Here is a 72089-nt window from a genome sequence, read left to right as displayed (position 1 = left end):
GTCGCTGGACCAAAAGTTTGCTGCTCCACGCTGGCCGTTGCCACCCGGCCCCAGTGCGCCTCTTTCCATCCGCTCTCGTCATTCGCCCTCCGTTCTAGCTTGTTTGCTTTGGGTATCTTTTAGTCTCGCCTTTTCTCCCCCACCTCTGGTGTACTCCGGGTGTTTCGGACTACAGCTCCCAGCATCCTTGCTGGCTGGGGCTGATGGGTATTGAAGTCCAAAACGCCTGAAGAGCCCCAGGTTGGGAAAGGCTGAATGAGCCTACCATGTGGCCAAACCACAGTTCACGCGTCTTATGCTGGGGCGACCCACCGAAGCTCGCGACGCTGTCCGGTGCCATGAGAAGGGAGGGGTGCCCGGTAGAAGAAACACACACAGCCCGCTTGCGTTTCTGGAGTTTTGAACTTCCAGCCTAGCACCTGCATAGCTCTTCTCTGCAGTTTTTGATTTTTGATTTTTCTTTGATTTGCATCCCGTCCCATTGACTACAATGGTACTGTTCACACAGGAGAATTGGAACGTGTGTCTCATCAAAATAGTGCTGGGGAACCAGATGTCCTTGGACTCCACTTCCACCAGCCCTAGATACTGACCAGGGGGTCCCTTGGCCTGCCTTAAGACTTCGGTCTTCTTATCCATACTTGCTCAGAGCAAAGCCCTTTCGAACTTGGTGGCGCTTACTTCCGAGTAAGCCTCGTGGGTCGGGCCTGTGCGTTCAGGCCAAGATCTTAGCAATTTTGCTGTTTCCAGAGGGCACAACATTCAAGGAAATGTCGTGACAACCTTTTACTGCCTACTACAATGTAACTTCAGCACCCTGCCTCGAAGAGTGACGCAGCAGCACAATTTTCTGCACCTAAAGCTCCTTTTAGCATTCTGAACACTTGTTTTTCAACAATAAAAAAGTATTCGTGACCATCACCCGTCTTTTCTCTGCGTGCTTCCGGACCCCCACCCCCTTCCCGTTAGTGTCGGTTGAATTTATTTCCAATCGTTCCAACGCTTCAATCCTAAAAACTCCATTTGGGAATAATTGACTTCAGTGCAATTCATTCCGGGGTAAGGCTGCCATGCTATACACATGTATTCGTGAATGAGACCCATTGAAATAAGTGGGGTTTCCTTTCGAGTAAACATGTATAAAACTGAGCAAACATGTATATAGTAACCTCTTCTGGAAGATCGAGGGGATTTGTTATCATTAGGCTGCACTCCTCATCATATTTACTAGTAGAGAGTAAGCCCCACTAATCACAGGAGGATTTGCTTCCGAGTAAGTATGGTATGATTGCACAATTAATGATGGGATTTCGAGAGGCGAGTAAGGTAGTTAACATTAAAAGGGAAATTGTAATTTACTCTGAGCAAGCAAGTGCCATTGAACTCACTGGGACTTGCTTCTCCTTAGTAAACGATTTGCATAAGTGCGTAAGGGGAGTAGGGAACGGTGGCCCTCCAGATGTTCTTGGGACTGCAACTCCCATCACCCCTTGACAGCATAGCCAATAGTGAGGGATCATGGGAGTTGCAGTCCAACAGCATCTGGAGGGCCACAAGTTCTGCATCCCTGGCGTATAGGATGGGAAAGTAAGACACACCTGCAGCATGATCCTTTATTATTTATTCAGAAGTACGTCAGACTGCATTGAACATTTGTGCCTACCATTGCCCCTAGACACCTACTCAGAAGTTCAATGGGACCTAGGCAAGTGTGCATAGGATTGCTGTTTAACAGCACAGCCTTACACATGTCTGCTCTGAAATAAGTCTCTTCAAATTCAGTGGGGCTTACTCCTGTGAAAGTAGGTATAGGATTGCAGCCAAAGCCTACTTCTTTGGAGATTAAGGATGCAATCCTATGCATGTTTAGACAGAAAAAGCCCTACAATTCCCAGCATAACCCATCCAGCACTGCTGGGGGTGGGGTTTTTTTCTGTCTAAACATGCATAGGATTGAGACTTCAGTCCCACTGACTCAGAAGTGCCCTGCAGTGCAGTCCCAACAGCCTGATCCTATGCATGTTTGCCTTGAAGTAAGTCCCAGAGAAAGCTGGGTAGGATTGGAGCCTCAGAATGCTCCTCAAGTTCGATGGTTAACTGTGCTTAGGATTTCAACCTTACTCCAGAGTGAATGTGTTTAGGATCGGGATGCAAGAGTTATTCGTGTCTCTTCGCAGAGTGGATTCTAAGGGCTTTTCAGAAGAAAGGTGGATTTTGTCAAATTGGCAATTAGTTGAGCACACAAAGCCCTTCAACTCCTCTGGACGCTTCTGGGCCAAAACGGAAGACTTTCAAGTCAAACTTTGGCGATCGTTGCAGGGCTTCAGTCCGAAGCCTTTAATGCAAAGAGAAAACGTCGGCCGGAAGGATGCCTTTGATCTGCCACGAGTGCGCCGAGGCGGTCAGGCCGAGGGAAATTGGCTAAATGGCGAAAAGGCGCGCTCGCTCGGCGATTCCAGAGCATTTCAGATCGCATTAGGAGGAGGAGGAAGCCCGGGACACTTCGCAGCCGATTACGCCCTTTCCCAATGACCTGTTTCAGGGGAATTGCAGAAGCGGCTTATAGAGTGAATGGAGGGGAGATCGCGGCGGCGGCGGCGGCAGCAGCAGTCCTGGCGAAGGGAGGCAGAAAACCACGAGCGGACCCCAAACCAGACGGCGGGAATCCAGAGAAGGCTGCGATCCTCTGCCTACTTACTCGCGAGCAAGTCCCGTTGAAACTAGGGGCAGTTTGTGACGAGTCAACGCGCAGAGGGGCTACACGGATACATGTCCGAGGCATGGGGAGAAGAATTCCGTGGTGTCCTGGGTGCTTAAGGAGCAGCCGAGGGCTTTCCCACGTTTTTTAAGAAACCGAATAAGCTAAAATGCACTCCTTTCCGCGTGAACCGCATATACATGAAGCCGGGGCGAGGAACCTGCGGCCTTCCAGATGTTTTGGACGACAAATCCCTCGTTCTGGATTGGGATGGGTGCATCCAGGCAGTCCGATTGTGCGTCAGCAGCATCCAGATCAGCCCCTTGGGATAGCCTCGCTAGGTCCACGGATTCACAGCCCGCCCTTCCTTTCCTCCCCACCCCCAAGAAAGGATCCCCCTATCTCATTTAAGCCCATGCACAACAATGGGGCAGGTCATAGGAAACGGAGTTAGAGGTTGCAGCCCATGGCACAAAACTGGCTGAAGTGTCGCTGACACAGAAGCTCACTCAGGGTAGGACTTCGGGTCGGAAGCCCAAGGCCAGTGGAGGCTGGTAGCTGCGATTTTGGTGGGGCTGTGAATCCACTCTGCGTTTCAGTCAGAATCAGCCCGAACTCTGAAGGAGCTATCCAAGCTGTTGAACCCTATCCCCGAAATAGGTTCAGCACTTGGATAGAGTTCTGGCTGGTTCTGACTAAAACTCAGAGTGGATTTATATCCCCACCAAAATCGGAGCCACCAGCCTCCACTGCTCAGGCCTCACTCAGCAGAATGAGTAAGAGGAGGACACATTTCAAAGCAGCCTCCCATGACTGTGTTGCCTTCCAGCTACCACCCCAGCATGTTGGTTGGGGAAGATGGGAGTTGCAGACCAACACATCCAGAAGGCACAGGATGGGGAAGGCTGGCATAAGCTTTCCACTGCAAGAGTCTACAAGCCATCAGAAATATGAAAAGTTATTGTCAGTTGGCAGGTGTGTAGAGGGGGGGGAAGGTGTAAACAGTGAGGTCCGTTCATGACATGCACACCTGGAGAAGTGCTTGTGTAAAGATTAAGAGGGGCTTACCGGGTGTGTAGAGGGGGTGGGGAGTAAGCATTTTCGATGTAGAGATTTATTTATTACATCTCCACCCCACCTTTCTCCCAAGGAGCTCAAAGAGCACTGTACTTCTCTCCCCCCTTTACCCTCACAACAACCCTGAGAGGTAGACTAGGTTGTGAGAGGGCCCAAGGTCGTCCCATGAGCTTCATGGCTGAGTAGGGATTCGAACCTGGGTCGCCTCAGTCCTAGACTCGGAGATCTTATTTAGCCCTGACAAAATTCCCGTCTAGCACCCAATTCTGAAAGGCACAGGAGCTCCATTTTCTTTTGCATTTGGTCACCTCCAGCTGACGTGAAAACCTGCCATTTGTGCAGCTGTATCGCAAGCACATTTGGTTACTTGTAAATGGCGTCAAAGGATACTCTGTTAAACTGGATTTCACCCTTCTCTCCCCAGTATACCAGTACCAGCACATTACCAGACCCTCCCCCCTCCCTAAATTCTTCCCCTAAGACATGGGTAGGCCACCCAGTGACCTTCAGATGTTTTGGAGTACAATTACTTGTGTCTAATGTATTTGTTTATTTAGCATTTTGATCAAGTTTTATCAGTGTGTCTGTAAGCCGCCTTGAGTGCCAGTTTTGGTGGAAAGGCAGGGTATAAGTCAAATAAATAAATGACCTCCCATAAGGCCCTTCCAGCAGGACAAATGGTCAGGGATTGTGGGAGCTGTAGTCCCGGTTTCCAGCTGCAGCAATGTCTTTCCGGGGGTGCTGGGGCCAGCGACGGATAGCAGGGTCGTCGGGAGGCTCCTCTCGGTCGGAGGATTTATGGGTGGCAATTAAAGTTTTATGAATTGCTGCTGAGACCGCCGATGCCGCTATTCGAAGGCGATTAGGATTCAATTAGAAAGTGTTTACTGGACGGTGGGGTCTCTGGAGGGTAAACAGGCAGCTATTCCAGAAATGTGCTAATCCACGGTCTTGTGACAACAATTAGGCAACCCAGGAGAGGCAGGTCAGCCTGGCCAGCTCTTGCGGCCGGGAGCAAGCCCGAGCGGCTTCCGAGATTTCTCTCTCTCCCGCACAACGAGTCCCACCCTCCGTCTGAAAATTCAGAAAGAGCAAGCAAGAGGGACATGGAGAGAGAGGTTCCACACGCAATCCGATCCTAATTAAGTTGTTGTTGTTGTTGTTGTTAGAATTTATATCCACCTTTTTTCCTCCAAGGCACCCAAGTACATAATCCTCCGCCTCTTCATTTTATCCTCACAACAACAACCCTGTGAGGTAAGTTGGGCTGAGAGTCTGTGACTGGCCCAAAGTCATCCAGTGGGCTTCCATGGCCGAGTGGAGACTAGAACCCGGATCTCCCAGTCCAACACTTTAGCTACTACATCACACTGTTTATCCTACGCTGTTTATTCCGAAGTAAGACTCACTGGGTTGATTCCAAGGTTAGTCGAACTGAAGTGCCATTCATTTCAATAGGTTTGCTCTTAAGTAAGACCAACACCGGATACAACTCACTGGATCTCATTGGACTGCAACCAAATCTTAGGACTGTGGTCAACGTTACGGTTTGACCTTTAAGGAATCTCTCTCTTTCTCTCTATAGATGCAAGATCTCTCCCGTGGCCTGGAAGGAAGTAACAGTGCGATCCTATACACATTTATTCAGAGAAGCAGGGATACTCCCAGGGCCGGTGTGTGTATAGGATTGCAGCCTCAGGTTGTAAATCCCAGAGTCAATTACCATAAGGATGATGGCTGCAATCCTAAATACACTTACTAGAGAGGACACCCGTTGAATACCGTGATATTTCCCTCTGAATAAAGATGGATCGGATTGCAAGCTGTAAAGAATCCTTTCCAAACAAAGTGAGGCAGAAGAAGCAAACAGACGTTTTGGACTACAACTCCCAGCATCCCTGACCATTGGCTATGTTGGCTGGGGCTGATGGGATTTGAAGTCCAAAACACTGGGATGGTGGGGGGAGATTAAGGTTGGGGAAGGCTGAAATAGGCAGGGCTTAGGCTGCGAAGAGCAATTGAGACAAAGTCCAATGGACACAGAGGAATTTATTTCCAAGTGAAGATGCTTAGGATAACATTGATTTCAATAAGAGATTGAAATCCAACTATTTCAGTGGGAGTTGCGACTAATTTATATTTACAGCGCGATCCTAGGTATGTCTACTCAGCAGTAAGTCCCATTGAGCTCAATGGGGCTTATTTCCGGTTAAATTGGTATCGGATTGCACTCAGGCCTGTAAGGGGAGGGAAGGGGAGTCTGCCTCCTCTAAATTTTCTCTCCCTCATTTTTTTTTTTTTTTTTTTTTGCAAACACATAATTAAAAAATCAATTTATAATTTTATCTATAACAGGCAGGCACCCCAGGCGAACTGTCCCCCCTACTTTAGGACATTTCCCCCCACACCACCAACCCACCCCCAAAGTGGCCATTTATGATGTTGCGCTCCCGAGGTTTCTTATAAAAGTGGATTTCCACCAGATTCATCTCTCAAACTAGAACAAGCTGACCTCTTGTAACCACAGGTCAAAACAACAAGCTCTCTTCGCCTGTAGCTGCTGCAGCAGCGAGAAACAGTTCTACGCTCCCTTAGGAATGACCTGGTGCGCAAACCAGCTCTATGGTGTTTACTCAGAAGGCCTGATCCACACCTGCTTGTTCGCTACTTGACAACGAAAGCATCCACTCATAACATTCACGAGCGAATGAATAAATTACAATAATCGTAAAACCTCGAATATTTATTGGCTAGAATCTGAGCTACTGGGCCGAAATACTGCCTGCACGTTTTTCTGTTTCAACCGATTCAATGAGTCTAGCCAAAAATAAAAGGGTTAAAGAGACTTACACCACAATCAGAAGCAATAAAGATTTTCGCCCAGGTTCATAGGCTGCAATCCATTGAACTGGGAGGAAACCCCTTTGAACGCGATAGGATGTACTTCTGAGTAGATATGCATAAGATCACATGGTTACAGTGCAACCCTCGATTTTATTTTTGTTGTTGTTTAAGTATTTATTAAGTTATTAACTGGATCTTAAATGCCTCTCATTGATGTTCTATGGGTTTTGTAAGCTGCCTTATGAGGGGTCCTATAGGCACTTTTAAATGAATAAATAGATAAGACAGAAATCTGTACATCTCAATTCAGAATTACACTCCATTGAGTTCAATCAGACCTACTGAAATGTACAGGATTGCAGCCTTATTTAAAAAAACAATGAAAGAAAAGAGGGCAAGAAATATGTCTAAGGGGGGCAAATCTTCTACGGAATCCTGCCTTTGTTTCAAAGCAAGTCCCATTGATTTCAGTCAGAGTAGCCAACTTTTACCCCCAGGAGGGCTCTTGTGCCTTTCACAAAAGTATAGACAGCAAAATCCAGCTAGAGGGAACTTTCTCTATCCTTCCACTTCAATGGCGAGAAAAGAGTTGGGATGAGTGGTTCAGTTTCTGCTTTGGCGCAGAGCACAGGAGCAGAACAGTTGGCAACCCTCTTCCAACTGAATGCCTTGAGGGAAGCCTTGAGACTGGAACTCTCAAAGGGCTCCCTACTACTTAAGAACAGGAGAAGAGTCGTGCTGGATCGGGCCAAAGGCCGAGCTGGTCGACTATGCTGCTCCTGCAGGGGCCAACCAGATGCCCATGGGAAGCCCCCAAGCAGGACGGGAACTAAACAGCACCTCTCACTCATGTTCCCCAGCATCCTGCCTCCAGTACTTGAAAAAACAGCCACTTACTGCTTGGGAACTCAAGGGCCGTATACAAAGATTCCCGGATCAGCATTTGAACCAGTAATTGCTCTAACAAACCAAGTGCAGCAAGACGGAGATGAGGCAGGCGGGCGAGAGCGCGCGCAAATAAAAACAGCAATTTGAAGGCAAGAGATATTCCAAGCCAGGCGGAATGATGCAAGGCGTGCGCCCACATCACATCGACCTCGTTACCATTTTATTTTTCAATAATTCTGTCCGATAAAATTTCATTGTCCATTAAGTAATCCCCGAAATGAGAGCTCTTATGAGCCTATAATGAGCTCTAATTGCCACGACTAGTCGAGCCACGTGGAAGGATTTAGAAGGTATTAAGCAGTTGGGTACAGAGCGCGGGCTGTTACCTTGCCATTACTTTCATAATTCAAGGAGAAAATTAGTCCTTTTAAGGGAAAATCCTTTGATTCCCTTCCTTCTGCTCGGGGTGACAGAGTATAGCTTTGTCTGCTTTCAGTTCAAGACAGTGTAACAAATGAGAATGCCACAAAATTGCCCCCTCCCTTTCTGTTAAAAAAGAAGAAAAACAGAAGAAGAAAAAAAGAAAAAGAAAAGCCAGAGCTGTTCAAAAACAACATCAGAGATTTTCCCCACCGCCTGCTCGCCCCCTTTACAACTTGTAGGATCGCAGAGCCACGTTTATCCCCAGGCCTTTCCGATTTCGTTCAAACAGATTTCCCCTTCCCTGGCGCCCTCCAGACGTGTCGGATTACAACCCCCATCATCCCCAGCCCAACAGTTTGGAAGGCGCTAGGAGAAGGAAAGAAAGAAAAATAAAAAGTAACACAATGGTTTTGTTTGGCAGCCTCCACCAGGCGAGAGAGCCTTTACCCTGAAAGAAAGTAGCGCCCACATGAGAAACGCGTTCCCTGGAGAGCTGGTGGATACTAGGTGCTTCACTTCCCAAAGGGATCCGGGCAGGAGTTTGAACTTTCCTGGAATGGAAGCTCAATTGGAATAAACAAGGCTTTCTTCAAAGACAGCACACGGGCGAGAGGAGGTTTGTGCCATTGAGCTCAATGGGGCTCGCTTCGATTTAAACGTGCTTAGGAGGAGACCCTTTCACATGTGCTGAGGGCTGGAGATCCCTTCACGTGTGCTAAGGCGTGCTCTTCTACTTGCTCTGGATGCTTTCTCTTACAGCAGATGGGACTACTCTGGAGCAACCGCGTTGAGGCTTCTAGTCTCGCTTCCCACCACACTGGGGCTCCGCATCAGATGTGCTGGGAAGCCAAGTGCATTGAGCTCAAGGGGCCGCACTCCCTACCTAGTAAGTGTGCTCAGGAGTTACAACTTTAAAGCACGAACTAAGGCGTATTTACTCGGAAATAAGTTCCAGTGTCGTCAATGGGGCTTTCTCCTCAGCAAATGTGCATAGACGCTTCGCTTCTCCCATTGATAGCAGTTGGGACTTACTTCCGAGCGGGCGGAAATTTCCTCGTAAGAATTGGAACCTCAAGATGAGACCCTCCAATCGTTTATACTGGAACGGGTCCCTCGCCCTCGATCCAGGCCCCTTGCTTTCACTGGGCCCAGGGCCAGCTCCGTGGGAGAAGTTTGTCTCACTCAAACAACCGCTCGATCTTCCGTGGTGAATTGGATCCAGGTTTATGCATGCTTAGAGTAGAACTATCTGGATCCAAAACCGTGGTGTTAGGTGTGTCTGTTTCCGCATAGGGAACCGTCATTCTACCCCCCACCCACCCAAAATCATACATCCTGTATGAGAAATTGGCCTTCCTTCCCAGTACTAATTTTTCAACGTGCCTGTATTTAATAGCTTGGAAGTCTAACGATCTACAAAAACCTCAGAGGTGGCTTTTTTGTGGGGGTGGGGGGGGGAGGAAGGGGGGTTAATTTCTAACTTGATCCAAATTCCACTTGGATGGCACCCGAGCACTTTCCAAACACGCTCAGCTTGCACAGGGCATTCCAAGATTCCAACCTGTGCTGGGCTAATTCCAGAGTGGAGAACCAACCGTGTGGTGTCTTGGTTAGAATGTTGGCTGGGGACTGGGGAGATCCGGGTTCTTGTCCCCACTTGGCCCATGAAATGCTCTAGGTGACTTTGGGCCAATCACTGGCTCCGTTCAGAAGGCACTTTAAACCACAGTTTTAACCACAGTGGTTAAGCCAGAAAGCACTTTAAAGCACGGCTTTAACCATGGTGACTAAAGGCAAAAGGGCTTATTCACCACAGTTAAAACCATGGTTTAAATTATCTTCTGAAAACGGCCCGGCTTTCTGGCTTAACCACCATAGTTAAAGTCATGGTTTAAAGTGTCTTCTGAACGGGCCACTGACTCTCAGCCTAACTTGTACGAGGCCTTGGGCTCTTTGGAGGAAAGACAGAATATGAATGTAAGAAATAAGTGTGGTGGTTTGGATGACAAAAAAGAAGAGAACCTTAATTTGTCCCTTCCTTCCCCTGCTGAAGAATCTAACTCTCTTTTCTTTTCACGGATCTTGGTGGCTTTCCTCGAAAAGTTCCCAAAGCAAGCGCTGGGGTGGGTGTGTAAAAGGCAAACAGAAGCCGGGCCTCGCCCCAGCTCCCCTTAATGAGGCCATTCTCAAAGCGTGAACAAGCCCATGAATGTTTTATTGAAAGCGCATCGTTAACTTGTAGCCATCCTTTTTCTCCCGAGCGTGGCATTGTGATATGCCTGCCTGTGGCACATCTTACCCAATATCGCCCCCCGATTTCTCCATTCTCCGTAACCAGGCAACACTTTCTGAATACCAAAAATTGAAAAGAACCGCTTAGTCTTCAAGAAAAGTCCTCAATAATAGTGGGGGAAAAGAACAAAGATCCAGGAGACAACAAAATGCCACAGGGGTGACTTTTCGAGAGCAATTATCTCTCATTAATCAGAAGAACAGCTGCAATATTAATTTTCTCGCTTTCTTCCTCTCTTTTCAAAGTCTTCTCTTCTTCTTCGCTCCCCCCTCCCCCCTTCCCCACTCCCAACATTTGAATAATCATAAATTTTGACTTGATAGAAGAAGCAACATTTTCAGGGGCTGAATGCTACAAGGCCAACGTGGAGGAGGAAATCGCTGGTTAGTTTAAGGTTGCCAAAGAGTTGGTTGAAAAAAGGGGGGAGAGGAAGTTGGGGGAAAGGGATCCTCAGTCCGCCCCTTTTTTATTTTTCTTTAGACCACAGATTCGCCTCCCTCCACCTCACCCGGTTCACTTCTGGACACTTAAAACACGCGCAAACAAGCAAGCATGGGACAGGACGCACTTTGTGGCACTTCAAAAGGCCCATGGTATTAGACCAAGGGAGAAGTTCATTCAGCAGAAAGCGGAGCAAGAGGTCCTCTTCCTTCCCCCACTCCGCCACCCCCACAACCCCCCCTTTTTCAGGCTTTGTAAAGATTCTGATTGTTACGACTGTGTCAGTGGAGGTGGGTGGGAACAAAGTTCTCTCTCCTCAAGATAGAGAGGCAACAGGCAGCGATACCTTTATTGTGCATGTGCATGTCTGGGGGGGCGATTGTGTGTACATGCGCGCGCACACACACACACAGGGGAGAGAGAGAGAGAGAGAGAGAGATTTCCAAACTTACTGCCTTTAGGCCACAATCCTATGCCTGTTTAGAAAGAGAGAAATTAGAATTGTGGCCTTAGGCACTTCTTCTCACATCCACTGATCTGCTAGGAACAAATAATTACAGAAGGTTCCGGGCATATTTTAGGGCCCACTTCAAGGGAGAGTGTGAGCTTGGGGAGAAGAGCACAGTCAAGAGCCTTCACTGTAGTGGCCCCTTGTCTGTGGAATGCTCTTCCAGGGAGATCTGCCCGGTGTCTTAACTGTATACATTTGGAGCAGCCCTTGTTCCATTCTGGCCCTCTTTTCACAGGGTCCCACTCAGCCAACTTCTGGCAGCTTGAACTGTGCCGGATAAGGCCAAAGGCCTATCTATCCAGCATTCTGTTCCTACAGTGGCCAACAACCACATTCCTATGGGAAGTTCATAAGGAGGACCTAAGTGCAACAGAACCCTCCCACTCATGTTCCCAGCCACTGGTATCTAGAGGCATGCTGCCTCCCAAACTGAAAGTGCCTTCATTGATAGCCTTCTCCTCCATGAATTTGTTCAATCCTTTTAAAGCCATCTACCTTGGTGTCCATTACTACATCTTGTGTTAGTGAATTCCATAGTTTAACTATTATTATTATTTATTTATATAGCACCATCAATGTGCTGTGTGAAGAAGTCCTTCGTTTTATATGTCTTGAATCTCTCACCAATCAGCTTCATGGGATGACCCCGGGTTCTAGTGTTAGGGGAGAAGGAGAAAAACATCTCCCTATCCACTTTCTCCACTCCATGCATAGTTTTGTACATTGTGATCATGTACCCCCGAACTTGCCTTTGTTCTAAGCTAAACATACCCAGATGTTGTAACTTTTCCTTATTTCGGGAGCTGCTCCCACCCCTTGATTATTTTGAGGGTTCTTTTTGCAGTACTACAGAGACACAAGGAAAATGCTGTGGCAGTGTAGCTAGTGCTCCTCTCTGGTGCTGCTGGAGAATAAAACCCCGCTGGAGTGTGAGCAAAGAAGTGAGCAGCAGTGCAGAGAAAAGCGCTGAAATGGGGCTTCTGTATCACATGCCAGAAGCAAGCGCTGCAGCAGCCAGCTGGTGGCTGTTGAACATGTTCTGCCTCTTTAGACCACTCCTGCATGAGCTGGCTCTGCGACCTTGGGAGGGGGAGTTCTGGGACACAATTTTGGTTCATGTAGGAATACCTGCCCACACTCCATTCTGCCTAGAGCCGCAAGAAATCCTGAGCCAGCTCTGTCCAAGGCCAAGTGCCAATGAGATTGCTTGGCTCAAACCATTGCAGAATAAAGTTGGGTACCATTCTCCCACGTGTGGGAGAAGGATAACCTAACTTTTTCCTTCTGGTGCTAAGGAGATAATGAATTAGAAATATATTTAATATAGATTTTCCCTAGGTAGTCTAGATTAAATATTTGCAATATCCCTTTGAGGTAGGCAAGCATTCTCCTCATCTTTGGGTGGGGGGTGGGGGGGTCAGGAGGGCAGGCTGAGGGCTAGAAACTTGCCTAAGGTTTTCTAGCAGAGCTAGGATTGGAACTGCAGACTTGAGGCTTTTAAACCTTCACCCCCATTTCTTAACCACCCTCCCATATAAACTCTTTTTTTAAATTTTTTTAAATTATTTTCTACCATACTTAAACATACACCATTACAATTAAAACAAAACAACATACTATATAAATGTTGAATAACATCGATATCATATCTATATAACATAATCAAACTTAACATACAAGTGCACCCCCCCACCTCGGGATCTCATTCCTGATTCCAAAATCTCATACTTTCTTCTGCTGGTGGTTCCCCACTTCCCTTAGAAAACACAAATATTAGGAACTGTTTCCAAATTCCTTCAAAATCATTTGTTTTAGCTATACCTCTTCTCCATTTAATATTACAAGTCAATTTATCATTAATAGCTATATCCCATACTTCTTTATACCATTCTTCAATACAATATTCCCCTTGAATCTTCCAGTTCCTAGCTACAATCAATCTTACTGCAGTCAGCAAATTCGTTATCAATTCCTTAGTTTCTTTTTTACATTTTAAATCTTCAAATAGTGACAGTAATGCTACTTTAGGTGTTCGCTCTATCTTCATTCCCACAATTTCTTCAATCTCCAAAAACACCATCTTCCACAATTTTTGTACATATTTGCATTCCCACAAATACGTTCCTTTCCCACATAAACTCTAATGATGTAATAATCATGGCTTTGAAGTTGTGGGAATAAATGTTGCACTTTCATTGGGAAAAGGGATAAAGGAAAATATCAAAACCTGCAATTGTGTGGTCTGCCACAATTCATATTCTTATTAATTTATTTTATTAACTAATATCAGACTCTCCAGAGTTTTGAAGAAAGACACAAGCTAGTTGCTGTTCATCATTTATAATAAGTTAACCTATTTCAAGGTTCTGGAGCTAATGACATTGGTTCAACATTTATTTAACTGGTTAGAGTTTTGCATCTAACCAGAAGCCTACTGATAGCATTGTGTGGCCTTAGCTAGACCTACCTTTTGTTCTGGGGCAGGGGAGGGGAGATCTCACATTGGGATTAACATGAGATCTCTGCCCTGTTTACACGTAAGGCGCGACGACCTCACAAAGAGAGGCGTCGCACCCACCATTTTTTAATTTTTTAAAGAGGACGTAGCGCACAAACGCTCGTGCGCTAAAGGTAAGTCTTTTTAAAAATTTAATGTGGTTTCCCCGCTCCCCCCACCCTAACCCAGATGGGCGCAGCACTCCTGAGGAGTGCTGCACCCCATGCGCAGCTCCCAGCTCCACGCAAGTAATCACGTGGAGCGGGATCAAGCTCAGCCTGAGACCATGGAAAAAGTGGGCCCAAAGGGGAGGGCTATATCCTGGGGCAAGGGAGGGTTGATCCCTCCCTGATCCCGGGATCCCCTGTGCATCATCTGGATGCACAGGGATGATCCTGGGGTTCACCCCGGGATATAGCCTGGTCTAGCTAAGGCCTGTGTCTGTTGAACATCTAGATAATCTGTTTGCATTGAAGGGATCACGATTTTTTAAAAAAATAATGGGAGGGGGGAGGGAAAACAGTTGAAAATGAGCTGATGATGGCTCCATCCATAACAGGAGCCAATAGACTAAATTGGCTTAAACACAAATTCTGAAGTGTTTAAATTCACAAATTCTGAGCTTGTGAGAGACATAGCAGAATGTTGTAACCATGACCAATTTGAGCAGGAATCCAAGGTGCTTACGATATTCTCCCTCACTTAAATGTCAATAACTCTGATTTGTGTCTAAAGTGCATTGTGAGGTAGTGTGGTGAAGAGGTTGGACTGGGACTGGGGAGATTTGAGTTCTGGTCCCCAGTCAGCCATGAAGCTCACTGACTCTCAGCCTATCTTACCTCACAGGGTTGTTGTGAGGATAAAATAGAGGAGGAGAATTGTGTGCACACCATCTTGGTCTCCTGGCAGAAAGGTGGGATATAAATATATAACAAACAAATAACAATTTAAAGCCCCATAAAAGGATAGGAAGAAAGGATTGCTGACCATCCCAATTAATTATGTGTCCTCCTTGGTGGAGAAAGGGACAATGGATAATTCGGGTAAAACGGTTTGGGAGACAGATTTGAAGGTACAAATAGGACAACAGGGTTGGGAGGGAATATGGAAACAAAGAGCGTTGAGAAATATGTCAGTAAGAATAAAAGAGAATTATTATAAAATTGTATGGAGGTGGTACCTAACTCCGGTTAGATTGAACAAGATAAACAATCAGCAAACAGAAAATTGCTGGAGAGGTTGTGGGGTTAAAGGAACGTATTTGCATATGTGGTGGGAATGTAACTATGTTCAGAAATTGTGGAAGATGGTGTTTTTGGAAATTGAAGAAATTGTTGAAATGAAGATAGAAAGAACACCAAAAGTTGCATTGCTGTCGCTATTTGAAGAAGATTTTAAATGTAAAAAGGAAATTAAGGAACTGATAACGAATTTGTTGACTGCAGCAAGATTAATTATAGCTAGGAACTGGAAGATACAAGGGGAATATTCTATTGAAGAATGGTATAAAGAAGTATGGGATATAGCTATTAATGATAAATTAACAAGTAATATTAAATGGAGAAGAGGTATAGCTAAATCAAATGATTTTGAAGGAATTTGGAAACAGTTCCTAATATTTGTATTTTCTAAAGGGAGTGGGAATCCACCAGCAGAAGAAAGTATGAGATTCTGGAATCAGGAATGAGATCCCGTGGTGGGGGGTGCACTGTAGAGGTATTGATTACGTTATTAAGATAAGATATTGTATTCAACTGAATTATGTAGTATGTTGTGTGTTTTTATGTGATGTAATGTGTATGTTTAATAAAAAAAAAAAAAAAAAAATTACGTGTCCTCCTGATAGTAATAATTAACTAGTCTTTGCTTGGCAAGGGTGTCTATACTGCAGTTTGGCAAGTGAGGCTTTGGCTTTTCTGTGCCAAGGAATTCAAGTTTGGATTTCAGGAAACTGGATGGCTGTACCTAAATGTCCCAAGCCAGTCCCTCCAGGATGCACAGGTGTCAAAGAAAGGAACCCATGGATCTCTACTTGAGCCGACACTGCTCAGTTCAGTTCAGTGGTGGGGAATATTCTGTGCAGGCAAGGCAGAGCAAGCCCATCTTAAGAACATAGGAAGTGCCATGCTGGATCAGACCAAGGGTCCATCTAGTCCAGCACTCTGTTCGCACAGTGGCCAACTAGCCATCGGCCAAGGATGAACAAGCAGGACATGGTGCAACAGCACCCTCCCACCCATGTTCCCTGCAACTGGTGCACACAGGCTTATTGCCTCAAATACTGGAGATAGCACACAGCCATCAGGGCTAGTAGCTATTGATAGTCTTTGCCTCCAGGAATTTTTCCAACCCCCCCCTTTAAAGCCATCCAGATTGGTGACCATCACTACATATTGTGGTAGTGAGTTCCATAATTTAACTATGTGCTGTGTGAAGAAATATATGTATTACCATATGTATTTACTCTTACTATATGTATTTATCCTATTTAATTATTTATTAATGAATTACATTTATATTCATTTTCCCCCTCTTGCAAGGAACCAAAGCCAGCTTACATGCTCCTCTTCTCTATTACATCCTCACATCAACCCTCTGAGGTAGGTTAGGATGAGAGTCAGTGACTAGACCAAAATCACCCAGTGAGCTTCATGGTCAAGTGGGGTCTCAAATCCCAATCTCCTGGGTCCTAGTACAACACTCTAACCACTACACTACACTGACTATAATATTCAGTTAGCTGCTGCACCATGACTGTTACTTGCACCACCAATGTAACAAAGATGCTTTCAATCATGCAGGAGGCGCCCATGCTGTGACTCTACCCCACACCAGGCTGCTTCCAGGTGTTGAACCTCTTTCAGTCCAAGGACCAAATTCAATTTCAGAGAAGCAGAGCACATTCCAGGGGTGAACGAGGCAATGAGCCTGAGGTATGACAGCCCTACTATAGCAGAAGGCTGGGCAAAAGATAGATCTCCAGATGTTTTGGACTTCAGACCATTGGCCTCTGTCATCATGGCCAATGGTCGGGAAGGCTGGGACTTGGCAGTCCAAAACATCTGGGGGTCTATTTTCTGCCTATCCCTGCTCTAGCGCTACCAATCAAATAACATTGTGTAGCTATTCTATCTTCTCCTTCGTAATGGATTTTCTACAGTAAGAAAAAGATGGAAGAAATGGTAGGAAAACATGGGAGGGTTACAAATGGAAGCCCCATCTAGAAGCACCCTAGGTTTGGGATATGGTGGCAAGGATTTCAAGGAGTTTCAAACTGGGTTGCTCCCACATGGCCTAGAGCTTTTCACAGTTTTTTGGCAGTGTTGGATGGCGCTGCCCAGCAGCAGCTCCATGCTACCAGTGCAACATCAGATCCTTAATGGGGGTGGTGGTAGACTGAGACTATCAAATTCTGTACTGTACCACTTGAGACTGCATGCAAGGGGACTTTTTTAAAACACACACCAAAAAAACACCTTCCACTTTAAAAAATGAAACACCACACTGCATGTAGTAAAACAGCACGCTGGGGAGGTTTTGCTACATGGTTACATTGGAGAGGATTCAAAAATATGTGTCTCCCCCCTCCCAGTAACCCCCCACCCCCATCCTAATAAGTTCCAGGCCAAAATTTTACCACCTCTTTCTGCAAAATAGGGGGTTGATTCAGATGGTCTACCCCAAAGGCTTATGGCATGGATGTAGCACCTCCTATCGATTCCATGGCCAATGATTGTAAGCCCCCAAATGCAGAGGCTTCTGATTATCCAATGCAGGGCAGGGGGAGCAATAGAGCTGTTTTTTGCCCATCTAGTGAAGGTGCTTCAGAGGGGGCGGGGAAGAAGCTGGAGGAGCCTCAGGTCAGCTTGTATCCTGACCTCTCTGGTCTCCTCCCCTCCCCTCCCGGCTCACCAAAATGCCCCTCCCCCTGTCTGAAGTCATTTTTTCTGACCTCAGAGGGAAGCTGGCATGGTTCTTTCTGCACTAGTTGCAAGGGGTTGGAAGAGGGAGTGGGTGAGATCTCTGACTCCCCCTTCCGAGGTGTTTTTGACCTCAGAGGGGGGAATCCCCAGTATCCTATGTCTAGGGGCCACAGGAATGGTCCCAAATCTGGCCCTCCTAAGGTCCCAGTCCAGCCCTCCTGGGTTCAAAAAGCATGAGATTGCTCTCTCTTTTCTTAGGAGGACCATATCATTTTCCTGGTGGACACTTTCAACTGTCCAAATGCATTATATTCAATACAGCAACTTTCCATATGCTGACTAGGAATTATGGGAGTTGCAGCCCAAAACATCTGGAAGGTACCAGGTTGGAGAAGGCTGCAATACACTGTGCTCTTTCTCCATAAAAATGACCTACTAATGGAGTACCCAACATATTTAAAATAGCTTTTAAAAATCAGTCATCTTACAAGTATACTTTCAATAAACAGGAACTGCAAACAGGGCTGGTGTTTGAGGTGGGCAGGCTGGGTGGTTCCCCCAGGGCGCCAAGCTGAGCTAAAGGGGGCAGCAACCTGAGCTATGATTTTTAAATGTACTGTCAGCACTAAGCTAGGGTGTCAAAAAGCAAGTGTCTGTAACTTTTCTTTCAAGGTTCTACAGGTTGTTTGGGTACTAACTTACAAAAAATGATCTTCCTTCAATTAGCTTTAAAGTTGGTTTCTTTTTCAATTTCCAGTTTGATGTCATTTGTGCTAGGTAAAAAGCAGTGCAACACAGCTTTACTCTGAGGCAACATTACTGAGCACTGAGCAGTTCAAATAATATAAGCACTATATAAATAATAATAAAATAAAGCCGTAAGCTGTGAGAGGTCAGCTGGATACACACACACACACACACACACACACACACACACACACACACACACACTTCATTATTTTTAGAGATAAAAATAATGGATATTCTAAAATAAAGAATGCTTACCAAAAGATAGGAACTGCTACAAAACAAAAATATTACAAGGAAAACTTGGGATGGTCCTACTGTGTTGCACATTGTACTGCCACTGCCCAGAATGTGGCTTTTCAAACTTGGTTTGTGCAAACTATAGCACAGTGGCTGAGAGATTTAGGTTTTGAGCAATGTTGTTGTTGTTGTTGTTGTTGTTGTTGTTATTATTATTATTATTATTATTATTATTATTATTTGTTTATATAGCACCATCAATGTACATAGTGCTGTACAGATTACACAGTAAATAGCAAGACCTTCTCAATGGACATCACGCCTGCACCAGACCCCATAAATCCTCTGGGTGGCCCTGCAAAACTGACTACTGGGTGGCAGGAGGGTGGACACCAAAGGCATTTTTAACCCTAAATGCAAGGATGATGCCCCTTTGGTACTGTTGCTCCTGGTAAAATATGTGGATATGAATGTTTATTTCTGGTTCTTTTAGAAGAAACCATTGGCTTTGCTTGACATCCAGATATCCCCTACAAGATATGTGATGATATTCATCTGTAGAATTTTGATGGTTGTTTTGGTAGATGCTTTCTGTTTTATTTGTGTTTCCTTACTAGGATAGGAAAGTATAAATTTCCTGCATATGTCTGGAAGACCATTGTCCACTTGACACAGATGGCTTAGGTTTAAACTTTTAAACTTGAAATGGTAGATATGTTTGCATTTCCAAATGTTAACAGACACTAAGGTAGCATATGAGAAATAATGTGTGTGAAAATTTTCACAGTTTTGAAATTAGCTGTCTTTTGTTATTTTCTCTAGATCAAAATTTGTCGTAATTAATGGAAAAGGTATTATAATGTAATTTATCATAATGATCTGACAAGCAAATTCACTGGGGAAACACATAATTTTTAATTGAAGAGACCTACGTGTGCTAAAATTCATGCACTTTTTTTGTTTTGTTTTAACAAGGCATAAAACTAGATGAGTGATTCTTAATTTGCCATTCAAGGACCTTCTGTGGAATACCTTCAGAAGATCCATAAGACCAAGGATGGGGCCAGGGGGAGGGTATGTGGACATCTGGTGACAGCAGAGGCTGGCAGCTCTGATGTCAGCAGGACAGTGAATCTGCTCCGGGTTTCAGTCAGAACCTGTCAGAACTCTAAAGGAGCCATCCAAAGTGCTGACAGGTACTGACTGAAACCTGGAATGGATTCACCATGACATTGACAGTGGGGCGACCAGCCTCCACTGTCTGGTGAACCCCAGAGGGCCGGATTAGAATCCCAGGTAAGCCAAATTTCGCCTGCCACCTTGAAGTTGAATACTTCTGGCCTGCAGTGACTCCCCTAACACCAGGTCTTTCCAGAATTCCAGCACTGCTTGCAGATATTGGGGACTGAACCTGGGGCCTTCTGCATGCCAAGCATATGTTCTGCCTTTGAGATGTGGTCCCTCCAGTGTTGGACCTGGAATTTTAGACAAGTGTGCTATAATGGTGTGTTTCTTTTCTTTTTAACTAAATGTAAACCAAAGAGGAAAAATCTTGGAGTGATAATCTCAAAGAAAGAAAGCGAGATTACAGTTTACTTTTATTAGTGGGAATGAATAAAACAAATGACCGCACACATTCCTTGCTTTAATGAATCATACAAAGGATTGGAAGAGATGAAAAAAAAAAACCACACCACACATCGGTGTAATGCCCAGAAGCATCAAGGAGGTTTTCTTGGCAGAGTATAATGCGGAACACAAGTAGTTCTTTAAGTCCATCATGTTGCAAATTCTTTCTGGATTAAGGGATTCTACCCTCAATAATGAGTTGTATCATGTGGTCCTTCAGAGCAGCATCCAGCTGCATCCATCCATGGTTTTAACAACCGTTAAGCTACAAGGCCTGATTCTTCATAATGCTTTTATAATTATGGTTTGGAAAGTGGGCTATTGGCGCTTGCTTCCCCCACCTCATTCTTTGTAAATAATGTCATTTCATATCTGGGATATTAATCATAGGGTGCTTTCAAAGAAAACCACTAAGGAGAATCTGGTCAGGAAATCCAGACCACTGCAATCAAGAAAGGACTTTCTGTGGAATCCAGAAGACTTAGGATTTTACTCTTCCCCCTTCTCAAAACATCTTTCAGAGCAATGTTATCCAGAATTTATATCTCTTGGGCAAGATAGGATCATTACTATTAAGGACCATTCTCATATTAAGGGTGCAATCCTATGCATACTGCAGCATGCTGGGAGTTGTAGGCCTTTTTTTCTGTCAAAGCATGCATAGGATTGTACGCTAAATGTGCCATGGCATTTAATGGAGGGTGGCAGAACCTGGCCTCCTGGGGTTTTCTAGAAGGCCCCACCATTTCCTCCAACCACCAATCATTTGCTGCTTTCCTCACTGGCCTCCACTCCCATTCTAAAGCATTAAAATGCCTCTGCTAAGGCTTAGTTCCTGGTAGTAAGAGCTTCAAGCTAAAATATGGTAGTATTTTGGCCTCAGCTCCTCCCACCACTGGAATGCAGCTCCCTGAGAACTTCTCTGAAACGGAATTTGGCCCTCGGGCTGGAAGAAGTTCTGCGCCCGATTTAGTGTAAGCGTGGTTTTAAGCAACAGTTGCTTCTGTGTAGGAGATCCAGGTTGCGACTGCAGCAGGCGAGGCAGGGAGAGTTAATCCTTTCCTCTGCTGCTGTTGGCCCAACTAACGAATAGCTGCAATTTGCCTCTGGAGGCGCACTCCCACTGGCACCAGCTATGCCACCCATAGGTACTGCTGCCCAAAGACTCCCCATTGCACTGGTCTTCCTTGCAAGAATGCAGCCAGGGCACATATAGCTGGGAAGGCTGCCCATAGAACCAGAGGCACAGCCATCCCCTGCAAGGGGAAAGGTGAGCTTACAGCTCTTTGCTCTGCTATTCCCACTTGCCCAACAGTTTGACTGACACTAGAGTAAGCAGCACCCACAGCAGTGCAGCATGGACTCTCAGGAAGGCCCCCGCCACTGAAAAGAAGCCCCGCAACCACAACAAGCCACTGGCCATGAGCTCAGGGTCAACAATCTGTGGCAATTACAGCTCTCGCTCTTCCTCCCTCCCCTAAGCTATATAGGAATGGAATGAATGTACAACACAGTAGCATCATGCCTATATAACTAGGGCTGGAGACAAGTGCTTAAGGCACTACAGTGTTTGTAACCTCTGCATTCACCCTAGTGGTTGCAATCACAGGACACATACATAAGAAACAACAGCTGGTTTTATGGGATAGGTAAGCAGGATGATTTCCAGCAATCCTATGCATGTTTAGTAAGAAAAAAACCCTACAACTCCCAGCATTCCCAAGCCAGCATGCTGGAAAAAGCAGGTGTCGTCCCCCCCGCCCTGTATAAACATGTATAGGACTGCACACAAGGGTTGAATCCTATTTCAAAAGAACACAATTTAAAACATAATAGTTCAGGCTTCTGTGTTAGTCAGTTTGACAGCCCACCCAGCTTCAGTAGAATGTTAGGCCTTCCTCTTCCAGGGTTTTCCATCCAGAGTAAATAGCAGCAATCCCAGAGTTTGTTTTGTTTCCAAACTGCGATCAGAGACCTTACACTCTACCTCTGTATCCTTTATGGTAAGCAGCCATTCCCATCCTGGCGCACCACAGATGACTTGGACTACAATCCCCATCATCCTCAGCCATTGACCCTGCTGTCAGGGGAAGGTTGGGCTGGTATTCCAATACATCCAGAGGTTACCAGGCTGGGGAAGGCTGTATTAGAGTCAGGATGGCCTTTATTACAGGGGTGCAGAACCTCAGGCCCAGGGGTCAAATCCGGCCCTCCTGGGCTCCCAGTCCAGCCCTCCAGGGCGGCCCAAATGTCTATGCTCCTTTCCCCAGACCACCAATTGTTGTTGGTTTCTTGCCTTTTGTGCATTCTCCCCCCCCCCACCACTTCTAAAATGCCTCTCTTAAGGTATCATTAATGGTAGTAAGAGCTTTAAGCTACAATATAGTGGTATTTTTTAAAAAATATTTTGCCCCTTCCCTCCTTTGCCTTCCCCAACCCCACTGGCAGTAAGAGCCTTAAGCTAAACTATGATAGTATTTTTGGCTCCACCCATTGCCAGAATGTGACCCCCAAGAGCTCCTCCAAAATGGTATTCTGCCCTTTGGCTGCAAGAGGTTCAACACCTCTGATCACATTGACATCTTTTTGGCACTAGGTAAGAACTACTCTCTGTTCCCACGCATTTGATGGAATATGATGAGGTATCTATGTCTGCTGTTTTAGAATAGGACTATTAGGAAAAATGTTGTTTATTTAAATTGTTTTAGCTGTTTACATTGCTTTAATTTTTCTGTGTTAAAACATTTTAGAATATTTATATTTTGTCTTTTTATGAATTGTTGTAAACCGCCCAGAGAACTTTGGCTATGGAGCAGTATAGAGATGATGATGACGATGATGGCATCAGGGCAGCCACAGCTAGAAGGAAGTTCTCCATAGGATGCCTCCAGAACAAAAAACAGAGTACTATGAAACATTATGGCTGAAGAATCTGCCATTCCCAGCTGAGGGAGGGCAGTTTGATGGTGCAATCTATGGGAACCGTAGGGCTGTTAGCAACATCACCAATGCAGTCTGAATCAGAAACGAGAGGTAGCATTGGGAACACTGCTCCCAGCATAATTCTGATAATCATGTATCCAATGAGACCACAGAGGTTTGTGTCCAATGTCAGTCCTGCCTAGAGTAGACCCACTGATATGAATGGGGTTTAAGTTAGACTAACACTGGATACCCATCCAGAGCAAAAAGATCCATGAAGCACAATCACTGTAAAAACAGTCACCACACCACCACCATTCCACATGATGTCCAAGAAAATGAAAATTGCCATACACTTTAAACTCTCTACAATGACTGCTGCACAGAAATTGATACAATGAACTGCTTCCATTACAGAATTTAAACTGAAAAGAAGCTTGTTTTCTTCAGCAGTCCAAGTGGCTGCAATGAAGACTTCAGAGAAGCTGTCTGTAGTTTTCCTCCTCAAATTCATATGCTACTCAGTTGTTTGATTGCAGTCTTATCGATAAAGGACAAGCAGGTGAACTGTAATTACAATCTTAAGGACGTTCACTCAAAAGTGAATTCTACTGCATTTGGTTGGCCTTATTCCTAAGTAGGCATTTACATTATTGTACCTTTAAAGCCCCATCCTATGCATCTTTACAGCAGTGAGTGCCACTGTGTTCAATGTGATTTGTGCCCTATTGAATGTGCATAAAGATTGTAGCTGTGTAGGCTACAGCTCAATTCTATGCATGTTTGCTCAGAAATAAGACTCATTGTATATGGTTTAGTAAGTACAATTCAAGAAGCTTCCAATCCCACATATACTTATCCAGGAGTGTGTACCATTGAACTCTGTGGGGCTTACTTTTGAGTAGACATAGTCAAGATAGCACTGAAAGGAGCCCCCTCCAACTCAATGGGGTTTACCTCTGGATAAACATGGTTAGGACTGCACTTGAATTTGCAACCCTAAAGGCACTATTTAGCTGCTAGTAAATCCTATTGAAATCAGTGGACTTTATTTCAGAGTCAACATAGTTGGGCTGAAGCTGCTAGGTTAAAATGGATTTAGGGCGCAATCCTATGCATGCTCAGACCCAAAGAAGCCCTACAACTCAAAGCATGCCCCCACCCGCCATGCTGCCTGGGTCATGCTGGGAGTTGTTGTAGGACACTTTCCCGGTCTAAGCATGCATAGGATTGCGTCTTGTTGAAGTAAGTCCCAATACTGACTTTCTATTTAAAAAAGAAAGGGGACGTAAGTCATAAGATTCAAGGTCCAGGGATGATAGATCCAAAATCATATCAAGGCGGCCAACCATCCGTTTCCTTGAATTGCTCGCGTGCCGCCGCCCTCCCTGCCACTTCAGAGACGGCTGCTTGACAATGGCGCATGCGCTCTCCACAGCCGCTCCTCCCCGCCCCATTTCTTTCAACGCGCTTGGCAGTGCGCTAGCGAACGCGCCGCCGCGAGATTCTCGCGGGCGCGCGCGGCGGAAAAGAGGGCGGAGCTTTGCGCCTGCGGCTGCTCAGTCAGTGGCTGCCGGGGCGCCGGAGAGCGGATGTTGTTATTGTTGTTGTTCCTGTCCGTCCCCCTCCGCGGGATCATGACGGGCGCTTCCTCCCTGCGGTTCTGAAAGGAGACTTCGGCGGCCCTCTGCGGCCGGAGCTTCGGCGGCCCCGGTGGTGGAAGAAGCGGCTCTCTGGCTCCCGTGCTGGTCCTCTCTCCTGCCCTTCCCCTGGGACTCCTTCCTGGCCTCCTCCTCGCGGTTCCTCGGGAGACTCGTCGCGGCCCGGGCCCGGCCATGGCGGACTTCGACGAGATCTACGAAGAAGAGGAAGACGAGGAGCGGGCCTTGGAGGAGCAGCTGCTGAAGCACTCGCCAGACCCGGTGGTGGTGCGCGGCTCCGGCCATGTCACTGTGTAAGGAGGGGCCGGCGAGGGCGGGAAGGGAGGCGAGGCGAAGCGAAGCGAGGGGGTCTCTTGTGGGCCCAACCCCGACTCGGGCCGGCTGGGCTTCTGCCTAGCAACTCCTCCTCCCTTTAGAGAGACCTCTGGCCTCCTTCGTGGCTTTCTGTAGTCAGGCTTCGAAGCCGCCCTCTCACTTCCAACAGCTGTAAAGTAGAGTTCGTAATCAGCAACTACAAAGTAAAGCCCCTTTGGACTTCGGTTCTGCCCACCCTTGAAATGTGGCCCCCAAAAGCTACCGAAATGTAATTCGGCCCCCGGGCAGAAAGAGGTTTGCCTCCTCTGAAGTAGTAAACAATATACATGCGGCTTAGTGCTGCAAAGCCTTACATGTTACTCTTATGATTTATGTGGAACGTTTTCCTAGAGTTCAGAGTACTTTGCATTATCTCTATTGGCTTTACAATAACCCTGTAAGGGAGGTCAGGATGTTGTCCCATATTGCAGGTGGAGGTGGCATGCTGAAAGCGAGAGAGAGTTGTTTATAAACCACAAATTAAACCGTGGCTCGGGCAAGGTTTATTTATTGCACCTATATTCCACCCTATTTCCTTCAAGGAACCCAAGGCAGCATACATAAACCTTCTCTCCATTTTATCCTCACAACAACCTACCTGTGAGGTAGGTTGGGCTGAGAGGTTTGAATTGGAGGCTGTCTTGTGTCCATATGTTCAAATGTCCAGAACATATGGAGGGTGTCAAGTTGGGAAAGACTGGTTTAAAAGCATAATGTTTATTTTGTTTGTTCTTGCATTAACTTTGCGAGGCAGGGCATCATAGATTCCATTTAACAGTAAGAGATGGGCTAAATGAGGTGAAGAAACTGTGATTTTGCCAAGACCAGAGAGTGTAGCCAGAACTGAAGGAGAACTGATCTTGAAACTATTCTGATGCTGAGCTCTGCATTGCTCAACCTGATGTTCAACCTCTTCTGGCGGGGATTGAAACCCTAAAGGATCAGATTTGTAGTTTGAGGGTGTTCTTGAATCCAGCATTGTCACTACTCAGTGGCATGGAGCACCTTTTAACAGCTCAGGCTGATATACCAACTACTTCCTTATCTGTACAGAGATAGCCTAGCTACAGTTATCCATGCTCTGATCATCTCTTGGCTGAATTACTGCAGTGTGTTATATGTGGGGCTGCCTTTGAAACTGGTCAAGAAACCTTAGGTAGTCTAAAAGGACAGCAAGATTGTTAATGGGGACTGGCCAACATGTGGTTGGCTGCTATGAAGAGGGCCTTTTCTGTTGTGGCACCCAAGTTGTGGAAAGAGCTTCCCAGAAAGGCTTGCTTGGTGCCTACATTGTTCTTTTTTATATTTTCCCAGGCATTTTAGTCTTTCAATTTATTTTAAGAACATAAGGAGAGCCCTGCTAGATCAGACCACACAGTGACCAACTGGCTGTTGACCAGAGCTCCCACAAGCAGGACACAGTACAACACCCATGTACCCCAGCAACTGGTGTATATAGGCTCATTGCCTCTGATGCTGGAGGCAGCACATAGCCATTACAACTAATAGCCATTGAGAGCCTTCTCCAGGAATTCATCCATTGCCCTTATAAAGCCATCCAAATTGGTGGCCATCGTTACATCTTGTGGTAATGAATTCCATAGTTTTAACTTTGTGCTGTGTGAAGAAGTGCTTCGTTTTATTTGTTCTGAATCTGGATGACCATGGGAGAGAGAGAAAAATGTCTCCCTATCCACATTCTCCACAGCATGCATAATTTTGTACACCTCTGTCAGGTCTCTCCTTAGCCTCCTTTTTTTTCAAGCAAAACAGAAAATGTTTATTTTATATCTGTTTTAAATATATGTATATTTTATATTTGCAATACTGCTAGGTTTTATTTTGGGTTTTTTATTTTAAACTGTAGTTCTAAATTTGTATATTGTACTTTATCATGTTGTATTTTATGGTTTTATTGTTGTGAACAACCGAAAGAGCTTCGGTTATTGGGCAGTGTAGAAATGTAATAAACGAATAAAATTGCCCAAGCTCATGTTAGGCTAATAAAAGGCTAGCATGTTTCTGAAAGGTGCCCTTGGGATAAGGGTTTTCAACTTTTTTGCTTTTCTCTCCCCTCACTCTTGACAACTTCATGCTTATTGTTCGGGCTCTTCTTCCCTTTATTGCCAATCCCAGTTGAAAACCCAGCATAATCCAGCGTGTTCCATCTAGGATTTTTTTGTATACTTCCAAGTCTTTTGCCTCTCTTCCTGTTTACCCAATCCATGTACTGGGTAAGCAGAAACAGAGTAATTGGTAAATGTAATATTTACCTTTTCTAGATGCTACATTCATTTATAGTTTATAAAATAGGGGCTGGATCCAGGATTTGCCTTCATGTTCCGCTCTCAGAAGATTCCTCTGCCTGATTTTGGGGGATTCTCCCCTTGTTCACACACCATAGTAGGGTCTCCCAACTTTCTGTGTAGCATTTTCAGGGGGCTGGAGGGGCTTGGTGGGAAGGAGGTAGTGGAGAGATCCACTTCTACTAGCGTTGTTGATCAGCTTAAATCTGGATCCAACCCCAGATTTATACATCCTGGTGTTCTCCAAATATTTTGGAATTCAGCTTCCATTATCCCCAGCCAGCATGGCCAATGGTCAAGGATGCTCAGAGGGTACCAGCTTTGGGAATGCTGGTATATCTAGGGAAGTCTCATGTAATTTTGTGCCACGTTTGGGTCTAAACTTTTACAGTGGGTGATGTGAGGCAATCCCAAAATGTCTGTGTACATTTGAAAATCTAGCCTTTTAGTACTAAGCGTCATAGCGTCTGTATGACTTGCCAGGATGTACAATACAAGTCAAAGGAATGTGATTCCCCACACCCCACAATCCCAAGTTCATTATTGCAATTCTTGTAGAGCATGCTCCATTTTTTACTTGCCATCCATACAGACATAATGTCTGGTACAGTAAGGAGCCTGAGCTAATGAGGTTCATTATGACTAATATCAGAATGTAAAGTATTAAACCAAATAATGATGACTTGTCAGGAAGTAGAATGTTTGGGGTTTGGATAACTGAGTGTTTTTCAACATGACCAGCAGTGCTATAGCTGAATGTAAACTGTTTATGCTTTTGTTAGTCACAGTCCCAACCTACTCGTATAATAACAAGTTTCAGCTTTCTGCCAACTACTTGTGTTAAGACTTCCCCTTAACATATTCAGCAAATAAGATAGGCATGCCTAGAGCAGTGTTATTGCCTTCATAATATGGTGTGTGAATGTGGAACTTGCTCTTCTGTTTTTTAGCTCGGTCTCATTTTATGTTATGTTTTTAGTATTGTTTCCTCTGATCCTGAGATGGAGCATTTCCAGGATGTTGAAAGACATAACAAAAAGTAATGCCATTTAGAATGGATAGACTTAAATCATTGTGAAAAATGACCAGTTTAATTCAAGAGTCCCATATTGTAATATTTGAACAAGAATGTGTACTACTTGGCCTTTACCACTATTAAACAATATTGTTCACGCATCCCACATGGCTGTTGCATTACATAATTATGTATTTTAGAAAGGGATTGTAAAAAAAAATGTTATTTTCTTTGGCTCTGAACACATGCATGGACCTGATGCAAGATCACTTACTTGAAGACTAAATGCCTAGAACTTTGGCAAGGCAGTGTTTATTTGTGAGATCAAAAATAAAAATAAAAATGGGGGTTTATAAAAGAATTTTTATCCTGCCATTCTGCTTCTAAGAAATGTTCAAAGGCAGCTAACAATCAAAATAAAAAAAAATAAAAAAATCAACTTGGCTGGGGGCTGGGGAGGCTGGGGCTGGAAAGTAAGGCAGAAAAACAACAGAAAAAGTGTAAAATCCATAAAATCAAACATGAATAATTATCCAGTCAGGTAGTATGCCTGCTGGAATAAGTAAAAAAAATAAAAACCTTAGCAAGGTGTGGAAATGATAACAAAGAGAATATGAAATGGATTTCCCAAGCCAGGAAGTTCCACAGCAAAGACCCTCATGCATTCCAGACAAACAAGTGTACCTTGTTTATAAAGAAACACTTGTACATTTAAAATGATAAAAAAGATAAAATTCAATAATTTTTCTCTATCCCTATTGTTGCTGTCACCCCTGTTGCTTTTCAGTCTTATATTATGCTTGTCCTCTCAATAGCATAGCATGTTGCTATGATTCACGTAGCATTGCTTTGGGAAACATAGACTGCGTGTGACTTGCCCAGAGCTTCACAGTGGTCTGGTTTGCACAATATGACAGCCCACCATAGGCTAATTTGGACACCTTTTTGCACGGCACCTGGCTTGACATGAGTTGTCATTTGTGCTAACCCAGGCAGCAGGGTTTGTTTGAGGGTTAGACAACTCTCATATAATCCATGGTTTAGGGTTATCTGAGGGTTGTCTAGTCTTCAAATAACCCCTGTCGCCTGTGTTTACATAACATGGCAACACATGGCAAGCCGGGTCCCTGTGCATGCCTAGCAGGATGCAACAGCCCCTACAGATAAATGAACCCACAGTGGGCTGTCGTGTCGTATTGTGTGAACCAGCCCAGTGAGTTCATGGCAGAGGTTGGACCATACTAGTTCTGCTAGTTAGGTTTAGTCTAGATACTCATAAAAAAATGTCTAGTCAGTAGTTCGGAATCATTTTGAATTGAATGTAATGAGTGCTAGTTGCATAGCTTTCGTTTAGATGTTGGATGCCTAATTAAAGATCTGGATTATGTTGTATATTTTTTTTAATGACATGACTGCAGTTGAACAATTGAAAGCATGTGTAGGCACATTTACTTACAGCTTAAACTTGTGCTCACAGTTTTGGCTTGCTTTGGGGATGTTCTATGGTATAATATAACAATGCCAAGTCTGCAGTAATTGTAGCCACACCAGTCCAATGGTCAGTTGTATGGCTTTAAACTAACCTCCAAAGATGTGCATAGATTGACTGGGTATCTCTAAGTGTCAGTAAAACTGAACTGATACAATAATATTAAGTGTGAATCTGTTCTTTAAATGTAATGGGTATAGGTGACTATATTATGAGATTGCAGATAGTTGGTATTGGCTGACAGATTACTTTAGGAAGTCGTGAGACTTGATTCTTCGAAAACTTTGCAAACCTGTGTAGAGAAAGTAGCCTATGAATTAGCAGCATGTGAGTACATAGTTACATGTGATCTCTGAGATTCTTATGATTGTGGCAGCTTCAAAAGGTTCTGACAGTTGCAGCAATCACACATAACCATTTGTACTTTGGGCTGTTTTCCTCTGTGCAGAAGAGCCTGAACCTGAGGATGTCTGTGTGTAAGAAATTTGGCATTGCCACAGCACATATGAAACAGATCTATGTATAGGGAAATCTTCTTTTGTAGTTCTAGGTAAATTGTTTTGAATTGTCCAGGGCATAGGAAATTGCTAGTGTTAACAGATACTTGATTGATTTCATCATATTACCTAGCTTATTCAGAATGTATTCAATACAGACTTAGAGCATCATTTTGTGACCAACTTCTATTATTATTATTATTATAACAACAACAACAACATTTGTGTTTCCAAGAGTGTGCAAAGTCCTCCAGAGAATATAGAAGTGATCTGATCCCTAGTGTAGAGGTTTTTGCATTGAGAACAAGAGTAAACAACTAAGCAGAATAGTACTTGAATTCTCCAAGGAGACTTGTTTTGGAGGTTGCTGTTGATATAGAATACAGGCTTTGTTTCTGGAGGAATTATGGCCTCTGAAAATCTCTTAGATAAGTTTTTCATATTCTGCATAGTATCTTCTGGGGCTTATTTATTTATTTCAAAGCATTTTAATTTTGCCTTCATCTGAAAAAGTTTCCAGGAGGGGCTTACAATCTCGCAAAAGGAAAAAGCAAACTAAGGTACTGATTTTTAATTTTAAAGTTCATATCACAATCAACTGGAATGGATATAATTTAAGGAGAGGAGGAGCCAAAAGTTGTTGGTCTCTCAGCTGAGTTGATGGGATTGGCTCTGGTTCTCATCTCTCTTTCTGCTGCAGCCTGATCGTATGGCTGCTGGTGTGTGACAGTTGATAGAATAAGGAAGCTTTCAGCAGAGTTGCTGTAGTGACCTCCTTCCGTTCTCTCCCATTACTGTAGTGTGATGGAATGGCTGCTGCCAGACTTTATTGTTGATTACATATGACTTTTCCATACAGTGCCCAGTATTCTGCACTCCTGTACGAATTGTAACTTGCTGGGCAGCTTTTCAATTTCCATGATCTCTCTTATTATGGTCACAGAACATGCTTCTTTTATTCTGCAGTTTAGCAGTACCAGTGTAAAGTGCATTGTTCTGGCACATTCCATCAAGGTAGCTGTGGTGGCAGTCTGTTGCAGGTTATAACACACACACATCTTGCACCACTTGAAATATTAGCAGATTTGTGGCATAAACATTTGTGGACTAGAGCCCACTTCATCAGATGGATGAAGTATTATTACCAGTTGGCAAAGATATAAAAGGAAAGGAAATGGTACCTCTTGCATTTCATGGTCTTTTAGACTCAGTATTTCATCTGTTGAGATTTCTATGCAAAACACAAATACACATGAGCTAAACACAGTCACCATTCTCAACACCAATAATTGGCAACAATACAATCTTTCTAGGTTTCCTATGCCACTATAACACCTGTAGTGGAAAAGAAAAGTAGGTCTCTAAACAGGAGGATTTCTCTTTTGCTAGAGGTGTTAAATTAGGAAGAAAGATTGTATTTCATTTATGACATAGATACCATGTATACTTAATTTAATGACATCAGTTCTAGTCTATGAAGGCTTTTGCCACTACAAATCCATTGGCCTATGAAAAGATTTTGTGAGTGTTAACCATTATAAAAGGCTGTTTGATTGCTAGACTATGTATTTGTGTTATACATTGGTTTATTTGTTTATATTTATTTTATTTATTACATTTCTATACCGCCCAATAGCCGAAGCTCTCTGGGCGGTTGTGTTTTCTTGACCTATTATCCTGTAGGATAAGGATAGTTTGCAGAATATAATTGATATAAAGCAAATATAAAATGTTTAAAAACCTGTGAAATAGTAGCACGAACTATTAGTAGTTCTATTAATAGTAGCATAGAAGTATGAATATAGGATCTTGCATTCCTGCCAGAAAATGATCAGGCAGTCTCCAGAAGAAGGAAGTATCAAGCTTGAGAGCAGTAATTGTGGATGCCTATCCGTGTTCCCTATCCATCTATGCTTGAGAGAAAGCAATAACTCTTAAACTGAATGTCAAACAGAATTTCTTTAAATGTATTTTTGGGGTTTGTATATATATATTCATGTATATATGTGGGTTGCCAAAAATTATTACAATACATAAAAGTACCCCTAATACTACTTAAGAACACAAAAGATGTTCAGTTTAACAGCAGCTTCAAGTCCACTCACTCAATTCTCTGATGAAATAAAAATACCTTTACTTACCGTAGGCAGAATTTTAAGGGGATGGGGGTAGGTAGAAAAGCCTTTTTCTTTTAGAGTAACTTAAGGCTGCAATCTATACATACTTACCTGGGAGTAAGTCCTATTGAACTAATTGGGACTTATGTCTCAGCAGGCATGTATAGGATTGCACTGTAAGAGTTGTTGCAGGGGTGTGTGTGTGGCATGATTTGACATAAACTTTGCATGAGTCAGGGGTGGGTCTTGGTTTCATTAAGTGCCCTTCTTACCTTTTCCCCCATGATTTGAGCACTATCAGTAGGAAGGAAATTCTAGAGGCTCTGTGCAACAACAGAGAAAGGCTGTTTGTGGGCAGCCACTGAACATGCCAGAATAGATGGGATAGACATGAGAACTCTTATGATTTTGGAGTTCACAGGAGAGTGTGTGTTCCTTCATAAGTTGTTTAGGGTTTTACAGCTAGTAGAAAGCCAATGGGATTGGGACATGATCAAGGCGAGAGAATTTTAATGATGGGGAAGGATGCCAGACTATCTGTACAATTCCTTTGTGTAAAATCAAATAATTCCTTGTGGAGGCTTGTACAGCTTTGTGGAAAAAGGGAGTTTCTGGAGGAACTGGGAATTATTGTCTTCCCTTAGCTAGATGTAAGCAGCTCAGGAGGTCTTACAGAATATGAACGTTCTGCACTAAAATACATTTTCTAATAATTGTGCCATCTTCAGGAAAGTAGAGGTTAGCCAGAAGTGTGTTTAGTTTCAGGGATCCATTTGCATAATGAGAGCTATAATAATCTGTCAGAGGATGGCTATGAGCATCATAAGGAAATTTGGAGATTAACCATTGTTTGTACTAGGTTTATGCAGCCACCATTGCTGCTTCTCTTTAAGGTGCTGCATCACTATGGACTAAAAGTTTCAGCACAGACACCTTTAAAAGAGGTCTAGCAGACATTGATGTAGTTGCAGGTACATCAAGAAGCATGGAGCCACATGGCAAAAGTCAAGGAATGAAGTCAGGTGGCAGCTTAAAATTAGTTTCAAATTGGCAACACATTGGTGTTTGAAGATGTCACCTTCCGCAACTTGTACAGATTGCAATGGGACATAGCATAGATATGGAGGATCTAAGTCTAAATTACCACCTGGAATTGTGCCTAGAAGGTAATACAAACTCTGTAGGGCACTTTTGTAAAGGCCTCACCTCAGGCTGCTCTATTTACCACCTGCAGCTTCCAGTCAGTCAATAAAATCAACCCTCTGCACATTATGCAAAATGTAAAATACTGTATGCTATTTTTTATGTAAACTATCAAGGTTACAAATGAATTTAATACTGCACTGCAACATAGTAGGGAAAGATCATAACATTGCTCCTAAACATGATACTAAGCTACAAAATGGAAAACATGAATTCTTCCTAGCAAATTTGGACAACACCTGGTAATTTGTCCATTCTTTGTGTGCTGCGGGTGGATCTTAGTATCTCATCTAAAGATGTAATCTCTCCAGACATTATGAAGCCATGGGGAAAAAAGTGTTTTCCCTGTGTGTGTGTGTGTGTTTTGTGGGTGGGTGGGACTGAAATTTTGTGGAAAATGGGAAATACTTTTTTTTAGTGTTCTTTACAGATCTAGACACACAGTTACTTTAGGAACATAAAATGCATTCTTAAAATTAAAACATTTCAAAGTCAACTCAGTAAATTCGTTATTCTCTGAATTAATTAATCCTTTAAAATTAATATACCAAACATGGCAATTTTATGAACAAACCAAGTTATATGCAATACATTTTAGGTTACTATTTTATATCTGACCAGAGGGAAGTTCAGCAAGTAGTCCATAAAACATCTGAATCACCTTTGATGCCTCATGAAATAGGAAGAGCTTGGTTTGGGTAGAGTTTAGGGGAATTTGGTCTAAAGAAAAAACTATTGAGGGTATTGAGAGCAACAAGTACATTGAATAAATCATCAGCTAAAGATGGTCTGGCTTCAAAGGGAAGGTGCTAGTTCTAAATTTCAGTTTGCCTTTATGATAGATGTGAATATCACCTTAAATGTTTCCTGCCCCGAGAAGGGAAGAGGCTACATACTAAGATTTTACCTCTGATTGTGGTTCATTCTTCCCAAATCTCAAGCAACAGTTAGATGCTGATCTATAAATCTTCAGTCTTTGTAGTTAGATTCAATTGAAGTAGTATTTACGAAGCATTTACAATTATTATGACATATAAATATTTGATGTGTTATTCCAAAACTATTTCTGAAGATACTTGCAATTGGTTATCTCAGAATCCTTTCCCATTTGTTCTGAAATTGTCTCACTCTTATTTCCAGATTGAGCAACAATCCGTAAACTGAACCCCTTAACTGTCATTTTGTGTCAATACAATTCTTAATAGTATTTTCCTTCAAAAGCATCCATATTTGAAATAAAGTATATTACATGCCTTGTTTGAAAAAAGAAACCTCTTAAAATAATTGTATCCATTTTCTAGACACTTCTGTCACATCAGATAACACGCTGATAATTCATACTATCTTTCAATGTTTCAAGATTTCTGTGGCCAATTATAGTTGCTTCCCAGCATCTCTAAATCAGCACTGAAACTGATTTTATATCTAATATATTTTATATCAGCTTTTAACTGAGTGTGGTTCAATATTGTTCTCAGAATTTTGGTTTCTGTTTGTATGACTGCTTCTACAAGCACCAGTGAAAATGCCAACACAGGAAGAGTTTGAAATATTTTTGTAGTAAGATTCCAGCTGAAACTAGGTTTTTGAAGGGACTCAGCACAGCTTCATTCACCATGTGAACATGGTTTGTGAATTGGTGTTGGCTTGGGAACTGAACGCCTATTAAATACTTTGCAAGACTGAATTTCTTGTCGATCTTATGTGGGGTTGCAGGATTCATTTTGTAATATGAAAAAGTGGTTGAAGTCTTCCTCCTCTTAGGAAGTATTCTTGTCAACATTATTTGAGAGAGTGAAGGGGGAAAGTGTGTGAGTCTGGGGGAGAGGGCTGGCTCCCCCTCCAACGTAGAGTGGATTCATAGACTGGAATGTGTGATTCACTTTTGCAAAACACTTGGGACTTAAGTCAATGGGACATAAATTAGTTATGACTGACATTTCACATTGATTTCAATGAGACCTGAGTGTGACTAAGTTACAGTGCAATCCTAAATATGTCTGCTTAGAAGTAAGTCCCATCGAGCTCTGTGGGGCTTGCTCCCAGGCAAGAGGGTATAGGATTGTAGCCTTAGAATTTTTTTTTACCACAAGACAAAGGTTCCATATGAAACAATAATGCTGGGTTTTTAAAATGGTGTTTCCAGTGCTTGGAAGAACTGAATGATTTAGCGATCTAGGTTTCATCTTGAAGCATTTGTTGGAACAGCTCAGCACAAACAAACAAAAAGGGTGGAGCTGTGAAGGGAAAACAAAAGAACTTGAATCATCAAAGTGAGCTCTGTGTTGATCCCCTGAGCTGCGGTGACAGACTGGCCTCAAACATTTATTTTCTAAGATGTGGCCCTGGCATGGTAGTATGTACTAATACTGCTATGCTGAGAGCTGCTACTGTCTGGATAGAGAGAAAAATTTCTAGAGGCCCTTTGGACATATAAGAATATCCCTTGGACTGAAAGGGAAGGAAAGGGTATGTCCACATATGCGCTAATAAATACAGTTTGCATTCCAAAAGCATTGGTATTTCTTGACTTTCAGTGAACAAATCTACAATCAGAAGATAGGTAAAATATGAGGATGAACAACTTTCTTCCTGTGTCCCTTGACTTGTCCTTACTACTGAACGAATAAACAACAACAAACAAGGATGATTTGATTTAAATCAGATTTCCTGTTTTGTAAATTTGCTATATACTTTTGGGGTTTACACCTGTAATACAGAAATTGTAAATGTGCTGAACAAATGTGCCTAATTAATTGCTGTAAAGAGTAAACATATTGGTTTGCAACTAAATAAAGACTTTTGTACTACCTAGAAGCATAACCAAAAGCCTACAGTCTCTTGTTCTCTTTGTGGTAGCAGTGGCAGGTGGTACAGAATGGCATGGGTAAGAGCCTGGGAAGTGCATAAAATAAGGGTGCTGGCTGCATGCGAGTATCCTACCTTTGCATTAGAGAGTTAGGTAGGCGGTATTATGAATCGAGTTCCCCCACTACAAAGCTGCGAACTATTACACAAAAGCTATATTTGTCCATATGACGAAATATAACTTGCCACAGTATTGAATGCAATACATGATCCCATTGTATCATATTTATAAGACTCAAAAGTCAAATATTTTTCCCTTTGGCTTTTTTATCTTCTGTAAAAATACATAAAATGCAGCAGTGCAGATTTTAACATGTTTGTATTAAATTCACATTTTATTTTAAGACTGCTTATATTTTAAAAGGAACACTTAAATACCGCATTTAAATGAAGCCAATAGAGTTGCTGTCATGAGGCAGTCTTTCTGTCCTGAATTTCAAGGGTGAAAAGTAAACATCCAGTCTTTACGTCTTTTATATGGATCGGGATGGATTAGATTTCAGATTTCTGTGTATTGTGGAAACTTTGATAGCCCCAAGTATCTTTATAGGTAAAGTATCCAAACTTCATAGCAACTAAGCCTCAGTTCTTCCAGCGTGAAATAGTCTCTACATAGGACAACTGCAGCACCAGTTCCTGAAGTCTTGCACATATTTTAACACTTTGTAGCGCACTTATTCTAGTTCCTATGTTCTTATTCTCTGCATGGGAGTTATTAGTGGCTAATTATCAGGCCATCATGGTTCATTATGATTCTTTTTTTATGGTATAATCTCTTCTCCACAGTTAATTGTGTTCTTGGGAGCAAAAGGTCAGACTTTTTTGACTACTAGAAAGAGGGAGGTCAAGATGAGAGAATAACACATGCCCTAAGAGCTTAAGATATTTCGAATGCAGCCGCTTGACCTTGCAGAGTCACTTATGGTTAAGGATGACATGATTATTTACAGAGCTTCAGCTGAAGTTCCTTGGCTTACTCTTCAGATGTTCTGTTTATAAGCCTGATTAACAACTTGGGTGTGATTGAAGGGTATAGCTTATTTGATGGAACTTTTAGGGGTAGGGTGGGAGACAAACATTAAGACAGATACAGTAGCCATCTTTCATCTCATCTTGGTATCTTAACAATCGGGCCTGACTGTGTATTCATTCTAGTCTTCAGAGGTTCCCCCCCCCCTTTGCTATCTTTTATAAACTTTTGTCCGTTACACCTATAATACAGAACTTGGAAAGCAGGTTGATAATTCTTTATTACCATTTGAAATGTTTTGCTTGTGTACCATGCTTGGGTGGGGATAGATGATTGGAGGACTCCTTGTATACATGCAAGCTGTGGTCCCAGTTGTTTCTTATTCCTAAGGCAAAGGTCTAACAGCATCTCTCATGATATTTCTGGCACCATAAGTGTTATTTTTATTATACTAAATTGTATTGCCTGTCTTTATTTTTGTCAAACTGGTTGCAACTAAAAAAAAAAAGTAAAACCATTCAAAATTCAAAGTTAGAAGACATTGTTAGAAAAGTGGCTCAATCACTTAACCAGAGTGATTAGGCATAACAACAGTTGCCTCCTGAACAGGAGATGAAATGAAGCTGACCAGAGTTTTGAGGGAAGGGAAACTGCTTGCTTTTTTCTAAATACAGCATGTAGTTCTATAAAATAAGGAAAAGCTTGGAATTTAAAAGACAAACTCAGATAAGTCAGAAGAGTATGAAGGCTAAAAAGTCATTAAAGCATTAGTGCTCTCAACTGTGTGGATCCATAGTGATTTAGAAACTCGAGACAAAGAAAAAATGGGTTAACGATCCTGAAGTTTGTTCCTTTTAAAAATCTTGACTGTTTTTTGAGTTTGAAAGTCAAATGTTAACTTTATTTAAGCCAGGCAAATAAAAAAAAGTTTATAAAATATAAACTACTTCAAGATGGAAGCACTTTTCTCAAATAGATTCTTGAAGATGTTTCAGTTAGGGTTGCTTCACAATTCTATGCATCAGTTGTGTTTATCATGGCTGTAATAGGACTTGTAAATAATGAAATAAGGCAAGCACATGTGGGCACCAATATTTGTTGGCTTATACTTGCGTAACCACACTTGTGCAGTGTAGTTCCCTGGCAAATACCATTTTCAAGCTTGACTTGTTGACCACAGCAAATACAATTGCCATGCAAAATGTGATGTGTCCATTGGCCGCATTATGTGGAGTGAAATAACCTGTTCATTTTGTGTTTGTAGGTTTGGGCTGAGCAACAAATTTGAAGCAGAGTTTCCCTCCTCGTTAACGGGAAAAGTAAGTATCTGTGAGAGAAAATGAACTACAAGAATTGATGGAGATTAGAATTCAGACAGCTTCATGTTGTTTTAAGGGCGGAGGGGGAGGAGAAGGATTGGTTAACTTAGATCAGGCATTAGAAGTACACATCACAGTGCTTCGTGGCTCTTTCTTTCAGGTTGCACCTGAGGAGTTCAAAGCCAGCATCAGCAGAGTGAATAGCTGCCTTAAGAAGAACCTTCCAGTCAATGTCCGATGGCTACTCTGTGGCTGCCTTTGCTGCTGCTGTACTTTAGGTTGTAGTATGTGGCCAGTTATTTGCCTCAGTAAAAGAGTAAGTTAGACTGCACTTATTACCATGTGGGTTGTCATATAAACTCTATTTCAAGTTCCCTACTGGGTTGTTGTTTTTTGGTGGGGGTGCCTTATGTTTTTCAAAGTGATTTTCAGAAAAGCTGCTAACTTTGAATACCTTTTAGGCATACGTAATATGGTATTGTGGTTACTACTAATTGTGGTAGGGTTCCAAGCTGTAACAACAGCAAAAAGATCCCCACCTTTAAATCCCCCTCCCCAAAAGAACGTCCCAAAGGCGCTCAATGTTATTTTAGTGCAGTGTCTGATGTGTGTTGAACCCTATTTGTTTTTCTTGAGGAATTCCAATAATGTACAAGACCATTTTTCAACAGTGTAAAGTCCAGCTGCTCGTATTACTTATTACAGTAAAATGACTTCATGCTTTGGAAAATGTGCTATGTAGAAATTTTAAATACTAAAATTTCTCAAGTCATTAGTGTGATTCTGCATTCTGATACACTATCCCCTGATACCTTATAACATTCAGTTTTAAATGTTCAAAATATACTTTAGCATTATTGATTCACTGTTGGTGACAAGTTCAGTGGGAGGAATATGTAGAAAGCTTGTAGAAAACTAGCATGAATTGCTGCAGAAAATGCAATTATTGAGGTGATATAAACATTTTATGAAGTTTCTGTTGGTGCTTCGTCATGTAACTGTTAGAACTAGTGATGGGTGAACTGACCCCATCATCATTCATAATTTTTTTTTTTTATAATAATTTTTATTCATTTTCAACACTATATAAACATAGATAAACATTTCCAAAATATAACTGAAACAAACACAATAAGAAAAAAAATACATCAAATATCTGCTGCATACATATTGAATAATTGTTGAGTACAAATATCAAAAACTATTACATATGCCTTATCACACTACAACATCTTCATTCTTAACATAAAAGTGCACCCCCCACCTCGGGATCATTCTTGAGTCCAAAATCTAATCATTTCTTCTGCTGGTGGTTTCCCACTTCCCTTAGTAAACACGAACACTAGGAACTGTTTCCAGATTCCTTCGAACTCATTTATTTTAGTTACGCCTTTTCTCCACTTAATATTGCATGTCAGTTTATCATTAATGGCTATGTCCCATACTACTTTATACCATTCCTCAATAGAATATTCCCCTTGGATCTTCCAGTTCCTAGCTATCATCAATCGTGCTGCAACCAACAAACTCGATATCAGCTCTATAGTTCCTTTTCCACACTTTATATCTTCAAATAGTGACAGCAATGCTATTTTTGGTGTTTGTTCTATTTTCATTCCCACTATTTCTTCAATTTCTGAGAACACCATCTTCCATAATCTTTGTACATATTTGCATTGCCACCACATATGTAAATACGTTCCTTTTTCCCCACATCCTCTCCAACAATTTGCTGAATGTTGATCACTTATCTTATTCAATCTAACCGGGGTTAGGTACCACCTCCATAAAATTTTAAAATAATTCTCCTTTATTCTTACTGATAAACTTCTCAACACTCTTTGTTTCCATAGTCCCTCCCAGCTCTGTCGCCCTATTTGTATCTTCAGATCTGATTCCCAAATCATTTTCTCATCATTCATAATTTACTCACCAAGATACAAATACGTTTTACGTTCAGATGAAAGTTCTGTTCTGAGATTTCAAAGTAATAACAAATTTAGAATTCAAATGATATGTGGTAGCCTAGAGGCATTGTACCCATTTCCTTCTTTATTTTTTAAAGATTTCTTTGAAAGTAAAAGCCTCTCCAAGAGACTAGAAAGCATTGCCTAGGTGGATAGCCATCTTTTTTCTTTGCCTACAGCTCCTGGAAACAATGCTGTATGATCATGTAGTGTCATGTCACTTGTTTTGAAAGTGCACATCAGGAGCTGTATGTCCTAGTGTCTCAGAGAAGCATTAACCTTTTTAATACCTCTTTTCTCAAAAGAAATATTTACTTTAAAAGGCCTCAAATCACCTTGTATTACGGCATATTTACTAAGACTTCCCCCCCACCCTTCCAAACCATGCAGAATACACAAAGCAGACACAGAAACATAAATTAACTCTGAATTAGTGGGGGGGGGGGAATTAAGTTCCCTGGATCAAAGTCAGGGCTCCTTATACATTAGAGAGTTATGAAAATGCCATACTTCATATACAAATCAATTAATTTGGAACGCTTCACTAGTTAGTGATAGGATCACCCTGTAATTTCCACCAGATGCATGGTTAATTATTTAGCTAAGTTGCTTTAGGCACACATCTTTCTATCACACACTTGAAAAATCCTATAATAGGTAGCTAACCATCACACATCAGACTTGTATTTTCTGTTAAATTCTAGTCCTTCAACATTAACTTTGTAGCCTACCATTTTTCCTTATACTCAAACGTATTAAGCTTCACACAAGATTTTCTAATATGTACATCTTAGTAGCAAGTTAACTACTTGCAATTACAAAATAGTTGGCATGCTTCCCTAGCAGCCATGTTCTCTATAAAGTAATTTTTGGCTCATTTTAAATGTTTACTTACAAGTCGTACTTAAAAAGTAATGCATGATGGATTCAAGCTCTTCAGGTCTGTATAGATCATTCCTTTATATACCATTGTAGTTATCCAACATCCATAACCAAACAATACATGCTCTGTCATATAAAGAAGTGTTCAGTTTGGATGACTTACAAGTATTTCTTTCCCCCAAGAACCTTTCAGAGTATTGGAATGGGGCCTTTTTCATGCTACATGTTTTCTTTCATGGAACTACTTCTGATGTATGAACCAAAGCCACTTATAGGTAGTCAGATGTGATGAATACACAAACCTGTATTTCACTGCTTGTATACATATGGAGAATGTGAGTTGCACCTTCCCAGCTCATGGGTATGCAATGGAATACATAATGGTATGGGGTGGCCCTGAGCATCTTTTGCTGATCTGTTAACTTTTTATGGCTGAGTTTGCACAAACATTGTGAATGTTCTATATAGAAGAGTAAGCCTTCTGGTCAGAAGGCTGTCACTTATCCTGTCCTAACCCACTTGAAGTAATACACATGTAAACATACAATATTAAGTAGTTGCAGCAGCTGAAGTAGTTAAATTAGTGCCCACCTTGAGCCTTAGAATAGGTTGCACCAATCTGAGAACAACTGTCTGGAATTTATTGGCAGGTTGGAATAGGATTTTCAAAAGATGTCTTTGACTGTTGAATGAACACCCTTAAGTTAATTTAGGAATCCCCTTTAGTTAGTCATTTTAAATTTAAATTGTTTACTCATTACTTTTTACACTACAGAATGTAGTTCAGAAGAAATGGCTACAATCCTATGCATAATTTGGGAGTTAGTTCATCAAAGTCCATAAGTTTACCTCCCAGGAAACATGCCTCGGATAAAACTGCATGTGTGTTGCATTTATCTCTAGTTTCTTTATTTACTTATGTCCTACATCTCCTTTTGTTTAAGATGGATCACATAAATAATCAGGTTTAGTTTCCTAATGTAAAGTTTTTTAAAGATTCAAATTTATTTTTGGTTAAATATTAGTTGAAAAAAAGAAATAACCACTGTAGTTAGTTTCTAAATCTTCTTAATAAGCACTCTTCCACTTAACTTGTGCTTTGTTGTCAGCAAATGTGCTCTCTGGTTTTCTGTATGCCATTGATGAAGAATCTACTGGGTTGTCATCCGAGTGTTACACTCGAATCAAGAGTCCCTTTGGGGTTTTGAATGTCCTCACCTGCTCCTCACTGTAAATCATTGAGCTGTCAAGTGCAGTGATTAATTAAGCTGCACGTGCAAGTCTTTTTTTCTTCTTCACCTGTCAAGTAGGGAAAAGGAAGCTTGGTGTAAAGAATTGTGTGATGCTCTTCAATTCACTTTTTCTTCCCCAGGCCGAGAAGTTTAATGTTTCATTTAAACTTTCATTTATCTTTTCTATAGCTGACTGGTTGAGTACTGGCTGAGCGATTTTTAAATGTTGCACATCATACATACAAGTAATGATTTACAAAGATTAGGTGTACTTATAGACATCAGTGTTACCTACTCTGAATCTTTGGAGTTAGAGTGGGTTAAATCGAATAAGAGCAAATGCACAGTTTGTCTTCTACACATGGTCTGCTTAATACTAAATCATTACATTTTAAAAAAAAAAAACACCCGGATAATACATTTCCTTAGAAATCAGTGTCCTGCCCAATCTCGTACTTAAGTAATCTGCCTGATAAGAGTAAAAAGAATCAAATGTTAAATTTGTTTCAATAAAAAGTATAGAAAGCCCCTTTCAGAATGTTGTATTAAGTCTTCTGTATTCAGTTTCTGTTTAGAGTGTAAAGTGTTTTAATTGTACTAGTATTTGGGAAGCTGGTTTCTTTTCCATCTTTTCTCCTTCCCCTCCATGCCTGCAATGAAAGTTAAATTGTACAGCAGTCTTAATCTACTATTTAAAAGGTTCTGGCAAGGAAGATTACAAGGTAGCTTCTCATTTTTGAATCGGTTTTGCCATTGGTTTAGCAGCGGGTGGGCAGACAGATGCCTGCTCGGAGTAGAACCTATTGCCATTTTTCACCATTGATAGAGTAGCCTTTCAGAGTCAATGAGCTCTGTCAATGTGAGCTTGTCAAGGCTACAACTTCATAGACCTGAGAGGCGGTTTGAGAGGTCAGCCCTTTTCAGGTTTGCTGTGATGCAAATGAGCTTTAATGCTTAAACAACTATTGGAATTTTTATGTCTGCTCCTTGTTCTTTTTTCTTCACAAAGTCATTGACGAGACATTCAGTGCTTTTTAAATTGGAAGTTGCATTGTGCTAAAGACCTAGTACAGATTTACGGAGGGCTGAAAGCAGTTAGATCATGTTCTTTTCATGGTGCGATTAGAATCAAATCGATTTCCCTACAGCCTTCAGCATTCAGATGGCAATTTTAACAAAGCTCAGGGGGCTAGACAAGGGACAAAACGACTGAACTGAATGTTAATTACACTCTGCAGCCTTATTTTCTTTTGATTTGGAGCTGACTGGCAACTAAATTAACAAAAGTGTGACCATAACTGCTGCCCTATTTTCATTTAAAAGGAGAGCAGACTCTAAAAGGCTATCTTTACAAAGAAACAAGTGAGGTCTGCCGATCATTGTTAGGGGGCAGGCACTGTCTTTAATAAAATAAAAAGTATTAGCCAGAAGAAACAGAACTTTAAAAAATACAATGTAATAATTTAGTTGCTACTATGAAAAGTGCCTCAAGAGATTTTGAGAACTCCTTCCATTTTAGAAACAATAATGAAAAGGTAAACATGTATAATTATTCATGCATAACAGTGTTGATTCTTCCATGTAGGCACAGTTCAGGTTTATGCTCTTACAATTGTTGCAAATGAAAAGAATTTAGTATCACTAGATAATTACTATTTTTTGCCTTTGGAATATATTCAGTAGGTTTGATTATGAGTTTAAATACGAGAAAAGAAAGACATGCTGGTTGTACCAGTGTGAAGTTTGTAGTATCTCTTGTTTAGCAGTAGTTGAAGTGCAAGATGCTTCCCGTCCCCCTTCTCTCCCCCCTTTCTCTTTGCCTTGTAAGGAAGTTGCAGCTGTATGAAGTTGAATTTGCCACAAGGCTCAGTGATCCATGCTTTTGCACCTGCAACACTGGTCTCATCTCAACACCTGGTGTCGTGATTTATCCTGTCTTATTCATAAGGACTAGTAAATCCCATTTTACTGCTGAGCGATTGATGATATGGCAGTCAAGTGACCATAAACAGCAGTATGCATTTCTAGCATGTTAATATAACTCAATTGGGATATTAACTGCATCTTTAGAGTAGCAGGCTTTGTACAAGAGGATTAAAAATATTTTCATTAAAACTGGAAAACTTCGATTCAACAGACTTATTGAAAAATGGATTTCAAAATATTCCAGATCATTTCTGCATGAAATGTTAAATGTGAAACCATAGAGTTAGAGCTCCAATCTGGAAATTCAACCAATGGCACTTGGTTTTTTATGTGTCACAGTTGTAATATCATCTACGAATTGCATGTAGAAACTGTTCCATGCTTGATTTGCACCCTGTTTGTTTCAAGTTATTTGAATTTGGGGTGGTTTAATCACACTCGCTTCAGTGGATCTAAATTGGCTCATTTGGCAGTGTTAATGAGTCAAACTGTTGTTAAAAGTACTTGAAAATGATATTAATGTTGATATAGATATATTGCCCAACCATTTAAATATTTGTTAATGGTGTTGTGTGCCAATAATACCCTGCTTTTCTTTTCTTTTTAAAAAATACCCTCTTTATCATAGATACAATTAATACAGAAAAGTCGTAGTTCTGAAGACCACCCTGTACTCAGTCACTGTCCTTCACCTCTTCTCTCCCCCCCCCCCCCGCACCTTTTCTACACAAAGGCAGCTGCAAAACAAACTTTTTTCTAAAACTACTCAAGAGTAAAATTCTTTCTCATTTGTCTTCCAGACACGAAGATCGATTGAGAAGTTATTAGAATGGGAAAACAATAGGTTATACCACAAGGTGAGTGCCGCAGGGAGCAGCTTCATACTGCTGGGGCCTGAATTGCACAGTATGGAAACAGATGCTTTTGTTGAACGCGAAATATGAAAGGTGGACAAATGGGCTAGTCTCTGTGCCGGCAATAAAATACAGCTCATTTTTCTTTCCCCCTTTTCTCCCTGTTGTCTAGCTGTGCTTGCATTGGAGGCTAAGCAAAAGGAAATGTGAATCGAATAACATGATGGAATATGTAAGTTAAAGGGCTGTTTTGTGCGTTTCTCTATTAAATGATCATTTATTTTGCTTCTGATCTTATTCTTTCCATGATTATTAATCAGCAAAGGTGTCAGGAGCTTAATCGCCTGAGTGGCAAGGATTTTCTACGGTTCACAGATGTATGGTTTCATGCACAGGGCTGATTTATAAAGTTATGAATGACTTGAAAACAAGGCTTCACTGTGTCCTGGAAAAAATAATAAATTAATTGCCAAGATAAAATGGGTTGAACGTGTGTTGATGGAGTGTGAAATTTTCAGATGCTGTATAAAAAGAATAACTGCAACTTTGGTTACGCAGTGAGTTAGATGTGGACTGTTTTTATATCATGCTAATCGAGTCTCTGTGTATGGAAAGAGACCTTTCAGCCAAGCTGCTGGAGCTTAGGAAACCTTTAGACATTGCAGATTTTAACTGCTCTCATACCTTAGGAGTCTTGAAAGTTGCTTGAGCTTTACTAGCTTCTCTCTGGTTTTAAAGCCTTAATGGGAAAGTGGGAGAGGAAATGTGTTAGGGTTTAGCTCTTATTCCTTATTTTTAAAGATTATACAGAAGATGCAATTTGATTTTCCGTGGGGTGCACTAGTTTTTCTATCTCCCCCACCCCCGACACACACACACACACACCAAACTATCAGTGCATGTGATTTTAATTCATCTTACTTACTGCTCTTTAATTTTTTCTGGGGAATCTAAGGAAAGTGACTTGATAAGGTATTTATTAGTTTAAAACAAATATGCCATTGCAAAATATGCTACTACTGTATATATAAAAAAGTAAGATACAAGCAGGGGTTAACAAATTAAGACTAACTCTCAGAAGCATCTAGCTTTAGCTATTTCTAACACATCCATGCCTTTTAATTATATATCTTGTCTATTATTTAGCACAATACATGCATTATAGACAGTATGTTAGAAGATTGATTTAAAACAGTGCTTAAATAGTTCCAAATTACCTTAAAATTGTCTTTTCTGTTAGCACTGAAGAAAAGGGGAAATACTAAGGCCTATATCTAGCCTAAAACATAAAAGCCTTCCTAAAATGCCTTTTTTTTTTTTTTTTTTGCGGAGTAGCTCTATTCAACAAACTGTTTCTTTTTAATGTCTATTATACTTAACATGTTAATTTATGATCATCTATTATAGTGAACATGTTAATTTATGATCAGAGACACATGGTAACTTTGCAATAGTTGGAAGTAAGAAAGAAAATTTGACACAGGTTTTTGAGTTGGCCTGCGTAAAGAAATTCAGTTCTGTATTTTAATTACTGAATGTTTCTGCCCTTTTTGAACCCCACTTGCACTCAAAGGCTATAAGGAGCACACGTATATGGAGACGTATTCTGACTAAAACATTTTCCTACAAGAACTTCAGGTGGTAGTAAAAGTTAATATTGTAATCTTCCAGCACCCTGAGACAGTGTAAAGTTTACAATTTGTTTAATTTCAAGGTCCAATTTAGGAAGTGTTTACTATTGCATGTGTAGTGAGAATGTGATAGATCATTAGATTGTCCCGTAACATTAATATATTTAACACTTTTACAACTTAGGCTGCCCACTTATATGCACCCTAAGCCTCATTGGGTTGGATCCAAAGATTCCCTTCCTCCAACCGAATGACTCCTTCTGTCAGAAGATCTTTCCTTTTATGGAAAATAACATTCAGTTCTAAGTAAATATGCATAGGATTTGATTGCAAGTAGAAAATTTCTACTTTTGATAAAATATGTATTTAAACACTACTTCTGAATCAATATAGCAGACTTAAATCGATTCGACCCTATATTATTGCTTCAAATGATTCTCAAATATAAAACTTGTCGTGAAAAAGTTAAAATATGTGTGCTTCCCATGCTAGCTGAGCATTAACCTTTGACAATCCCCCCCAAAAAAGTAGAAAGCATCTTAGTCAAACAAGAAACTTGCTGGAGCACTGCTGATAAGCATGCTGAACTTTTGTGGTTTCCCCATGGGTAGAAAAATAGAGTAAATCGGGGAAGGTGGAATAAACTGATCATTTTGTTGTCTTAGGAAAACTGTCTTCCAGCCTTGCTAGGCTAAAACTTGCCCTACTAGATTTTAATTGCCAAGGCAACCACATTTAAGTAGTGTGCAGAGTTGTAAGCCTTTGTACAACAGTTCTGAAGGGAGATCATTTACTTCTGTGAGAACATGTTTTTACTTATATAACACCCTTTCCACTATCCCCCAAGACCCTCTACTAGATAATTTAATAAGTTGTGCTCGTAACCTTCCTGCCTTAATCAAACTAATTGCATAAAGTGATCATTCTCTATATTCATAGTTAAACTTAGAACAACTTTCTCTTTTTGTGAGAAATGTACTGCTGTTAGGAAAGCAACCCTTGATTACCAGAGGGAAAGAGAAGGGTTGAGCTGGGAGTGGAAATAATGTTGAAAACTGTTGAAGTTGAAAGTTTAATTTTGACTGAGCTGCAACTGATTTGATCTTTCAGCACCTCCTCTTTTCTTTTATAAAGCTTCCTTTTAGAGTAGGTGTGGGCAACTGCTACGCCCCCTGCTCCTGCTGCCCCAGAAAGGGTAAAAAATAAATTAATTTAAAAAACAGCATCCATAGTGGCCATTTTGAAGCTTTGTTTTTGAGCACTCTGTTGCTACTATGAAGTACCAGAAGGGTCAAAATTAGCTTGAAAACATGCTGATTTTGACACTTTGGGTGGTCTGTAGCTGCTTCAGGTGCCTTTAAAATAATAATAATAATAATAATTGGCTTTAAAAATATTTTTAGTGTTGGGGGAGAGTGGGGAAGCTGTGGCCCGGGGACAGAAATGGCTCCCAGACCTCCCAAAGTTGTCCTTTTCTAGAGTCATGCTTAAATGGTTGTTATCTCTTTGGCAGGGCCAGTGCTACCATTAGACAGCATGAGGCACCTCAGGTTGAGTGTCTGTGGAGAGCACCACAAGGTGTTGGAGGGCAGAGTGGTGTGTGCCACACAACCTACCTTTTGCCCTCAAAGATCATTCCTGCCCTCTGGTGGAAGCTAGCTTAGAACTAAGTCTCAGTGGAAGACACTGTCCTGTTGCCAGCATTGAAGTCATTCATTTGTCTGTCAAGTCAGCTTCCGTACATTGAATGCAGAGAAGGCATCATATACTTTGCTGTAGGCAGCAAATGTCTTGGGCCAATCTTTACATGTTGCATCTTGGATGTTTTTTCTCCTTTGAAACTGTTTTTGAAACACCCTTCAGTTTCACAAGAAGCTTGGTGTGTGGGGCGTGAGCGTGCTACTGTTTGAGAAACACAAGCTCTGTCTTGGCAATGGAGAATTAGTTGCACACTTCCTTAGACAAAGGCCTATCTGAATATTTCCACGTGTGGTTTACCCAGGTAAAATCTGAACGAAGCAACTGATTTTGTCAGGAATGCATTAGTGAGTAAAGTGGGTAGTTATAAGCCAGGATGCAATGAACAGGGCAACTATTTCTGTGTGCCTGGGGAAGGCTTCAGACGTGTTTCTCAAACATCTGCCACCCATACTGCCCCTATTTCTGGTTGCCATTCTTTGGTATACACTTCCACATTGTTCTCTGAGACTTGGGAGAAGAGTCAGTGTTTAAATCCATGCCTGGCTTTGGAAACTCTTGAAAATAGTGTGAATCTAGCTGCTTAAAAATAATAATCACTAAAACCTGGTGTAAAGTGAGATCTTGGGAGATTGTCCCCCAACGTCTCTGCACATGCAAAAGAACTTTGGAGAGGAATCGTGTCTCCCATTTAGCACCAAATGAGAGATGCCTTCCATTTTTTTCTCTGAATTTTACAGAGGACTCTGAAGAGAGGAAGGATCTTGTGCCTTGTAATGGGCAACCAAGGGGAGATGGTAGCCAGAAAGATTTGTGGTCAGTGCTGACTACCTGGTAGCCAGTGTCAGAGCTCATGCTTTGGATGTAGAAGTCCCAGGTTCAATCCCTGGCATCTACAGTTACAGGGATCATGTAGCAGGGGATGTGAAATATAAGTGTCTGAACTGCTGGAGAGTTGCTGCCCATAAGAGTAGACAATATTGGGCTAGATAGACAAATAGTCTGATTTAGCATAAAACAGTCTCCTACATTCTCAATTATATTTATGTACCCTTGCCCTACTTAAAGGAAGCAAAAGCTGAGTGTAGCCGTACACGTACTCTGGGGTTTAGGAAAGCTGATTTTAATAAACTCAGAACTATGATAAGTAAGTTCCCATGGCAAGTGGCCCTAATGAGAAAATGAATCCAAGGTGGGTGGGAGTTTTTTTTTTTTTAAAAAAGGAAATCTTAAAGGCACAACTACAAACAATTCCAACAAGGAAAAAAAATAGAAGACAACAGAAGAAACCAATGTGGCTCCACAAAAAGCTTAGAGATGACCTGAAAACAAAAAAGGACACATATAGGAAGTGGAAGGAAGGACAGGCTACAAAAGAAGCGTATAGGCAGGTAGCACAGAAGTGCAGGAATGGCATCAGGAATGCTAAAGCTGAGAATGAGCTGAGGCTAGCGAGAAATGCTAAAAGCAACAAAAAAGCTTTCTTCAGGTATGTGCATAGTAAAAGATAGAGGAAAGAAACGGTGGTTCAATGCTTGATGAGGATGGCAAATTGATAACAAGTGAAGAAAATGCCAAAGTGCTCAATTTCTACTTTGGTTCATCCTTCTCCCAAAAGCGGGTCTATGACACACACGCCCATGGCAAAAGTGAAGTACAAGCTGAAGGGGCAAGATTACATTTTGAGATTGATAAACAAATGGTCAAGGAACACCTAATTTCTTTGAACGAGTTCAAATCTCCAGGGCCCAATGAACTGCATCCTAGAGTAATAAAGGAGCTGGCAGAAGAACTCTCAGAACCACTCTCTGTTACCTTTGCAAAATTATGGAACACGGGTAAAGTGCCAGATGTTGTCCCTTTCATCAAAAAGGAGCAACCTGGAAACTACAAATCAGTTAGTCTGACATCCATCCCTGGGAAAATTTTGGAGCAGATTATAAAAAAGTCAATCTGTAAGCACCTTGAAAACAATGCAGTGATTGCTAGAAGCCATCATGGATTTGTCAAGAGCAAATCCTGCCAGACTAATCTGATCTCATTCTTTGATTGGATAACCTCCCTTGTGGGACTGTGGGAATGCTGTGGACACAATATATCTTGACTTCAGCAAAGCTTTTGACAAAGTGCCCCATGACATTCTGATCAGCAGTCTAGCTAAAAGTGGGCTAGATGGAACAACTATTAGGTGGATTCACAGTTGGCTACAGAATCAGACTCAAAGAGTGCTTATCAACAGTACCTTCTCAAACTGAGAGGAAGTAATGAGTGGGGTACTGCAGAGCGCAGTCCTGGGCCCGGTGCTGTTCAACATTTTTATTAATGACTTTGATGAGGAAGTGCAGGGAATGCTTATCAGATTTGCAGATGACACAAAATTGGGTGGGATAGCTAATAACCTGGAAGATAGAAATAAACTTTAAAGTGATTTTGCTAGACTGGAGTGCTGGGCTGAAAACAACAGAATGAAATTTAGTAGAGATAAATGCCAAGTTCTACTCCTAGCCAAAGGAAACCAAATGCATAGTTACAAGATGGGGGATACTTGGCTCAGCAGTACTACAAGTGAGAAGGATCTTGGAATTGTTGTAGATCACAAGCTGAATATGAGCCAAAAATTTAATGTGGCTGCAAAAAAAGCAAATGCTATTTTGCGTTGCATTAATAGTAAAGCTTCCAAATCATGTGAGGTAATGGTTCCCTTCTATTCAGCACTGGTTAGGCCTCAACTTGAGTATTGTGTCCAGTTCTGGGCACCACACTTCAAGAACTTCACCACACCTTTGTGAACCACCCAGAGAACTTCGGCTGTGGGTCAGTATATAAATGTAATAAAATAAATAAATAAATAAGGATGCAGGCAGTCTGGAGAGGGTTCAGAGGAGGGCAACAAGGAAGATTAGGGGTCTGGAAACAAAGCCCTATGAAGAGAGACTGAGAGAACTGGTCATGTTTAGCCTTGAGAAGAGAAGACTGAGGGAAGACATGATAGCACTCTTCAAATACTTGAAAGGTTGTCACACAGAGGAGGGCTAGGATCTCTTCTCAATCATCCCAGAATGCAGAACACAAAATAATGGGCTCAAGTTACAGGAAGCCAGATTTCAGCTGGACATCAGGAAAAACTTCCTGACTGTTAGAGCAGTATGACAATGGAACCAATTGCCTAGGGAGATTGTGGCTTCTCCCACACTAGAAGCATTAAAGAGGCAGCTGGACAGCCATCTGTCAGGGATGCTTTAAAGTAGATTCCTGCATTGAGCAGGGAGTTGGACTTGATGGCATTATAGGCCCCTTCCAACTCTACTATTCTATGATTCTATACTTAACGACAAACAAGTTTTCAAACTGGAAGGAATCTCAAAACCAAGTTCTCATGCATAGGGGGTCTGCATTCAAAGCAAGTCAAAGCACCCTTGGGTACATATAAGCCCTTGGATGTGCCTTAAATTAGCTGTTTGGATCTTAGCCACAGTTATTCCGTTGTCACAGTAGAAGATTTAAGAGATTGCTGTGATGTTTTAAAATTGACCGTGCTCTAAATAATTCACTAAAAGTCTTTTCTCTCTCTCTTTTACACAGGTCATTCTTATAGAATTTTTACCAAAGACACCAATTTTCCGACCAGATTAGCATTTACTTTACTTAGAGACTTCCCAAATATGTTGTCTTTTTTCCAATGGTGCCTTGCTTGGTGCTCTCCTGGTGGTGATATAGCGTTGGTTCTACAGAATCTTGTGGTGTTCTTCATTCTTCTCTCTCCCTTTTTTTTTGTAACAGCATGTTCAAAGTGCATTTTGTCAAACTCTGCAGAAATCATTTCATGCAAATGTCAGTGTGATTTAAGTTATTACCTATCCCTTTTCTGTTGTCAATGAATCCTGATTTTCCAGAGTGTGTGTTTCTTTGTGTGTGTGTGTGTATATAGCTATAAACACACAACCAAAAATAGCTATAGATGAAAAGGTATTTTTAACCCTAAGATACGCATCTGTAAATTGTGAAAATTGTCAGTCACCAACCTATGCACTTGCATCTTCTCTGAATCTGCATATTTTGCCAGTAACATATTTGTATATACTCATTTTTCTTCTCTACTTTTCGGGAACATAAAATCAGCTACCCTGTGAGGTGACAAAGCAGGATTTCTTGATAAATTTCTTGAAACCCAAACACTGTTTCACCTTTACACTTTTTTTCTATTCCATGAAGAAACCCCATCTGCTCGGAAGATATTCATCCCCAAGAAACTTGAAATTAGATTGCTATTATTCCACTAGAAGAACCGGTGGTAGATTTGCATGTGTTGAATGGTTAATACTGCTCAGGATCATAAAAATCACTAGTATTTCACAGAGGATCGGTGTATATACAGCCATGGTTGACCTGCTGTGACTAAGAGATTGGGATCGTTGATGGAACATGTGACCCACAACCCACTTCCAATCTATTAATTACAGTTGAAAAAATAGACCATATGTTTGGGAGGGAGAGTGTGTATGTGCACACTTAAGTATATGTGTGTATTGTGGCTAATGCCATGTAACAGCTTTACTGTTTTTTTATTGTTTACCAGATCTAGTAGTACACAAGGATGCAAGATCATCAGAAATATATTTGTTAAATGAATGCTTTGGTAATTTTTATTCTTAAACGCTACAGGTTTTGTCCCCAGCCCGGAAAAGTTAGTTGTTCTTAAGTCCCATTAAAATCAATGGATCTAGTTAGTTGTGGCTAACTTTTTAAAGTCCCATTAATTTAAATGGGATTTAAGTGCAACACAACTTTCCAGTTTCTTATTTTTACATTTTCCCTTTGGCTGGGGCATTTGTATGTAAAACATTGACAACATTATACCAGAAGCTATGGATGTGTTAATAATGTCTTGATTTTTACATCTGTGTATCAGATGTGTAAGTCAAAAATTGGTTATTTGACTTAATAGCAGACTGAATGTTTTGGGTAATACTTATGATATCCCAGCTTCCGTTCTATTGTTATGTTTACATGTTTAGCATTTTGTTTCCTGTTTTTATTGTTTGCACAAGAAAGCATTCTTAAATATGGATATGTGATATTATGCTTCGGTCAGGCCAGATTTTAGTTTCTTGGCTGTGCATATCGTCATGTATTATGTTTAATGCCTCCTTAATGCAGTTATTTCCAAAACAACTTGGTTTTTGGATATTAATGTACATGAATTATAAAATACGTTAAGGGCCTGTTCTTCATGTAGCAGAGCAATAATGTGAATAGCCAACAAATGCAACCTGCTTAATATTTGTATTAATGAAAAGTTTACTCCACTGCAAGAATACCATTTTTTCTTCATTTAAATACAAGTTTCACTTTACTGTCATTATACAGGTATGTTTATTGGGTATTTGTCAATGTTTGCTATTCATAGCAGATCTTCACTGGAAGGTTACACATCCTTTGCAATAGAAATAATTTCCTAGAAATATATTTCAGAACACCTTTTATCTAGGTTGTCTTTGCCTATCACAACATACAGTTTTTCCAAGATATTGCTTTTATCTGTTAACCTTGGGCATGATTCAGCCATGGTGAGGCATTTCTAAATCGCATGGTATTCAATTAGGAGATAATTAAGCATATGCTTAGCTCTATCCCACTAAAAATGGTGCAGATGGTTTTGGCTAGATCATATGCATTCTTTTTTGCTGCAGATGTCTACTTGGGCTCCTTTTTAAAACACAAGAACCTTAAAAATACGTAGACATAACCAAGGGTTTAAAAAACACTCCCTACTGTCGATGACGTGCTTTTTCTTGAAAAATTATAAAATAGCCTTCCTCAATCTGGTTGTGTTGGAGTGCAACTCCAGTGTATCCGCATGACTGTGGTGGCTTTGAATGATGGAAGTTGCAGCCCAATACACCTGGAGGGCACCAGGTTGGGGAAGGCTTCTATAAAGCATTCCTTCCACTCCTCCTCTTACTTATGAACATTCTATAATGCGTTTGGGGCACACCTTTCTAATAAAGACTTGGGCCACAATCTAACACAGTGTTGCTTAAGTCAATGGCTATGAGTGGGCTTAATTCTGTATTGGAATATGGTCTTGATTATGATGAAGAACCAGAGGAAAAAATATTCAACTGAGCTGACAATACTCTTGTAGACACTGGCTCCTTTCTAGAACTGTGGGATCTCAGCTTTCTCCATTCACTTCCATGAAGGTAGGAATTCTTTTCCATGAATCTCTTTTTGCATGTGTTGGGATTTTGTCTGTCAAAGCAAATGGGGAATCTCTTGAATGTTGGCGCTCCTGTATATGTAAATTGCTGCAGATTAGACAATTTTTTATATAACTGGTACATTAGAATTTCTTGGCCTGTTGTTCCTTCATCCCACAAACTTTTGATCAACTTAATCTTCACACGGGCAGTTTTATAACCTGCTGACAATTTGACTCGTCTTTAGCTGTTCATGTAATTGCTAATTAAGCCAATTCTGCTCAAATGATACAGATTGTTGTTCATTCGAGGTTTGTTGTCTTGTATATACTTAGCAAAATAACTTTGTCTGCTGGGCTTTTGAAAGTGGGGAGTGGGGACTTACCAGAGCTACAACCAAAAACGGAGAAGTAGCTGATTCCTCAGGCATGTATATTTTAGTTGCCAACAGAATACATTTTCATCCCATGGGGTATCAATACATTTGAGAACTTGGTAGTCAAAATGCTACAAAGACAGAAATAAGAAGGAAAGCCCTAATAATTTTTGTTGAGTTCTTATGGCTACATAAATTTTATCTTTTTCATGAACTGATCTGTCCTCACATTTATTAAATTAAGAGTGTTGTGGAATAACACAAAATGTTCTCTAAATGTATTTGCTTTTTTAATTTAAAATGATCTGCAGGTCATAGACACCTAAATATGTAAATTAGAGGGTATTTTCTAGCTTGTATATAATTATGAGAAGATGCATAGTGTTGCTGAGAATGTCGCCCAGTTCATATCAGATCCCTGGTAGGCCACTATAGATGGCTGATTCCCCTTCCCCCACAATATCAATCATTTCAATTGTGTTCTCCTGGCTTTAAGAACTTGTGTCTTTTTATATATAGTTATAATTACCAAGGGAGCATGAGGCTGTAGTTTTAAACAAACTTGCTACAAAGTAGCACATTGGGGCTGACTTCTGAGTAAACGAGCATAGGTTTGTAATGTGATCATTTTGAGAGCAAAACCCCCAAAGCAAACCTCTCTTCCAATGATTAAGATTAAATAGAACTCTGCCTATTCAAATATGCTTCCCCCTTCTGAATAAGTATATAAAGATGATAATTCATTAAGATTGAATTCATTTTGGTAAGCAGGTGTTCAAATTCCTACCTATATTTTGGTTCTTGAGTATATTCATCACTAACCTTTGTGATCAGTTGAAAGTTTCAGTGTCACCTCTCTATTAAAATTGAGTTGGTGTCTTCGGTAATAGGACACCTCCAATTGAAAGACTGACAAAGTGGAGTGTAAACACATGAGCCTCTTTAAATGATTTCAGCTGTCTTGATTTAAAAAAAATGCTGGACATGTTCCAAATATTCTCAACTTGGTCCAAATTGTTCCTGTCAGATAAGAGGATAAAAAAATAAGATCCAGTGAAATATTTGCTAGTTGTTTGAAGAACGTTCCCTTGCCTTTAACAAGACAGCACAGTGTTTCCTAATTCTTTCTGTGTACTAATATGTTTCATCATCTGGATGTCATGTCAACCAGCTGTTCTTGTGCTGCTTTTAAATTTAGCAAAGGGCTTCAACTGTACCGTTATTTTAAAAACAACTCCAGCTCAAGCTAGCATCCTATGAACTTTTTATTTTTTAAAAATCAAATATATGATGGCTTGACAACATTTTTGGGATACTAGCAAATTGTGAGTTAGAGTGGGCTGTGTACCAAGAGCTATGCTAGCATGGTGTGACACAGCATGTCACTTTGGTAGTATGGCAGAGATGTTACAAATGGTGTCACAAGCTGCTAATGTTTAGTAATACCGTCAATCTCACTGGTTTGTTCATTACCCTCAGCCCCAAAGGCAGCAAGTGGTTTTCCACAGTGGTCTAGATTTTACACTCTTCAACATTCCCATGATAAATTATCCCTTGGCCATTTCATTTAGCCTTCTCTCACCTGGTACCCTACAGATATTTTGGACTACAACTTCCATCATTCCTGACTGGCTGGGGCTGATGGGAGCTTTAGTCGAAAACATCTGGAGCCCACCGGCTTGAGGGAGACAGGTTTAGTGCAGCTAAGCTAACTGTATGTAGTGAATTCCTTCACTGGCAGCCACCACTGATGTGAACTGGAATAGGAAAAAAGCTTCATCGTGGCCCAGCTCATGCAGTAGGTTGTACGGAATGATAAGGCCAGTGGATGAGAAAATCACAGAGAGCTGATTCCTATGGCAAGTGTAATGGATAGGCTTTGACTCAGTGATCTTGTATAGAGCCCTTAAAATTTAAAAGAGTATGTGTTAACCTGCATACCTAGCGGAGATGAAATGTCTCCAAATGCCCTTCCATTCTACTTTTTACCCTCAATACCCTCTTTGGTATGCAGAACTTGAGGATCTGCCAGTATAAAGAGACTTCTGATAGCAATCTTCTGGCAAAAAAGTTGGATGAACTGCTAACAAGGCAAAAAAGTAGCTACTAAGAACTTGGAAAGTCATGTATACTGTCCAAAGAAGAGAAGCAACAATAACATTGGTGCGAAGGGTGAATTATGGTATTGGAATATATTCCAATCCAAAATGTGTACACAAGTGCGTAATCCTACATCTTCAAGATTAATACTGGACTGGATTTAAACTAGAGAAAGCAACAGCCCAATCCTGTTTTTCTTTACTAGCTAACTGTATTCTACAATCCTATGTAAACTTATTTAGAACTTGGTTCTGAGTAAACAAGCATAGGACTGGCAACTGCTCCTTAAGTCTTGGATTCCACTGAGATTTACGCATACCTAAATGGTACAGAAGAAGACTGGGTCAACATGTAAGCAGGTTTTTCATATTATCAGTTATAAAGAGAGAGAGAGAGAGAGAGAACTGTCTCTGTGGGTATGATCCAAAGACTCATGGGACTAGCTCCATGCATCCAAGGTGTGTTTTTAAACAGCAGTCCTCCATGCTGGATAGAAACAGAGGGACGTTTCAGAAGCTGTTTGTCACCCAGCTTGGTGGTCTGCTGTTCAAAGAGAACTTCTAAAAAAAATCACAACATTGGGCATACCAAAGCCTTCGGGCTTGCCTAAAGTAGTTTTTTGGATCCCGGCCATGGTGTTTAGCCTTTTCATACTCAGCCAATGGGAGTCCTATGCACTTGTGGCCTTTTAGGTTGTCGTCATTGTGTGTAACTCAGTTGATTCTTCTACATGGCTGACACACATTTGACTATGTGAAAATCCTGTTAATCTATTCTAATGTAGTATATCAGAAAATAGATATGAAATAATGGCATCTACTCAGCTTAACGGAATAATTATACGGCACCAATTAATGACTAGCTTAGCATAGTGGATGGGATGGCAAACCAATGCTTTTTTTAGGTATTAACAATAGATCTATTTCAGTGTAAGCCCAGTAAAATGATTAAGCTAGGGATCTCTTCATAAAAAATAACAGCATCGGCTAACAACTTTTTAAACTTAAAAAATACTTTAAATCCGAAATGTGTAATTAGATGCTAGTATTGTGTGTGAAATTTATAAGCAAAGAATAAGGAAGATGGGTAGGTTTTTTTTCTTTTTAGAATTTAACCACATCTATGACTTCTTTAAGTTAATCCATTAAGTTAAGAAGAATTCCACATTTCCCTCCTAAATATCAAGCATTTCCCCTTGACCTGATCCAACTTTAGAATGTATTTTTCTTGGAAGTCTCTCTAGAAAACCTCCTGAATTGTATGTGTTACAAACTAATAAAATTGTGAAGCTAACTTATCAAGACCGGTTTTCCTTTCAAAACTAGATGTGGTGCATTAAAAATAATTTTGGTACATGCAACCATTTGGCACAGTTTCACCAGAATGCTTTTAATGAACAGTCCATTCCATTTGGAAACCTAGCAAGCTGCCTTACAGTGTGGCATTGGTCCATCCAATCCAGTATTGACTACACTGACTGGCAGAAGCTCTTCAGGGTTTTAGATGGGAACCTTTCCCAGTTCTACCTGGAGATGACTGGGATTGAACCTGGGACCTTTTGCATGCAAAGCCATGAGTTCTAGCACTAAGCTATGGCTGTTCGCTGGCTTAGAAGTAAATTCCATCATCCAGTTCAATGAGAGGCTGCAAAGCTATACCCACTTATCTAGGAGGAAGTCTCTGGGGCTTGCCTCTGAGTAGACATCTATAGGATTGCACTGTTATTTCCTAGTAAGTGCATGCCCAGTTTCCTGGGAGTAAGCTCCATAAAACTCAATGTGGGTGAAGTTTACGTAAAGACAAGAATTAGAATGCGCTGTAAATATAGATAGAAAACATATTTTGAGAAACGTATTGAGGAATATGTTAAAAATGCAAGGCAGATTTCTGAGTTGGTGTCCCTATTGACATTGGGCTCTCTTAAACATATGAATACTCTTTGAGACAAGCTTGTCTTCCTCTCCTTTGTAGAGAAGTTCCCCTCCCCGCAAAAACAGCATGTCTGGAAAAATATTAAAAAGTTTTGAGGATGAAATAGCTCTATTTTTTTTTAAAAAAAAAACGTTAGCAGAGTTGTAGTGAATAGAAGTAGGGAAGGGGAGGAAGAAAGAGAATGTGAAAATTATCATTAAAAATCCTAATGTTATCCCCTTCCCACCCCAAGATTTGCGTTCACTAAAGCTGGGAAGCATGACATTTAGCAAAATTATATTGAATCCTCTATAAACGTTTCTCCCCCTCATTTAATTTAAAAATTTGGGGGAGGCAGTTCAGATTTCTCATTTATTTATGAGTTTTTTAGTTTGCCAAGTTATGTCTTTCTAGCTTGTGTAGAAGAATGTTAAGTATATAATTAAAAAGTAACCTCCAACTACTTACAGGGAGTGCAGCAATAGTGGCAAAGCTTTACCTCCAGTTAAATATATAAAATGTTTCATCTGTCAACACATCCCAGTCCGTTCAAAATTATCTTTTAAACTTTAGGTGGTTCCCTTTATTACTGCAGCTTCAATAATGTCTAAAAACCTGGGCCATAGTGTGGAATACCCCCAATGCTGTCCAGCATTATATAAGCAAGAACTTGAATTTAAACAATCTACTTCTATCTTTGTGTGACGCTTTCCCCCTTTAGGACTCCTTTTAGTTACTTTCTTTAAAGAAAAAAAATCCCTAACAGCCTCTTTATATGTATAATTAAAAAAAAACACCCTGGAGCTACTCTGAAGCATGCAGGGTGTTGTAATTTCAGTTTGCAAAGCGGTATGATACAATGTTGCTGAGCAGAAAAGCCCATGATAGATTTAATGTAGCCAATTGTGCACTTCTGAAAAAAAAGAGTAACTGTTCAGTGTGAGTTAATTTTGGATTTTTTCAGCATCTCTCTTTTAGGCTTTGTGCCGCATTCTTCCAGACAAATGCGTATTCCATGTGGACCACTGTTCTGCTAAATGCTCTCAGTTCTCCCTTTGCAATCAAGATTATGTTGCTAAGGAGATCTTGCTTTTATTGGTGCCATTGATTTGCGTTAATACGTTTTGAATACCTCTCGGTATTCTTCCGTAGACAAGGCCAAAAGAAAAACTTCCCTGAGTTTCACCATTTGCATGACAAATGGAGCGGTGGTGTAATGAAGCCGATATAAAGTGGGCAGTTGAAAAGCAACTAAAGAAGGGCACTCAAGTGAGAAATGAAGAAATGTGCGGAGGAGAGTCTGCGGCCAGCGTTCACTCCAGCTGCAGGAACTTGCTTGGGCCAAAGGGAGACGCAGAGGGTGAAGAGAGAGCGCCTCCATCTGCAAAGACCACCCACTTTCTGCAGCCCCATGGATTACCTCATTGATTTTAATACGGGCGATCACAAAGCACTCTTCCTCGGGAAGGAGGGGTGGGGGGAGCCGTAACTCTGACTTTGGGTTCCATATTCTTTGCAATATTGAACTTCAAGCAAAGTGTGGATGGGGCCATTAACAGATACAGGTTAGTTATGGTGGTGTGCAGAGTTGGGGACACAAGTTGTATTGGAACTTTTCTTCCATTATGGAAAAATAACTAATTCTCAGCTACTTTGGTTACACATGCAGATACTAGCTTCGTTGGGTAGACAGGATGATAAAATTATAATTTTATTATCCTGCTATGTAGAGTATTCTGTCTGTTGTTAATTTAAGTCATAAAGTGATGGACAGCGGTATCAGCCCCCTTGCCTCTGCCAGGAACAGATCAATATACAGGATTTGGGTGCTCTACACATAATCACATGATTGTTCTCCCCCTCCCCCCAAAGGCAGGAAACCTTGCAAATAGGGCTTCTGTCCCACACATTTTGTATTGTGCAAGGGGAAGGGCTCCTGCAGCATGGAAAGGCCTAATGAGTATGCATTGGGGCTTAATGATTTGATTTGTACCCCACCTTTCTGCAAAGAAAATGGTACTTAAGGTGGCTTGCAGTCATAAATAAAAATAATACAAGTACATTTTTTTAAAAAAAGCCTGGCTTGGGGGTTGGGATTCAACATGTTCTGGCAGGGTTTGCACTTCTGCAGAACTAGACCCCTAGCTTGGGATTGCTCCTTGACCCTTCCCGTTCCTGTATTCTAAGGTGGCAGTAGTGGCAAGGAGTGTATTTGCACAATTACTTCCTGAGTTGATCTGATAGTTATCCATGTCTTGGTTATATCATGTTTACACTACTGCAATATGCTCTATGTGGGGCTGCTCTTGAAGTGTGGCCTGAAGCTTCAGTTGGTGCAAAATGCAGCAGCTGGGCTGCTAATTGGTACATGTTGTCAAGGCCGTATTACACTTATTTTGAAAGCTGTGCCAATTGCTTTCCAGGCTCAATTCAAGACATTGGTTTTTTAACTTTTAAACCCCTAAATGACTTTAGAATGTGGCTATCTGATGGACCCCTGTCTTGTTAAGTACCTTCCTGGCTATTAAGATCTGTAGGAGAGGCCCTCTTAAAGACACCTGTCATGGTTCTTCCTATAACCTGGACTCCCTGACCAACTCTAAGGATCTTTCGCCTCCTTAACTGTCTCACCTTCTCTTCTTTACCTTCTCCTTCCCAATAACATCAGGTTTCAGCTGTAGATGTGGGGTGAGTGGCACACCAGACACTGGAGGTTTAACACAACAGTTTACTAGTATATTAAAATAACCAAATTACAATAAAGGTATATTAGAATGTAAGCCTATGTGGCAGGGTTTTGCTATTTTATTGTTTTACTCTGTACAGCACCATGTACACTGATGGTGCTATATAAATTAATTAATTAATTAATAATAATAATAATAATAATTTAGTCAATAGAGCTGAGTTATACAAAGGTACTAAAAGAAACTAAAAGTTGCAAACCACAAGGTCTTTTACCCTAGCTGCATTTGGACTTTTCCAAGTTGCTTCTTCCTCATGCTCTTGTGTTTTCTGAGTCTCTCTTGGTTTGTTGGCTCTTCCCTATATATATCTTGCTCCCAAACATAAAGTATTGTTTCAACCTTGAAGAAGTGAAACTTAGCTGGACAAATGAAACTTAGCTGGAGAAATGAAACTTAACTAGAGAAGTGAAACTATTCCTCTCAGGGATACATCCTCTCAACAAAAAAACCCAAGCATCTAGGCATGGCTTTATTACCTTGCCTCTGTAGGCCTCAAACCTTCACAACACTGTAACCTACAAGGCCAATTTATGAGGCATGTGTGAAAGGGCTTTTTGCCTATGTTGCTCCTAAACTGGAATGCACCACCACAAGAATTATGATTGGCCCCTAGTCTCTTGGCCTCCATAAAGGCTGTAAAGACATATCAAGACATGTCTTATCAGTGAAGCTTTTAAATATAGTTATGTTCTAATGTATTTTTAAATTCTTTTAAACATTGTGTTAAGGTTTTATTGTTTTCAATTGTACACTGCGTTGTTGGCTTTTTAGCATATAAGACAGTATATAAATGATGATAAATTGTCTTTCAGAAGTTATATAGGCTAGTAGCCGGCTAACCATTTCCAGCTTATCTATATACAAAAATAATAGCATAACATTAATGAGAGCAAAAACCTGTCCTTCAAGAAACATACATCAATTTCAAACCATGTAATTTCTTTGATATCAATCACCTTAAAGACATACAATGCAACCACAATAAAATAAATGTTTGTCCGGGGTCAAGATTTTGTAAGGTTGAGGGACATTTTTTTTCTGGCCAATTACTCTGCCTATGAAACAATGCAAGCTTAAGTACTCCTGCTTTTTTGCTTTTTTAAATTTGGAAGCATCTCATTTTAGCTCTTATCTTGCTCTCATGTTCTGCTACAACCTCTCTCCTCCTACGGTGTTTATGACATCGAAGTCTCTGCACTCTAAGGGGATCACTCACAACAGTAAGAAGTAACCTTCTGGGCTTTGTGGAATTAGGAGCAGAGTCTGTAATACCAATAGATCAGCCATAGCTATATACTTTTTTAATTTCAGAAAGTAGTCATTTTAAATGACTCATCTCCTTTGAACAAAAGGCAAAGAGGTAAATGTTCCATTAAAAACCACTGCCAACATAATTTTACCATTAGCTTTTATTCGCAGCCTTTATTCCACCACTTTCCATTAGCATGAAGATTGCCTTAATTAAGGTCCTTCCCTTCCATATGCAGAGATAATCTTTCTGAATGGCTTTCAAAGTATGTGAAACGAAAGTCTCTTGTGCACTTTGAAGATATAACTCGTTCAGCTCTCACTAGAAAAGGCCTGATTCTGCCTTCATAATATCGCTTGCAAGTGATTTCACCGGCTTCACCAGGGCGACTGAGGGCCATCTAGGGGACTGGGGAATAGGGGATGGTTTTCAGCTTAAAGTATCTTCATAACAAACAAAAAATCCTATAAAGTTTCAGGAGCAGCAATGGAGGCCCCCTTCTCAAAGTCACTCACAAAATTAGCTTCTATCCAGGATTTAAAATGTTGGGCAGTTTCTCCCTAGGGCTGTTAAGTATTCTTGGCCATGTCTGGACCACTGTAGCCAATTGCAGGTATGAGCACATATCTTTACTTTCCCATACCATTATATTATTATTATCAGTAGTAGTAGTAGTAGTAGTAGTAGTAGTATGAAAACCAGATGTCAGGGAAGAGTGTTTTAACATCACCTTCTCTCTACATCTAGTGTCCTTTGTTGTTGTTTATTCATTCAGTTGCTTCTGACTTCATGGACCAGCCCACGCCAGAGCTTTCGGTCGGCTGTTGCCACCCCTAGCTCCCCCAAGGTCAAGTCTGTGTCCTTATATACAGTGAATTATTTGGATGGGGACACGTGGCCCCGCCACTTGCAATCTGAAGTGGTACAGTCCAGACATAAATTAAGACCTCAGCATAAACTAAGCCAGAAGGCAAAAAGACAAGTAAAAATATCTGGGAGTTGTGGATTCTTATGAGTCCACATTGTTCACTCTTTGCTCCCCAGTAAAATGGAAGACAATTCCTTTGTCCTGTGGGAATGTTGGGAGGGGATGTGGAGTGAAATCTGTAAAGCACTTACAATCATTGGAGGCTCTGATGTCAGTGGGAAGTGAATCCTCTCTGGATTTCAGTCAGAACTCTTAAGATGCTATCCAAGTTGCTCTTGGTTAGGTTCTTTTGAATTCTGTCTGAAACCTGGAGTGGATTTACTGCCCCACTGACACAGGAGCCACCAGTCTCCACTGCTTACAAATGAGCAATTCTTCAATTGTGGCTGCTAATAAGATTATATCAGCAGCATTACGGCCACAAGATGGTATCCAGTGGTGGCATTATGTTAGCAGAAGGAACTTCCACTTGGTCAAGACAGGGCACTTAGTTTTCTTCAGTCCAACTCTTACAACAAAGATCTCTAAGTGGTTCACAACAATTTAAACCACAAAACACATAAATTACAATATAAAATGTAAAAGTATAAAACTTTTCCCCAAAGTTCTCCCTTTTAAAACAGTTTTAATGACAACAAGCAGATGGTTGGTTGCAATTAGGAAGAGGTGGGGATCTCCTAATTAGCAATTGAACATATTGGGACTTACTTCTGAGTAAACTTGCATAGAATTGTGTGATAAATCCTAAATAATGGCACAAACCCATTCTTACAACAAAGTTGTCTGGGCAGTTCACAAATGAAACCTCAAAATGCATTATAAAAACAATATAAAATGTAAAAGTGCAATTAGGAAGTGAGGAAGGAAACTTGGTAAGGTTTTTTTTAACCCCATCGCTGCCAGCCATTCTTCCTCTAAATTGGCCTCCCCTAGGCTGGTGCCCTCCCAATTGGCAATTAAACATATTGGGACTTACTTCTGAGTAAACGGGATTGCATGAATCCAGCCTCTTCTCCCCTTTGAAACTTGCCTTTGAGAAGGCAGCGACAAGCCTACCTTTGTGGCTACTCAGAAACAAGGAGGAGGCCAACAACAAATCTGAGAGCACAGGCACTGGCCCACAGCGCGTGCAGGCACACTGAAGAACAGCATCAGCAAGCCTGTTAACCCTTGCTGAGATGAGTCTTCCTTGCCCAGGATGACCAAGTGAGCCCTCCTGGCATGGGCGGCGGGAGCACTGATTGTCCACTCTTCCCATTCTCTGGCACTTCATACGGGAGCTTCCTCCCACTTCACATAAGGGCGACTCTGTACGAAACTGCTGTGTACTGAGCCAGACCCTTGGTCCATGTAGCCCAGTATTGTCGGCACTGGCTGGCAGCGGCTCTCCAGGGTTTCAGGCAGCAGTTTTTCTTCTCCCTACCTGGAGAAGCTGGGGATTGAACCTGGGGCATTCTGCATGGAAAGTAAGTGCTCTAGCACACTTGAGTAAACCGCTCCGCAATTCTGGGGGACGCATGTGACATGGAAAAAGCTGTCTGCTGCAGAATCTGCAGGTCTGATTCATAGAAAGTTGAACTCATTTGAATCTGTTCCCGATTTCTCCATCATCCCTACCTGGAGTTGGCACTACCTGCACCCATTTTCATACACAGAATGTACACTCACTCACATATATACTCCAGTGGGAGACTTTTTCAAGCATAATTGCTCCATTGGTGGGAGGGGAGATCACAGCACGTTTGGAGGGGAGAGTTAACTCTTGACTCACCACATGTGACACACACACCTCACACACAAACACCACCATCTTCCTGTGTTGTATTTAAGATAGATAGATAGATAGATAGATAGATAGATAGATAGATAGATAGATAGATAGATAGATGCTTCCATTGGCTTTTTAAAAAGTATAATTGCTGTGGGAGGAGGTGGGAAGGAAGGCTCTGGTTCATATCCAGCTTGCAGACCAGCCGTTCCTTACCCATAGACAAATTCAAGTTCACCTTGTGAATCTTGAGCCATGCTGTGACTGCACTCCGATTCTCTGCTGTTCAGACTGAGGGGCTGATGACACTGGATCTCATTACAAATTTTGCTTCTTTTCCCCATATGCCTTCTGATTTGAACATATCATTGAAAATCTTGTAATAGTATTATGTATTGTATTTAGTGTTGTTCTCCATCTCGATCCAGAGGGAGAGGTGGGTAATAAATTTATTATTGTTGTTATTGTCCACGGCAGCCTTCCCCAGCTGGGCGCCTGCTAGATGTGTGTGACTTCAACTCTGATCATCCCCAGCTAGCCCGGAGGCAGCCCCACTTGGGGCAGTCCAGCCTTCTGTTTGCTTAGAGCAGGTCTTTCAATTGTTGCACTTCATCAATGGGGATATTTGGCATGTGGAGTGCACTGAAGCAGTGCAGGGGGTGGGGGGTGGGTGGGAGGCATGACAGGCCAAAAGAAACCTTGAAGACAATTGGATCCAAGCCCTTCTTCTGATCCTCCAAGACGAGTTCTTGATGACTTAGCCATTTAATTAATGTCAACCTTCCTCATCAGGGCTCACGGGAGTAATCATTGCACTGACACAAAACCATTTGAAATGCTTGGCATTCTACCAATCACAGAGCTAAGCGTTCCCATGACAGATTGAACTGTTCCAGAGCCAACTCTGTGTGGGATTAAACCTGCTCTATCCAGCCACCCCCAGCTCAAAAGCCTCGGGTTTTCATCTGAACCAGTACAAGGCAACTTGGATGTTTTTCTCTTTCAAAAGGTTTTCTCATTGCTAACTGTGTTGTATGTGGTTTGGTTTGGTTTGGATTATTTTAAGTCTCCCCTGCCCCCCCCCCCCCCAATGCCTGCTTGCTTCCAATCTTTTGAACAAAACACATCATTACTTGGGACTGGTTCATTCACAGCCTTTGCATGTTGTAGGGCAGTCTTCCACAACCAGTACTCCCCTCCCCAAAGTTCTGGACCACAACTCCCATCATGGCCATGCTGGCTGGGAATGATAGGAACTGTAGTCCAACACATCTGGAGGATGCCAGGTTGAGGGAATCTGTCGCATGGCCTCTATGTGCAAGAAGACATCACACAGGGTGCAAACACAGCATCATTTCAATGTATTTATTACATTTCTATACTGCCCAATAGCTGAACCTCTCTGATTATTTATGATAATTAAAACCATAAAATATAACACAACAAAATCCTATCTAAAAGTTGAATACTGCAGTATAAAATGTAAAATAACCTAATAGAACCTAGCAGCAGTGCAAAAAATTAAAATACAGTGCCAGATCTAAAACAGAAACTAAAACACCTGGGAAAATAGAAAGGTCTTCACCAGGTGCCAAAAAGAGAAGAATGTGGATACCAGCTGAACTTCTCCGGGAAGATTGTTCCACCACAGGGGTGCCACAACAGAAAAGACCCTCTTCTTAGTAGCACCCAATTCACTTCCTTGGTGGGGCCCATAACACAGTGATTTTTTTAAAAAAAAACTGTGATAGTTGAAGAACTTCTGATTTTTCCTCCCCTCCCCCATAAAATTACAATTGGAAGCGCACTCCACTCTTCCACCTGAGTACCAATGACAGCTCCAGGTTTTGGAGGAGCCCCCTGGGCAAGACACCCTCAGTTGGTGCCCTTGCTGAGGGAATCTACCTTCTCACCATGATTCTCACCAGCTCCTTGTGACGGATGGTATTTCATTGTGTTGTTTGTATGTATATTTTTGAATGTTCGCTTGAGGGCTTGATTTGCTTTGGCCAATCAGTTTTATTACAGGCAATAGTAAGTGGGGGGGGGGGGAATTAGAATGTTGAGCTGTTTGAATGTTGTCGCCTGATTGGCTGTTTCATTTTGAGTGCAGCTGAGAGAGGAAAAAGGAGAGAGAGAGAGAGAGTTCAGAGGGGGAGGGGGAGAAGGATGGTCTTTTATCTGGGTAGGATTAGGGAATTGGGTCTATAGTTTTGCAGGAAGGTTAGTTTCCCTGGGAGGTGGAGGGAGGTATATTTATTTTAATAACCTTAAACATAAGCTGTATTTAAATATCTTTTTGTTATTTTAACCACACTTTCTCAGTCTTAGTCATTGCCATAGATTGGTGATATACACCCACACTCATTCTCTCTCTCTCTCTCTCTCTCTCTCTCTCTCTCTCTCTCTCACACACACACACACACACACACACACACACACACACACACACACACACAGAGGTTTAAATTTCCCTCTTTTAAAAAAGAAGAAGGTGGCAGCGAAAGAGAAGGTGTGGATAGCGACACCGAAGGTAGTGATGCCACACTCCTCATCCTTTTTTTCATTACTACTATCATTTGTTTGCTTGACACGCAGAAAGCCAGTGAGCAAATAGGTAGGGGCACCTACTGCTCCTCCTTCTCACCATCACCATTGTCTAGGCCAGAGCAAAAGGCAGGAGAACAAGCAGGTTGCAATGCTGAACAGGAAGAGCAAGTCCAGGGCGTCTTGTCAGTGGGCCTCAGGCAGTGTTCAAACATTGACGCCAACCCTATAGAGTATGTTTACCTTTTGGATGAACAAAGGAAAGAATTAACCCCCCCTTCAAAAGCAGCTATCTCCTCTGCCACTTAATCTAATCTCATTTGGGAAAAGACAGAGACTCTGTGAACGTTGTGTGTATAATGTGTACTCGCTAAGGCAAATCTGAAGGCTCATCAAGCCTCTGGTGACCCACCATACATGGCTGGCAGGCTGCATTCACGCTTGGTGGGTTATAACCTGTGCAATCTTGGCCTAAATAATTACCAATATATTTGAGAGAGAGAGAGAGAGAGAGAGAGAGAGAGAGAGAGAGAGGAGTACAAGGTTCCCCATCCCCAATCCAATGTAATGTGAGGCACACGGAGGCCCAGGTTCCTCAACCTTCCTCTTTTTACTCCATGGGGCTTGGATCTCTATATATGCATACCACCCACTGTATCCTTTGACTCTAAGAAAAGTTAACTAGAGAAATTTCATAGTTGGAACATTCCCTCTTCCTCTTTGCAGCCTCCTGAGCAACGCCACCCCATGCAAAAGCTTTTCTTGAGAGTTGTAGCACCCCTTCTGAACAATATAGGATGGAGCACAGGAGACTGGATGGGAGAGGAGGAGATGGGGAAATGGTCTCCCAAGAAGTTCACTGATCTTAAGATCCAAGCCTGGATTGGGGTAATTCCCCCCTTCCCCAGCAACCACCTGCCCCCATTCCATATTATTCATGAGGGCCCTAGGGTGGCCAGGTGTCCTAATTTACAGAGGACATTCTACTATTGGAAGGGAAGGCAGAGGACCATTCTGTATTTAAAGATGTCCTCTTTTTGAAGCTTTGTCCAGTCCAATTCTGATTTAAAGACAGGGAGCCAACAAGGGCCTTGGAGTTGCCCAGCAACACTTATTACCTAGACAGCAGACTGAGTGGGACACACACCCTTCCCCACTCTGGTGAGTTTACTGTATTTCTATTTAAATTTATTGTAATTCTTTCTAAAAGTGCAACCCTACATATAAATTAGCATATACAGACTTTATATAAATCTGTGTCCGCTTTTGTCTTTTGGTAATGTGGTTCCTCTTTTTGGATTATCCATACATGACCACTGATTTCCTAGAGAAGTGGTGTGTGTGTGTGTGTGTGAGAGAGAGAGAGAGAGAGAGAGAGAGAGAGAGAGAGAGAGAGAGAGAGAGATGTGGTGGCTGCAGGGAGGGAGATGGGACCAAAATCTTCTCTTCTATGAACTTCTTTAAGTTAATTTACATTCGGATCCAAGCCACTGTTTAGTATGTGTATTGTGACTCATAGGAGTCCCCCAAACCAGCCCAAATCTGCATCAGTCATAGTAGCTGATCAGGGCCAGCATTACCATGAGGCAGAGTGAGGTGGCTGCCTCAGGCAGCAGATTCTAGGGATGGGGCAGAGAGTGGCAGAGAAGTGTTTGATGACCGAACTGTATGTGCCATGCTGAGAAAACCTGCAACCCTCAGTGATGGTGGAGGGCCATGCCCTGTGGTGAGTGCTAAAGGAAGATTCAATTGCCAGTCTGGTCAGCTTTTGTAACATGGGATGTGGGGTGCCATCTGGTCCATCACCTCAGGCTGCAAAATATCTTGGGCTGGCCCTGCAGTTGACTCTGCTCTCATTTCTAGACACAAGGCCCAGCTTCAGCTACAGAAGCCCACTTCCTACATCCCACTGATGCACCTCAAATTGGTCCCTAGAGTCACAGCACTGGCTCCACTTGTTTCTCATGTGCATTCAACCCAAAAGCAATCCAGCTATCTCTAGCAATGAAATAAGATGTTACTTCTGAAAACGTCTATCCAAGTTTGTGGGAGCCCCTGGCAAGCAGAAATAGGATGGAGCTCTTTGAAGGCAACTTTGAATTAGGGGTGTGCAGAGTGGGTCTGCTCCTCCCCAAAATTTGGGACAGAGCTCTGATGAGGTGATTCCCCACCCCAATTTTCAGGGCAGCTCTGTCTCCCCACACTGCCAGACAACTCGTTGGAAAACCACTCTGTTTTCAGAAAGCTGCACTATTATTGTCAATGGGAATTAACAAAAATGCATACTTCTCCATCACTTTTAAAGATGAAGAGATGAAATTTGGCACCCTGATAGCTCTTATGTAGGGCTTCAGCCATGCCTGGTTTAAAGCTAATCCGTTCGTCCCTTGAGTTTTAGGATTATTTTTTTAAAAAAAATCTCAAGCCCCTCCACACACACACACACGAAACTGCACAGGACTTTTAATCCTTTGCTGATGCACAGCTGTGTATCTTCAGTTTATAAAAACAGAGATCTGTTCTCTTACCGTTTGCTCTAATGGGGTGAAATGGGGTGGGGTGGTCTCGCTATGAGAGGTCAGACAAGAACAAACATAAATATAATACATATATATTCAAAGCATATAAACTTGAGTCCTAAAGATATATTAGTACTAGCAAACTTTTCTCTCGCTGCCTCTTCTTCTCATGACTTTACACCTAGCCGAGTTGTGTCCATTCTTTCAGTGCACAGATCAGCCTTTGGCACAAGATTCTTTTCCGTATCCTAATGTTGGCTTCTGAGACTGTATGGATCTACACTGCCTGCCATTCATCATTACTTCCTGGGACAACTCATTTACATGGAATGGTTTTCATTATTTTCATAATGTGAGCCATTTTTCCTAAACCTTTCCTTTCAGCCAACATCATTTTTTCAAGAAGTGAAGAAAATTGGTTGCAGCTTCGTTATAGTTCAGACTAGGGATGTGCTCCGCTCCGATTAGGAGCGTAGAAGCAGTAGCGGATTGGCCTGCTCCGCCTTACCCAGAGGCGGAGTAGGAGCGGACCGCGGACCCCCTAGAAGCAAGGCGAAGAGAAGCGACCATTTTTCGGAGCTCCGAGTTCAGGCGGAGCGCTCCGGTCGCCATCTTGAAAACA

The 72089-nt window shown here is 41.5% G+C and overlaps 1 protein-coding gene across 1 annotated transcript; it reads left to right on the top strand.

Annotated features, from left to right (window-relative positions):
- The first annotated feature begins 24754 nt into the window (after positions 1–24754).
- Positions 24755–54484, top strand: CHIC2 (cysteine rich hydrophobic domain 2). Its single transcript, XM_063135796.1, has 6 exons — positions 24755–25087; positions 38878–38932; positions 39093–39248; positions 45740–45796; positions 45966–46025; positions 52705–54484. The coding sequence occupies exons 1-6, from the start codon at positions 24969–24971 to the stop codon at positions 52753–52755; spliced, it is 498 nt and encodes a 165-aa protein (XP_062991866.1). The 5' UTR covers positions 24755–24968; the 3' UTR covers positions 52756–54484.
- Positions 54485–72089: the final 17605 nt, after the last annotated feature.

Source organism: Elgaria multicarinata, chromosome 10, assembly GCF_023053635.1.
Source record: "Elgaria multicarinata webbii isolate HBS135686 ecotype San Diego chromosome 10, rElgMul1.1.pri, whole genome shotgun sequence".
NCBI lineage: Eukaryota > Metazoa > Chordata > Lepidosauria > Squamata > Anguidae > Elgaria > Elgaria multicarinata.
Note: the sequence above shows the minus strand (reverse complement) of the source record. Positions and strands in the feature narration are given on the sequence as shown.

Coding starts and splice junctions, on each gene's coding strand:
- CHIC2 (XM_063135796.1), top strand. CDS start 24,969: ATGGCGGACTTCGACGAGATCTACGAAGAAGAGGAAGACGAGGAGCGG. Junction 25,088..38,877: donor GGCTCCGGCCATGTCACTGT/GTAAGGAGGGGC, acceptor TTGTGTTTGTAG/GTTTGGGCTGAGCAACAAAT. Junction 45,797..45,965: donor ACAATAGGTTATACCACAAG/GTGAGTGCCGCA, acceptor CCTGTTGTCTAG/CTGTGCTTGCATTGGAGGCT.